The sequence below is a fragment of the Schistocerca cancellata genome, chromosome 1 (assembly GCF_023864275.1).
Source record: "Schistocerca cancellata isolate TAMUIC-IGC-003103 chromosome 1, iqSchCanc2.1, whole genome shotgun sequence".
Taxonomy (NCBI): Eukaryota; Metazoa; Arthropoda; class Insecta; order Orthoptera; family Acrididae; genus Schistocerca; species Schistocerca cancellata.
The window spans coordinates 1,092,437,080-1,092,509,168 of NC_064626.1; the positions used below are offsets into that span (position 1 = coordinate 1,092,437,080).

The 72,089-nt window shown below is 41.2% G+C and overlaps 1 protein-coding gene across 1 annotated transcript; it reads left to right on the forward strand.

The window, feature by feature from the left end:
• Window positions 1-6,726: 6,726 nt before the first annotated feature.
• On the forward strand, window positions 6,727-44,369 carry LOC126091429 (arginine kinase). Its single transcript, XM_049907061.1, has 6 exons — window positions 6,727-6,887; window positions 34,933-35,111; window positions 39,806-40,224; window positions 42,352-42,486; window positions 42,566-42,763; window positions 43,351-44,369. Exons 2-6 carry the CDS (start codon window positions 34,943-34,945, stop codon window positions 43,498-43,500), a joined length of 1,071 nt encoding a protein of 356 aa, XP_049763018.1. The 5' UTR covers window positions 6,727-6,887; window positions 34,933-34,942; the 3' UTR covers window positions 43,501-44,369.
• The last annotated feature ends 27,720 nt before the right edge of the window (window positions 44,370-72,089 follow it).

A 72,089-nucleotide genomic window follows, 5' to 3' on the forward strand; every position in this document is an offset into this window, starting at 1 on the left:
GAAATCCTTGGGTAACAGAAGAAATATTGAATTTAATTGATGAAAGGAGAAAATATAAAAATGCAGTAAATGAAGCAGGCAAAAAGGAATACAAACGTCTCAAAAATGAGATCGACAGGAAGTGCAAAATGGGTAAGCAGGGATGGCTAGAGGACAAATGTAAGGATGTAGAGGCTTGTGTCACTAGGGGTAAGATAGATACTGCCTACAGGAAAATTAAAGAGACCTTTGGAGAGAAGAGAACCACTTGTATGAATATCAAGAGCTCACATGGCAACCCAGTTCTAAGCAAAGAAGGGAAGGCAGAAAGGTGGAAGGAGTATATAGAGGGTTTATACAAGGGCGATGTACTTGAGGACAATATTATGGAAATGGAAGAGGATGTAGATGAAGATGAAATGGGAGGTACGATACTGCGTGAAGAGTTTGACAGAGCACTGAAAGACCTGAGTCGAAACAAGGCCCCGGGAGTAGACAACATTCCATTAGAACTACTGACGGCCTTGGGAGAGCCAGTCCTGACAAAACTCTACCATCCGGTGAGCAAGATGTATGAGACAGGTGAAATACCCTCAGACTTCAAGAAGAATATAATAATTCCAATCCCAAAGAAAGCAGGTGTTGACAGATGTGAAAATTACCGAACTATCAGTTTAATAAGTCACAGCTGCAAAATACTAACGCGAATTCTTTACAGACGAATGGAAAAACTGGTAGAAGCGGACCTCGGGGAAGATCAGTTTGGATTCCGTAGAAAAGTTGGAACACGTGAGGCAATACTAACCTTACGACTTGACTTAGAAGAAAGATTAAGAAAAGGCAAACCTACATTTCCAGCATTTGTAGACTTAGAGAAAGCTTTTGACAATGTTGACTGGAATACTCTCTTCCACATTCTAAAGGTGGCAAGGGTAAAATACAGGGAGCGAAAGGCTATTTACAATTTGTACAGAAACCAGATGACAGTTATAAGAGTCGAGGGACATGGAAGGGAAGCAGTGGTTGGGAAAGGAGTGAGACAGGGTTGTAGCCTATCCCCGATGTTATTCAATCTGTATATTGAGCAAGCAGTAAAGGAAACAAAAGAAAAATTCGGAGTAGGTATTAAAATTCATGGAGAAGTAGTAAAAACTTTGAGGTTCGCCGATGACATTGTAGTTGTCAGAGACAGCAAAGGACTTGAAAGAACAGTTGAATGGAATGGACAGTGTCTTGAAAGGAGGATATAAGATGAACATCAACAAAAGTAAAACAAGGATAATGGAATGTAGTCGAATTAAGTCGGGTGATGCTGAGGGAATTAGATTAGGAAATGAAACACTTAAAGTAGTAAAGGAGTTTTGCTATTTGGGGACCAAAATAACTGATGATGGTCGAAGTAGAGAGGATATAAAATGTAGACTGGCAATGGCAAGGAAAGCGTTTCTGAAGAAGAGAAATTTGTTAACATAGAGTATAGATTTAAGTGTCAGGAAGTCGTTTCTGAAAGTATTTGTATGGAGCGTAGCCATGTATGGAAGTGAAACATGGACGATAACTAGTATGGACAAGAAGAGAATAGAAGCTTTCGAAATGTGGTGCTACAGAAGAATGCTGAAGATAAGGTGGGTAGATCACGTAACTAATGAGGAGGTATTGAATAGGATTGGGGAGAAGAGACGTTTGTGGCACAACTTGACTAGAAGAAGGGATCGGTTGGTAGGACATGTTCTGAGGCATCAAGGGATCACAAATTTAGCATTGGAGGGCAGCGTGGAGGGTAAAAATCGTAGAGGGAGACCAAGAGATCAATACACTAAGCAGATTCAGAAGGATGTAGGTTGCAGTAGGTACTGGGAGATGAAGAAGCTTGCACAGGATAGAGTAGCATGGAGAGCTGCATCAAACCAGTCTCAGGACTGAAGACCACAGCAACAACAACAACTTTTTATCTTGACTAAAGACGGGATGAAACACATAATCTACTAACATAGAAATGAAAGTACAGAAAGATCCCTGAGAAATTGAACTTCCAGTGCGAGAGAAATACTGACAAAGGACTGATCCAGCGTCACTGCTTAAATCAGGACAGTTTCAGTACGGTGATTCTGTTACCACAAGTTATAAAGTTTAGCTGTCACTAGGAATATAATTGCTAGAAAATCGATCCATCGAGTTTAACATTTCAGCAGTGCGAATTTTGTGCAACAAACTGGTATTTTGAACACCTGAGGTATGAATTAAATTCTTTCTGCACATATGGACATAAGTATTAACTTCTGGATGAGTTTGCAAACTGTAGCCTATGAGATGCTCCAATCTAGATGAATAATGGAAATACAAATATTTTGTCTGTTAACCGCCGACAGATCGTATGGGCCGCTTGATGTAAAGCACCTGTTTGCAACAGCATGTCAACGTTCCACAGAAAAGCTGACTAGTGATAATATATAAAAAAAAAGCCATGCTGCAGCAGCAACACGGGCAGCCTGAAATTTGTAAGCGCTAATTGGTGGTAAAATAACGCTGGGTGTCAATAAAATGGTCGCACCATTTTCTTTCTATCTGCATCTCGTATTGTCAAGTTCCTTTATTACCTACTTTCGTCAACGGCCGTCCTGAGTGCTAATTGGTTGTAATTATTAGTGTTAAGAAATTCTCGTCGCCAACCTCTAGGCCTTGTAGAGGAGATAGTACGTACCCTGAATACGAACCCAAGTCCGGAAACGTATCGTTTCTGTTCTTAGACGGTTTCAGTTCAAATGTTTAACGCATCCACTTCCGCTTTAGGAATTTAATTAGGCGTGACGCAGTACAATTATTCCATAACAATTCGAAAGGAAACATCCATTTATCGCTTAAGCACACTTGTTTATATTAAGTCAAACATTACGTTCTGTACACACAGTATGCTGGGTTCTTTTATGTTTTTATGTTATGTAAACACGTTTTAAGTGCCAATAAGAGCAAGAGTGCTTAAGTGATAAATGGATGCCTCATTGCTTTCGGACTGTTACATAACTGCACTGTCACCCCTAATTCATTTCCTCAAGCAGAAGTGAGAGTTAAACACTTGATTTGAAACCGTCTAAGAACAGAAACGGGACGTTTCGGGACATGGGTTCCTATTCAAAATATGATGCACTCATTCCTCAACAAGTCCTAAAAGTTTGTAATGGGAAGTTCCGACCACCCTGTACACACGTAGTATCCCTAGTCTTTGTAGGCTAGGACTCGTTTCCATATCACCAAGAAAGAAAAATTCAAATTATTTTTAAAATAGATCTCTCTCTCTCTCTCTCTCTCTCTCTCTCTCTCTCTCTCTCTCTCTCTCTCTCTCTCTCTCTCTCTCTGACAAACCTGCTGAGTTCGTCACTAGATCGTGTGTGTGTGTGTGTGTGTGTGTGTGTGTGTGTGTGTGTGTGTGTGTGTGTGTGTGTGTTCGTTCGAGCCAGGTAACTCCCGACAAACGCTGCTCACCCTTAAATACACACTGGGAAGTCTCTTTAACGAAACTTAGTTTCTATTGAGAGATTCTGGACACTTTCCCTGTCTGTTTAGTAAGGAATTTATTTCGGAAATTCCTCTTTCTGAAACTATTGTCTGATTCACGCCTCCGTCTTGTTAGCTACTGGCGGCGGATGTAAAACGTCATTCTCAACCTGCTGAGTCTCTGGATTTTTGGAAAGACGTCGCCTGTGGCGTCCCCTAATGAACCATTGCCCCATAAATATAGAATACCAACAGAAAACCTTGAGCAGTTGGAGCAGATTACGAGCAGGCATTTAGTTGAACACTCTAGATATGACGTATTAAAGTGTCAGCGGCAGACTTAAATGAGAGCAAACTGTTCTTCAGAGACAATTACGTACTGAGTTATTCTTGCTGTAGCCCACTGCACTTGTCGCTTAGCGTAGCCTACTCGCGCTTTGCTGGTGCGAATCACGCAGGAAGACGGGAATAGACGTTAACGGTCGCACGAACTCTTGTTCCAGGTTGACAGTTAAACAGCTTTTCCTGTGTCTGAACGGTTGTTTCTCAGTGGCGAGAGACACACATTTGGATTTCTCGGATAGCCAAATGTAATAGTAGTATTTCACAATTATCGGGAATCGATAGCATATATTATTGCCATAACTAGCTCCCTGTGAAGGAAAGACATTCGCCAGATATTCATGTCTGATTCGTAGGCTTCATAATACGTAAGCAGCACCCATCTACGTTACTTGGCCATCATCGTATATCCATACTTCACACCCTTAAATGTTTAAAACAAGACTTCCTAACTAATAAGCAAACCTTACAATCACCGAGCAGGATGACTGAATTTATTTTCCTCCATTACTCTTTAAATTTCTCTAGGTTAATGGGAATGAGTGTTTGAGCAATTACCCGTCACTCCACTCACAGAAAGGAAAACAGTTTGAGTATGCGGAATCCTGACGACAGAGTAACATTGTTGATGGTACTTCCCCTTTAGTTGCTTGTAAACGACAGCTTTGACGCAATGCTAGAATATTTTACTCCAGTCCAGGCTTAAATTGGAGAGTCCGCTTATGACGAGAGCAAAAGGGCATATTACAGAATTCAATGTTTCATGCATCTCCATGTGGAAGAGTTCTTACACATAGAGGAAATAGGGTATTGACAATCTTAAGTGCTGCTAACTACATCTGAACCTAAATGCGCAATGTAATTTGTAAATTATATAAGTACACAAGTTTGCATTGTCCATTAAGAAAACGTGGTGTTATGAACCTCAGTCCACGGGACAAACCAGGCAAGCTAAGGCATTTACGGAGCGCTTGTTCTCTAAAAGAAATTGGGTCATTGCTGGAGTTTCTGCGCTCTCTCCATTTCTCTTAAATTATTCTTACTAAATATCGAACATTTAGTTGGAGTTCCATTCATGTTTATTATTACTGCACCAAGCTAAATGAATGTGCAGGCACTTCCAAGGACATCCTCTTAATGCTTAGAATGGCGTATTTGATAGTCAAAATGAGATCTGAAGTTTTTTCAGAAATTTTCGGCGTTTCTTTCTGAAATCGTGAAACGAAATGAAGAGAAAATAGTGAAAGTTGTTATACTGTACGCGTGATACCAATGAACTACTGAAATAGGGTAACGTCTTGCAGTAGAATATTTCGATAACTGGCTCAAAGAGAACGCACTGTCACTGCATCTGAGCTTGAAGTATGAAAGCTGAATTTCGTACCGTTTAGAAATTTTCGTTGAAAGCTCGAGACTATTAAGAGGTAAGCTTTCCTGATACACTGAAACTACTAAGACCATGTTTTACATAACGTTTGTACGATCAATGAGTCACCTTCGATTACACTTGATGTTAAACGTTTTAATACATTTATTCTGTTCTTTGGAGTGATAAGATAGTATCGAGTGGCGAAACAGCATTGCGCAACACGTTATGTAGGTAGTCTTCAGGAAGAATTCAACTCGCCAGTTCCGAACGAGGAAAACGGTAAACCACAGAGCTGATGTAGTTTTTCTGTTATCATGAGTCATCCATACAACAAGCTGACGAAAAGCAATTAGACCGTTTATAAGTAAATTATTTCCCGTCGTCGTTTCCTTGCAGATATCAATCTTAAATCTGTAAAAATATTAGGAAATGTTAATTTTGGGTTTAGTTATATCGAACGCGAAGAATATGCAAATGCCTTCTTCCACTTAAAGGTTGTTTGAAAGCATTCGCTGATTTATTGTGAAGACTTTTTGTAGGTCCAATGGTTCACCATGTCTTTCTTTGAACCTGGATTCAATCGCTATGAAATTTTTGAATGATTTTAGGCTGCATGCAACTGTTAAATTTATGTTCTTGTTGTTGTACAGTTTCGGATTCTGCACACTTTAAAGTACTTTCTTGAAGCTTTTTCTATGAAACACTTTCAGATCTTCAGTACATCATATTAGTTAAATTTAAAAGAAGTGGTTAAACAGGATAAAAGTTAACGCTGGATATAACAACTTATTAGACGTATGTGTTGCTATCTGAGCGTCCAAATACATTGGAAAGCAAATATTGCCATTTCAGCAGAAAGTATTCGTGCAAAAATCTCTTAAAGTATGCGTTTTCGAGCCCTTGTTTACTTGATAATTTTTGCTTTGAATGATCGTTCCCGTCACATCGCTGAAATGTGACGTTGACCCATGTGACACGACTTTTGAATCATCCTGTATAATCTTTGTAACAACGCTGCAGTGTACGGTCGGCAAGTTACCTGAAACGCCATCTTGCATTGGATTTACTGGATATATAATATTGTTTCTTAAGAAATATTTTATCGGGGTACTTGAAGCTACTCTGGACGAAATCTTAAAACAGCGTTCAAAGAAAGACTCTCCCTTGTTGAGACGTGGTGTATGGTGTCTTCAGCGACTTTCGATACTCGGGAAACACTGTACTGATTCATCTCCGTAACCGAGATCCGTAAATAAAAGTTCTGAATGAATTACACAGCAGATTGAAGATAACGTGAGGTGGGAAGCCCCGTAATTTGCGTAATGGCCGTGGGTCAATGCCCGAACTTGCATCCCCGTTGCGGACGTACGTATTTTTCAGTTGGACGGGGCGGACGCTGCAAGGACTGCGGTATTCCCGCCAAGAAAGCATCCCAATTGTTTTAATTGGCAATTCGAAGGCAGGCGCGCCATCCGGGCTCGCTGCCTAGTTTTAGGGCGGGCGCTGCGGCTCTTGGGCGCTTCTTGCGCGCTGCCGCGGCGCGGCGCGATTGGTCGGCGCGCACGTTACGTCACAGCGGGGTTAGAACTATCCGGCGCTGATCCCCCCCGGCAGTCCTCACTCGACAGCAACGGGCCTGCCGCGACGCAAGACACGAGAAGACACCCACCCGGAGTAGAGTGTACCTGTCGTGACCAGCAACCAGGTGAGCTGACGCATACGCAGATAGTGCGCCCTCTGCTGATAACGCCGTCTTCCGGAGGTGTGTCCGCTGGGACGCGACCTCGAGTGCGCGCATCTGCCTACTGTGCCGCGACCTTGTGAATTACCTGTATCTGTGCGTGGTCGCTGCGGTAAAGGGACACGGCCACGTTCCGATGTGAATACCGCTCGTGGCACTAAAATTGTCGAGTCTTCTCTAAAATCAAATAATCATTCAGTGGAAACGAGTCGTGTTTTGCGAAACTGTTAAATGGTGTGCAGACTGCAAGAACCCGACACTGAGCCGTGACTGGTTAGCACTTTGCTGCCGGTATCCGGTAATGCACCCTCTACCAAAGTCGCGATAATCAGTGTGTGTCCCACATTGGACATGTTAATACTGAGTGTTGATGCGACTCTAGAACTTGCAATCACTGTGGCAGTGTTGCAGCCACCGCAATTTCTGAAGCAGACTTGCCCATTAAATGTGGAGAATCATTTCAGTAATATATGCCATACCATTTTGAGATTTAGTTCATGAAACAATTTTAAAGGGGAAAGAAAATAAATTCCACATAATTGTGGACGCAGTGCCCACAAATAGCATTACTTTACACTAGATTTCTATGTGAATACGGATTGCTTGGAACTTAAGTTCCGACTGTAGTTGAGAAAGTTTCTTAGACTTTGAGGAAGCTGTAATCCAATAAAAATTGTCCGTTAAGAAACTGTTGTACTTATCTCGTCATAGTGGAAGCCCAAGTGTAGAGCGCTTTTACATATTTTTCCGACTTTGTTTTGGTTGTTAATAAGACTTTGCTTCGGTGTCACATAGAACGATTCTAAAAAATGTACTTTGTTCAAATAGCTTCATCGATTCCTTAAAGCTAGAATTCGGAGATGCCCTTCAGAATATTTTTCTGGGTTTTGAATACGTCGTCAGAATAGAATGGTGACAAAACCAGCGGCAGTTACTTTCGAACATAGCCTTATCGTAGCGATAATACCAGTATCATGCAACGTGCATGCTAGTTAGTTGAAACAGTTCTTATCCCTACAAAGTTCCAGAAATGAACTTTGACTGATCGAAGCTGGACCATTTAGTTCAGTTACGCTAAATCTATTGCAACCGAGAAGCAGTGCAGCATTAAGTTCTACAATAAAAGTGCTGAAAAAATACCAGGCTTTTGCATTTGAAGTTCGGTAATAACAAGAAATGTTATGGAGAGTGTTAGGGGATAAGATGAAAGACGGTTTTCTTCTTGCGGTGTAAGGAACAGTGGTTTTAAAAAAAAAGGTAGAAATAGTCTTAATTGATTCACGGTAATATGTGATTTATTGCAGATATTCTGCAGCTGTTCAACACCATAACTCTTTTAGCGTTCTGACCTAGTGAACGGAAATAGTTTCTCAATGTAATAGTACGAGGTTTGATGAACTACGCATTTACATTGCCTGTCGAGGTCTGCTGATAACTATTATTGTAGCCTCTGTATCAGTGAATGTGATGGAGTGGTATGAAACTGGACTCTTTCACGAGTTTTCTTTATAGCTCACGGTGAACAATGGAATGGTCTACTTGAAATAGAATGAACGGATTTGTTCCCCAATCTGAGCTAGTCATATGCCTCTAATGGACTATATGACGGCACATACAGCCCTAATCTGGAAGTTTTCTTCACGGTTCCTTTCCCTCCTCTGCAACAGGAAGGATGTTAATGTTTCCAATTACCGTCCAGTAAGTGTTGCAGAGTGGTCTTCGAAGTTTCTGCCTAGAAGACTTACCGCTCTGCAAAGGACAAACTAAATCCTAATGTGTTCTTATTTGAGTAGTTTGTGGTGCCCCTTCTACGTACCTACCCGACAAGCCTATGTACTTACCGTTATCTGAACGTCTTCCTCTTGCAATAGCGGCGAATGGAAGCGCGCGTGTAGCTTCCACACTTCTGAGGTCGATTGTATATCAGCGATACTTAGTTGTTCCACGCCTCGGAATCAATTTTAGACGGCAAGGTTCTCTATAACTGGTTGCGTACGTTCATAGTTCGGGGGAAGGCAAGAGCAGTGGTACTACGCCTGGTATGCCACTAAGATGCTCAAACTAACTTTCGGTCTGGGGAAAAAATTTTCAAAAAAATTAAATTTGCCTTGATGTCGTTGTGTATCGAACAGTAAATACGTGAACCCTGCACTGGTAAAGTGGTCACTTCAGCAGCCTACAGGTTGGAGGGAGCATACTATGTTCTGGAAAGTGGGAACAGCAGTGCAGTTCACTTGTCAGATTTACGCGCGCACATTTGCGAGTTCGGGTGCGGGAAAGAACAGCCAGCTGTGGCGAGGAAGTTGTGCAAATAGGGCACGTATGGAGCGGGGAGCGCTCAAAAGGTTTGGAGCGTGCGTCACGTCACGTCGCGTCACACCTGCTGCCTGTTCGGAGGGGCCTTTGGAAGAGGCGACTGGCGCAGCCCGTTTTGTATGCCCGTGGCGCAGGCGCTCGTAAGGCGAGCCACACCTGGCCGCCACGTGGCTCCTCAGAGCCGTTGGGCGGGTCCACCCTCCAGCGGCACAGCTGGGCGCGATCAGCATTCGCCAGGTGTAATCTCGCGGCTCTTAAGAGAAAAACAGCTTGAGGGGCGGGGTTCGACATACTGAGACTACTGCGCTCTGCAAGGAGTCAAACTGTTTCTCTCGACACGGGTCAACAACGCAGGGCAACAACTCAGTCCATTGGCAAGGACCAAACACCGGTTTTCTGTGACTCAGAGCCTTAATTGCAACAATTGAAGACGTCGGCCAGTAGGACCACCCAAACTGTGCCGTCCGCCCAACAAAAGTTCTTAAGTTACTGCGCGCGGCATTAAATGCTTATACGTAACAGGGTGCGAGGCGGATGAAATTTTGAGTTTCTGAAGAAATATAAAAACTGCAGATATTTGCGGGATATGGACGAGGAGTAGAGCAATAAAAGTGCAAGAAATGAATCACCTTTTTCATTTTTTAACGAATTCACAAAGGTTTCGTATGGCAAATAGACAAAATCCGTCTACCTCCAATATTTCTGTTTTTAGGTTTTTCTGATACACATGAGGAAATGAAATCTAGAAGCTGAAATATCGACATTGAGTGGAAGTTAATTCGTAAAATAGTTGCTTCACTGTTGTAAGCATTATAGACTATCCTATCAAAGCAATCTGCTATGAAGAGCTATTTTTTCCCCTTTCTGACAGTTGCTAAAAGATTCACTTCTTATCTATCATTTATTACATATGTGCCGCTAAAATGAGTACTCCTACGAACTGAAATGTTTCTTAAATTTACTGCCCATATTTTATGCTACGTACATAACGTTTACATGAACGTCTTATTTTCCTTTACCATGACGTATTTTTTGTAGTAAACTATAAATCACGTTTTTTCAGGAACAATTTTGATAATTGTGGAAATGCAACAGCACTGAATCTGAGGTCCTATTAACTTCTGCCAGTGGCTAGAAATCATAATGCAGCTCAGCCTTTCCTCGCAGCATACAAACTCTCTCAAGACTTCTTTTTCGTTAAGAATGGTTTGATATTCAGCAGCGCCGAAATGCACGATTCGTCCATTCTTAGATAACTACGAAAAATCACTGGCTCCAGCTACTTCAGAAACAGAGCAGGGGTAAATTCCTTTCCTTGCATTAGCCACTTCTTTGCCCACAACTTTCTCCTGGCTTTTTTTGACCTTCTTATCTCTAAAACAGCCAAGACAAATCAGTTTTTGTGTAAAACTAAGACATTTCGTAGAACAAAATAAACTTACGGTAAATCACAACAGTACGGCGCACTAACCACTGAGTTGGTCAAGTGGAACATTAGGCTGCAACGAAATTGGTCAGTAGATTGACCGATAAGTTGGTGCCTGTGTAGGGGCCTTTTGACATTAAATCACTATATGCATCGTATCCAAAGACGTTCATTAGATATCGTAGAACCACAGAGTATACTCCAGAGGTCCATACTATTGGAAGCGGGTCGGTTGCAGGCCCAACATCAAACTGTATTCCCAGAATGCTGTACATGTGCATTGTCTTCAGTAATTACTCAGCTGAAAGTCTAATCTTTGGACCAACATTTACGGACGTCCAGAACACTGTAGGTAATTGACTAAATTGACCAAAGCGACACTATCAGTTACGGATAGTAAAGGCTTCTGACAAGCCAACAAAGATTTAGAGAAATGGTTGCTATTCGGGCAGTTTCTTGGTCCTACGAACGTTGAACTGCATGCCGTTAAGGCTTCTTATCTAAACTTATAAATATAAAGCTGTCTTCAAATCGTTACCACGCAGTACTTTTTTGGCCATTGTTCTATTGAACGAATCACACGCTTGTCTTTCTCCGACCTTTAAAATTTATCCATCCTATGGGAGGATCTGCAGTTTCACGTGGTCTTCTTCTCATGGAACAATCTAGCGTTTTCCGCATTAAAAACATCAATGCCGGACTGAAAGAACTATACACAGAAAAAATCTGATTGCTCGAGGACTGCACTCCAGATCTATGATTTGTGGTTTTTCTGCACTTGTCCGCGGCTCGTGGTGTAGTGGCTAGCGTTTCTGCCTCTGGATCACGGGGTTCCGGGTTCGATTCCCGGCCGTGTTGGAATTTTCTTCTCCTGGGGACTGGGCGTTTGTGTTAGTATTTCATCGTCATTTGTGTCAGTGGCTAAATTGGACTGTGGAAAAACTTGAACTGTGTAAAAATTGGGACTTTGTACGGGCGCTGATGACCGCATGATTGATCGCAACATAACCCAAACATCTGCACTTGTCACGTAGGCGTAATTCAGGCAATGTAATTGATGCACATATCGATACGGATTTATTCGTAGTTCGGAAATAGGCAGACTTTATAAGGCTAATTCATTTATTTGTAACATTACTGAATGGTCTCGTAAATACCTATGTAATTTCTGTGGTTTAAAGTAACCAGATGTCCTTAGTGACGATGGTTTTATGCACATTATACCGAGCGAGGTGGCGCAGTGGTTAGCACACTGGACTCGCATTCGGGAGGACGACGGTTCAATCCCGTCTCCGGCCATCCTGATTTAGGTTTTCCGTGATTTCCCTAAATCGCTTCAGGCAAATGCCGGGATGGTTCCTTTGAAAGGGCACGGCCGATTTCCTTCCCCATCCTTCCCTCAACCGAGCTTGCGCTCCGTCTCTAATGACCTCGTTGTCGACGGGACGTTAAACACTAATATCCTCCTCCTCCTTTATGCACATTAGGATGTGGTCTACAGTTTGGTCAGCTATTGAGGCAACACCTTCAGCCTGCAAAGACGTCTCTAGTCAGCCGTAAGCAGCTAGACAAGCTTAAGTTTGGAAGTTAACTGACTACGTCTATATAGCCTTCAACGATTGCGCCCGCAGAAGACAACGAAACGTTAGGCAAAGATGCCTAGACGACGGCCCGACACCCAAAAAACTGTAATAACTGATATAAATACCGACCGCCAAAGCCTGCATTGTATGAACTTCATTCTACTTTATTAGTTGTAGGTCCTTGATGACACATGTAGACTTCATGGGTGTAAAAGTAGCGCTAGTTTTGGAGTTTAAAAAAGTGATCAGCTCAATATTCGTCAGGTCACATACGAATTGATAAAACATTACTTGTATCATAGGGGTAAATGCGATCACTGAAAGCGTGTTGACCTCTTTGGTTGTCTGGTGAAATAGTTTGTGCTACCGGCATATATAGTGGGAAAAGATCAAAAACTTTATTGATAACTGTCGTGAGTATCCCGTAAAAGCATTTTCAGCAATTTCGATGCGTAAAAGCCTGGAAGAGTAATACCGCGTTTAGGCGGTTGCGAAAAACTAGTAACTTTACAGTAACTTATACGTCCAGCGTACTGGTCTTAAAGCGAGACAACGCAAACAGGAGAATAGGGAAGTCTTTCAGGTTGTGGAAGATGAACAATAACTTCATAGTGCCGACGCTGTTCTCCCGCATTAACGATGTGTCCGGTCGGACAGGTGCACGACTCGTTACTGACTGGGAAGACAGCGGTTAGTTTTACGATTCGCATGCCATCGTTCATGGACGCTGCAGGCACTCAACGACGCCGCCGCACTGGCGGCTTCTACACGTGAAACGAGTAAACGGCGGTCGTAATTCTGAGATGGAATATAGGTGGCACTGCCATACAGAAAGCAAAACTGGCAGTTACACAACGCAATTATCAGCGCAGATGAGATCTCGGTCTGAAGTACGCAGGTGGCGGACAAACATCGATAACGGGACGACTGTCTGGAACCTAGTCGCGATAACGCAGGAGTGGAATTCTCCGTCTGGCCTCTTCCACTTCAGAGATGTGAACGACGAGCCAACTCCCGCATCGGCCACAATTGCCCGCTGTCTTCAGAACCAATTCTACTCCGGCTGCAGCCGAACCCCAGCCAAGGTCAAGCAGTTTAGTCTTCATTAGGGCAAACTGTCAACTCAAGCAGGAATTCCGTGTTAAGGCGCAGTCAGTTTTCTGTCTTCATCTAAGGATAGTTGGTAACTAAAGTATGCGAGTGGACAACGCAAAGCAACAAACCTTACCCTTGTCATTGCGCTCATATTTCTAATTGCTGCCTTCGGTAAAGCATTCACTATTTTCGTCTTGGGTAGATTTCAATGTTTTACATTTAAGCGAGCCATTCATTCGTCATTTGAATGTTAAGCAGAAGTACTTCGGACCGTGCTGAATTGTAAAGAGATGGCACTATACGCCCATAGTGAAATGATGCCCATTTGAAAGTTTCCGAGAAACTTAAAAGTGCGACAAAAAAGTTTTGTTACCTGGTGGTAAAGGACTAGTACATCGTTTTAACCAAATACTGCATAACATATCCACAAAGCACTTAAATGTGGTTTGTCGGCAGACTTCTTTTGCTATGCTAGGAAATTCCAAAGGGAAGTAAACGAGCACCAGACAGCATGAGCTCTAAGTATATGCTCCAGGAATTGCGTGGAGCCTGTCGTAGTGATAGTTAGGAGGAATGAGGATGCTTGATGTTGAACGTCCGTTCTGTTCGTTCGATGCCGAAGTCGCTTGATGCAAAAATGTTCACACCATACTGAAGTAAGAATGATCGACGTTTCACGCTCCGTCGGCATGAAGGTCATTATGGTAGTAGTAAAGGCTCAAGCTGGGAAAGGACGGGAACGGAAATCGTGTCCTTTTGAAAGGAAGCATCTCATAATGTGCCATACGTGTTTAAAGAAGCCACGGAATACATAAAGTCGGACTGCGATTCGAATTGCGGCCCTTTCGAGTTAAACCAGTGTCTAAAAACCATCACGTCGCAGAACCAAGTGTCTGCGTTTGTCATCGTCTTTCTCCTTCAGTGTGAAATTTGAAAGTGGCATCTTGTTTCTCTAATAGCAAAACTTGACACAATCTAAAAATGATAATCACCTAAACAACCAACCTAAATGAAAGAAAACTTGTCCCCTTTGGGGGCGGTGATATTAAAATAAGAGCAGGTGGCGTTAAGCAGTAAATGCCTCTGGAGCTGTATACCGGCTTCAGTACACTATTTGGAGAATTGGCGAACGAATGGTCAGCCACACTGGGTGTCGCTATACACACTTTCATATTGATGAAATTTCTTTCGCTGTGTTTCAAAACAGTTAGGTACTGATTCTACAAGATGAACGCTATGTAGTTGAAGGCGGACGTATGCCTACAGCTATATCGTCGTAAGGCAACCCATGACTTGAAATATCAAACCGAAAATAAAATTTGACATGAGTTTGAATACCACGAAAATCATACGGATTAAATGACCCATGGTTTCAGAAAAACTTGTCAGTGTGGTCTCCTCCCAAACATATGAACTTGTAGGGGCATATCGTCTGGGCGGGAATGGATAGCAGTAGTACTCGGAGGACATCAGGGTTCAGACTGTCTCTTCCTTTATGCCTGATTTTTAGACTAGACTGGTACTATCCCTAGAGCCGTGGGAGATGTTCCGTCACTGGCCAGATGCAGTGCGTGATTTTTACTGCTATCGTCGAAAAGAGAACATTCTGAAGCCTCCTGACTATAAGCGGGTATCGTGTCTCCATAGTAACATAAAATAAACATGACCAGATAACTGAAAACGGTATTCGGTGCTAGTAAGTAATATTGCTGATTGCACAACTGAACCCTGAAAACAAACTTGTCATTTTAGTTTTAATTGCGTGATTCTTGATAAGAGTGTACGTGCATAAAGCTGTATTCTCGAAATACACCTACGTCATGGCACTCTTACCTTACCCTCTCGGTATAAGGAAAGTCAGGACGAATCTGTCCGTCAGCTGGTGAGTGGTCCCCTAGCCGTACTGTGGCAGTGTCGTCAGCCGAGCTTCAGAATGTGCTGACGCACCGCCCACAGACATAGCCGCGCCTCTGTGGGGCCCACGTCTATGGGCTCAGCCGAGGTGCAGTTCTTGCAACGGACTGCCGCAAGCGGAACCTCGGTTTTTCTGGTTACTGGGCCCTCGGCGATCGACTCAGCGCGGCTGTGGCGACAGCATTTCTCGGTAGCAACGCTTCCCGCTCGATTGCCAGCGGACCGCCTTAACTGAAGTGACTACGAGCAGAACTATTTCATAGTTCTCCCAATTTCACATTCAGCCACGCAAGATGGAATATAACAAGGAGTATAATGGAGCAATTACTATTATCGATAAACATTGATAAGTCAAAACGCTGTTGGTCGCGCGACTGAATACTGCTTAATGGCGGTTGGAGCATTTGATACCGTAAGGAAAGTACACAAGAGGAGCAGAGAGGAATGAGAGATCATTCTAGCGACCTTACTGGCCGCAAATGTCATAACTGACTGACGTAAGACTCTGACAAAGGGCGTATTATGGCTCGACGCCTGGCAACGAGCATCTCGGAAACAACGAAATCGGTCAACTTTTTGCGTGCTACTGTTTTGAGCGTCTACGGAAAGTGATCGGACCTTGAGCCTACGAATAGGTGACAAGTTTTAGGACGCCACGCCTCGTCACAAAATATTGAGATCGGAGGCTTGTCTACTTTGGAAAGCGGGATACCCGGTGATCTGTGGCAGATCGGACGACAGCATACAGTGCTTGAGCAGGCACAAGCTTTTCGGAGCACATCTTCGAGCGCACATTGTTGAACAAGGGGCTCTCCAACAGACGGCTTATGTTGACTCAAACATCAGTACCGATCGCAGCGGGCACAGGATCATACAGGCTGGAGCTGGATTGTTAATTCTAGCCCTGTTGTTGTTTCTTGTTACACCATCCGGTAGGGGGGGGGGGGGGGGGGTGGCGGCGGCGGCGACAGTATTATGCTATTCGGAACAATTACGTTGGGTCTTCGTGGGACCTGCGGTGGTAATCGAAGACATTATGGCAGAAACGGACTACGTAACCGTTATTGCGGACCACTTGTTTCCCTCCATTCTTAATGTCTTCGTTCCAGCAGGATAACTGTCCCTATAACAAGGCCAGAATCGTGTTATTTGAAGGGTATGACAGTGAACTACCGTTGATATCTTTGAAATAGGTTTCCTCTGATCTGAAGACGATGGAACACGTCTGGGACGCGATCGGCAGCCAGTGAGGTGGCGCAGTTAGCACACTGGACTCGCATTCGGGAGGACGACAACTCAAACCCGCGTTCGGCCATCCAGATTTAGGTTTTCCGCGATTTCCCTAAATCGCTCCAGGCAAATACCGGGATGGTTCTTTTGAAAGGGCACGTGCAATTTCCTTCCCCATCCTTTACTTAATCCGAGCTTGTGCTCCCTCTCTTAATGACCTCGATGTCGACGGGACGTTAAACCCAACATTTAGTCCTTGAGATCGAGTCAGCGACACGTCCACAAATCTCTGGCTCGTAACTTACGTGAAAATGGGTGATCCGTGCGTAGATGCCTGGTGCCATATTTATCTGGAAACCTACCAAGAACTAGGCGGACCCATGCCATGCAGAGTCGCTGCTGTATTGTTCCAGAGGTAGAGCAACATGCTATTAAGCAGGTAGTGATTGTCTTGGGCTATCATGTGAGCGGTAGATAAAGGCGGAAACACTCTCAGGCTCTCGGCGGACGCTATTCTCGCATCGCCAGAAAATTGCAACTAAATGCAGGAAAACTTTAAGATAATATACATTTAGAACAGGGACTGGCGGTTCCCACCATAAATGTGAATATTACGTATAAATGGCTGCAAGTATTCATTATTGTTCCATTACGTTACTGGCGATCAATGAGTAGTACGTTCGAAAAATTCTCAGAATGTGCGCCCAGCGCTATCTAAAGTAGAAAGAAGACATAAAACTTGCAGTAAAAAAAATCTCTTGAGAGTCTGACAACATATTACTTCTTCTCGCGTCACGAAATTAAAACGTCAGCGAAGTCGGTGAAATTCGAGCTCTTGCAGACTGTCGCCAATAGTTGTCGAGCATAATCGTAGAGTGGAATAGATAATGGAGAAATGATAGTGGATGTCGACGTACTATCCGCCTACATCTAAGTTTTTAACAAAGAAAAATCATGAAACAACCGTATGTTTTCAGAAGTTATTTTACACGACCAGTTTCGGCATCTCATTAATGCCTCTATGCACTCCATGTATAGAGAATCAGATACATCCATGCATGCATAACCAGAGCCATCAATATCTCGATTCCGTGAATATTTTGTGGCGTGTGTACTTCGAAGACTCAAACCACTATTGTTAAGTTTTCGTAATATGCAATCCACAATTTCACGGAATCGAGGTATTGATGGCTCCGGTTATGCATACATCGATGTATCTGATTCTTTATAAATGGAGTGCGTAGGACCTGAAAATGCAAACTTGAAATTTGCGGTAGGGTCTTATGGGACCAAATTGCTGAGCTCGTCGGTCCCTAAGCCTACACACTTAACATAACTTAAACTAGCTTACACTATGGACGACGCACACGCACAAGACGGGGGACTCGAACCTCCGACGGGGAGAGCCGCACGGACCGTGACAAGGCGTCGTAGACCGCGCGGCTACCCCGCGCAGCCATTGAGATGCATAAACTGGTCATGTAAATAACATAACTTCTGAAAACGTTTGACGGGTTAGTCATTTTTCTTTGGTAAATATAGTACCGACCGTTATCCCATATTCAAGATGACCAACACATGCAGCTAAGGTGGCTTCCGAAGTATAGGCGTATATGTATTTAAGCCGGTGTTGCAGCTGTAATATTCCACAAATTAAAATATTGGCAGTCTGATGAAATAGAAAATCGATCTATTGTTTTATTTCTAATCTGGACGACCAGGAAAACTCTTTCCGTAGAAACACAAGGAGCTTCTGTTTCAAATGACACATTTAAAAATCAGTGACTGGTCTTTAAAATGTTTTTCGTTGGTATTTCGTTTTGCATTATAATAAAACAGCCACCAGTACCTTGTATAATCAGCTAGCGTGAACGTTATGCTTTCTGTATGCGACTTTACTTAGAATTTAAAAAGCTCTGGGTGAGTATGTGATTTGGAATATTTTGGAACTACGTCGGATGATAAGCTCCGAATAATTAAATCTGTACACAAATCGCGTATCAATTTCATGAAAACTATCAGAAAATAGCTGTGCTAATGTGAAGGCGTAAGTCTCCAGAACAGACAACAATATGAAAGTAACCAGAAGCCTATCTCTCCATTTCCGATGTGTGCCATCTTCTCGTTATCGAGAACAGACATTTCTTGCAATGAGGAATCTAACCAAACTGGTCACGGAGTTTGGTTGGCATCCAGATAATGACTAAATCAGATCTGCACTCGATGCGCATAAAGATAACAGCTAGGGTAGCAGTAGAAATACGGATATAGACGGCATTACCTCGACTGCAGACAGAAAATCTGGGAAATCAGGGAAAGCACTGATATTTTCTAAATTTGTATAGTAACGGGCTCTTCAGGTACAGAAATGGATAAAGACACAACTCTCTAGGAAAACACTTTGTGTCGGTACGTTTGAAATTTACTAAATCTAAGATTAAAATGTAGGGTGAAATGAATTTTCCAACACCTTTGAGAGGATACCTTATGTTAAGTTTGTCTTCTTCGTTTTCATAAATAGACGGTGTACCTTGTACAACGAGGCGAAATAAACGATAGTTATTAGTTTTGCAGCAGTTGAGTAAATAATAGGTGACTTACATAAGGAAAGTGTTGTGACGTTTCCCACCCACGAAGGCATAACTGCAAGCATGATTCAGCGCGGCTGGAATGTCGTTCGGTCTGAAGAAAGTCCTTGTTAAGCCAGGGTTGCCGCTATTTAGCGTCGCTTGGTGAAACTGTGTACAGAAATACGGCCGGTCGTTCAGACAGCGTGAGTCATTTCTATCGGGTGGCAGGACCACTCGAGGTGAAGGTGACACACTACTGCTGTCATAATTGCTGTATTCAACTGGCACGACCAGTGAAACAGGATTACCTAAATTGTAACTGCGTAAGGTGGTAATGACGTGTAAGAGCATGGAATCTCGCACAAAGCTGCTTTTACTTTGTCACTGTCACGTTGCTATTTGATTTGAACTTCTGAAATCTAGTGGACCCTCTAAAGAACTATTAGATGCGATAAGATGAATCTCCACTGTTGCAGTATCTTAATATTGCTTGGTGAATCACGTAGTAAACAATGATCTTCCTGTGAGATATAATAGTTTTCGTCTTGAGATATAGAAGAAACGAGTGGATGTCTTACATCATTTGCATATAACTAATTTCCTGAAGATAAAAGAAAATTGTAATGGTAAGATATTTTAGACAGGAAAAGTTTTATACAGTTTCTCTGCGAGATATGAGATCAGAATGGGACTGAAAATATTCCTACTAATTACGCGGTAGACGAATGAGTTCCCACTAGATATTGCCACTAACATCTACTTAACGATGTAAAGCTTCGTTAACATGAACGCCTAGCTTCATACGGATACAAATCGTGTCTTGGATCGATAACCGACCAGTCTTGCTGCGAAATCTGACAGTTTAAGAATGACAATTTGAGTCCTCACCTGTTCGCTGTTCCCATCCGCAGCCGGCAGCATGTGAACAGCTATAAGCGAAATGCAGAACACGACTTGTAAATTTCAGGGATGCCGTGGCAAATTGCTTTCCCTTGTAGATGCGAATGAGATGAGGCGTGCGAGGCAGTGGTGGAAGGATGTTGTGGTGGCTGGGTGTAACTTCGGATTTTTTTGCTGGGGGGGGGGGGGGGGGGAGGGGCACGGCAGAGTACATCAGTGAGTCATTGCAGGGTCTGCGAGAAGATGGGCGGGCAGCAGTCACTTGCAGGCAAGAAGTATTCTGCGACTCAGCATAGTAGCTTGGGCTTGAAACTTAAACAAAAATGGGTATCAAGGCACTTTTTAATATCAGTAAAGTCTAAACTGAACTAGAAATGTCGATACTTTCTGGAAATTAATTCGCTTCATGTTCTGAGAGTTTCTGTTAAGAGCCAATCATGTCTGATTGTCAGGGAAACAAATGAGAACTGAGATGTACCACGAAGGTAACACTACCAGTATCAATCGTCCTCTTGTGTTTGGCATAAATCTGGCATGTTTCGGCCGGTCCGGTAATTACACTTAAATAAAGTGATCTCTACAGTTTTCTCCGCAAAATAGGTTCACTAATTTGCCATTCTCCGTACTATTGGCGTTGGTAGCGACCCAGGTAAGTTACAGTGCTAGTAAGACGAAGAAAAGAACCATCGTTTATGAACATACTGTTCAGTCGCAATCGGAAGCTGATTATCAGTTGCCCAGCAAGTATCGAACCAGAACCGCTTTCGAAACGCGAATTTCAAAATTAAAAGGGTTAAAACTTCGAAGCTTTGGATAGATCCCTGAGGCGTACATGAGTGGTCCAATTAGAACAGCAGTGACTCAGAAAAGCAGATGTCGGATATGGCTTTAACGTGTCAGTAGAGATGCTTCTTTCTCCGTCAATCGCAGAAACATCTCAGCATCCGTTCTTCGTAAGCAGCTTCTAATCAAAATGTGTGCCTATTGAGGATCGTCTTAGTTGTGAGACTGGATTTAAGATTCAGGTCAGAAAAAGGTAACATTTCGTAGTTACAGATGGGAAATTATCTAGTGGAACTAGTGATATCCAGGGTCCCCAATGAAGCGTTGTAGACGCCCTGCTTTCCTTTATCTACGTAGGGATTCGGAAAGTAACATCCACATGTCATTTCACAGAAAGATCATTGTGAAACAGGAGTGGCGCATTGTCAGAAGAGTGAACATGTTCCAGGCTTCCTGTAGACAGTTGTGCTGCGGTTCGGATGAGACTGAAACGGCGTAGCAACTAGTAAGATACTCCAATGTTGAAGTACACGGGACAGCAGGATTCTTGTGGGCTAAACGTTTAAACTGCATACATTCACCATGAAATTGTGGCGGTATGTGGGTCAGATGCAATGTCGCGTCAAGCCGTACTGAAATGGTACCACCAATTTGTCAAAGGCCGAACGGACGTGAAGTCCACATCTTGTATAATGCGAATTCTAATTTTTAGGCAAGCTGAAATGACTCCATGACTAAGCATGCTTGGTGATTATGTTGAAAAATGGTGTCGTGTATCTGTGTCACTTTGAAGTGTAGTACAAGCTTCCCTGCCTGTTATAATAATGTGTAAATTACTCTTTGAAATTCCCTCGTATGTAAGAGTCAAAACAGGTCTGAGCAGCTCTTAGATTGTTTGCAGCGTATCAGCTATCGTTCACCGTGTAGTAAATCCCTCAGAAAATCTGAACGAACTGCAAAAATGATTTAGACAAAAAACTGCATGGTGTAAAAAATAGAATTTAACCGAATACGATTTCGTATGGCTCAGTGGCCTGGCGTATATCTTTTAGATGAGTGTTTCTGAACTAAGCCAATAATCCTATCAGAAAAAGGAGACCTAAAGTTTGACGTGGAAGCACGTGGCTTTTCTGACTAATCTTCACATCATTGAGGGTGAAAGCTAGGTTACACAGAATAGAATAATCCACGGTTCAACCGGCATTCGATGCCACGATCTTCAGATTTCTAGGGACTCACTTACCACTAGGTCACTAGACCCGTGTGAGGTCGTCCAAATTAGCGAAATTAATTCCATTACATTTTGGTTACGACAGATAAATTTAAAAGTAGTAGATTCAGCTAAATACCTTGGGATTACAATTATGAACAATTAAAGTTGAAAACATAACACAGAAAATGTTACGGGGAAGGAGAACCAGACACTTAGAAGAGGCAACGGGTCTACTAAAGACTACTTAAAATATGCTTGTCCATACTCCTCCAAAGTGAAGAATATAGCTGTGCGGCAGAATATCCTTAAGAGACAGAACTAATGGACATAAAAGTTCAAAAAAGGGTAACTCATTTTGTATTATCGCGAAATAGGCGGAACGGGGATGGCGGCGTGGATGGGGGATGGTGAGGGGGCAGGCGAAGTGTCACGGATGTGACAAGGGAGCTGAAGTGGGAATCATTAAAACAAAATATTTCTCCGTTGCGGTGAGATCTTTTCACGAAATTTCAATCACCAACTTCTTCCTGAATGCAAAAATATTTCGAATACCACATACATAGGGGAAAATGACCATCGAAATAAATCAAAGCTCGCACGGAAAGACTATTAGTTTTTCGTTCGTGCTGTTGTAGAGTGGAACGGTAGAGTGAGTCTGAAAAGGATTCTATGAGCCCTATACCGAACATTTAAATGCAGAATAGGCCCCTAATCGTGTAGACGTAACACTCAATTGCTACTAGTTTTCTAAAAAATCTCCCTATACCGCTTATGACTGGTAAACAGCAATTACGATTTTCACTCTCTGGTAAAAGTTCAACCGGTTCTTTGAACGTGGTTGGGTTTTCAGGTTCGTTTTGTTTTAAAAACTGAGTTAATCTGGAAGAAGGGACTTCTTGCGCACCGAAGAAGCAGTAGTAGTAAACTGAATGGAAGTTATCCATTACCTGTACTGGATTGAAGAGCATCGTTCTGACTAATCGGGAAAACGCAGCATCTGATTTTCGAAAGCCATTTGTGAAAAACACTTTAGACCAGAAAACAAGTATTTGGCAGGCTAACAGTCTTTTCGGGCCTGAAAAAGTAAACATGACGGAAAAAAGGTTTCCCAAATTAGGTTTTCACCTTCCGGAAGTTGGTGTCGCATGTAAATGTAGCGATAACCACTCTGCCCCGACAGCATCGAGAAAAAGGACACCAATAAACAAGAAGCTCAGGACATTGCTACAAATTCCTGAATGTAGAAAAAATTATAAACAAGCCGCTGACATAATCGCGAATACGAAAGACAGCTTAGAATCGCAAATTGTCCGTGCTTGGCAGAGAAAATCTTAAGACACGTCTTTCAGAATTACAGATTAATCTCTTATTTGTACTACTCACGCGTAGAAACCTATGTTAAATTCCTTGGCACTTTAGTGAGCTTAAATAAATCGTATCGAAAGCCTGATCGTCTTGTCACCAATTACGAGGAATGATGTATTTGCTGGCTGCTCAATCTCCCCCTGACAAATTAGGGCTCGAACATCCCAATAAATCAGAGCACAGGATATCAGAAAACCACTGTTACATAATCAATAAGGGAGGCTCGATACAGCAGGGAGAGAACCTTAAATGGTCATTCTGCAGCACAGCCGAGTGATGCATCGTCTGTCGGATTATTTGGTCGCGATTAGCTTCAACGTAATCTGAACTGAGACATATCGGCCAATACTTGACGGGCGTTTCCTTAATTCGATGAACGCGATAAGGTGAGTGCGAGACGACAGCACTCGCAGTAAATTTCCCAGCGACTGTGTCTTAAGATAGTAATTTGTCTAAAAGGATTATTGCGTGCAATCATATTTCTTGGCTAGAGAGCTGTTTCAGAGAACTTCGGAAAACTTGTGGCGTTCCTTAGGTGTGGAGTAGCACAATTCACTTCTCGCATTTTAAGCTTCTAATTAGCTTTTATTCAGTTGTCAGATGTGGCGAAGTTGGACACTTATAAATGTCGCGATTACTGTACTATCAAACAAGGGATACTTACAAATCCGATCGTCTACAATTGTATGAAACAGAAAACTACCATGATTAGGAAAGTTTCCTGAGTAGCGTCATTCCTGATTTACTTTCCTCTGAGTTAGTGCATATTAGAGTTAGATGTTAAAAGTACTTAAAACGTATCCACCGTCGCAACTTAATTCCTTATGGCTAACTAAACCTCTTAAAAGAGTAATTTTTAAAATATATTGCAAGTGGTGTAAGCACTCGCCAGAATGTTTTCCACTTTCAGGTCTCTCTCGTAGAATAACAGTTCATACCATAAACTAAACACAATTTGGTATAGCCCCGCCACAATGAGTAATTTTTCCGGAATTTTTTGAACAAACTCCAATGGCAAATGCTGCAAGAAGTTCCACGAGTAGGTTTACTGTTGAAATTCAGAGAGCGTTCGTTCCAAGAACAAGTTTCCAGCAACACAAGTTTCGTGAAATGACTAAGAGAAATTCAGAAAAACTTAAGAGTTCAGAAGAGTGCCGAGATTGATAGCGGTCCCAAAATTACCCTCCGCCACCCACCGTAAGGACCTTAGCGTAACACTGGTGTAAGAGTACATTTAGGTGCTCTGTAATTTCTGTTAAACATGGAAGTACACGGAAAAACAATTTCGGAAGATATCATTTCATATGACAAAATATTTATCAGTTATCTAAAGTAAACGTCAGATATTCGTTCCGGACATAGCTTGTCGAGATTTCGACATGATATAAAGTGGAGACGTTATCTTGAATGGCTGTCACAGGAAAACAGTTCTGAGTAAAATGGAATGAACAGAGGCAGAATTCTGCTATATATTGTTCCTAGAAGCTATTGAATGCGTGACATTTCTTGATCACGTATCGCTGCTGAAGTGACATACTTCGGAAAGATAATGTTTCGCTCCAGAGACAAAGATGGAAGAGTAAAGTTTAATGCCCCGCCTACAACTAGATCAGAGACGAAACAACGCTCAGATGGGTGAAGGGGAAAGAAATCAGCAGTATCATTTCTGAAGAAATTGTCCAGGCATTACCTAAAAGTTTTAGGAAAGCTACAGAAAACCACCTCAGATGGTTAACTCAGTGAAACGGATGATTTTTGCATGCAGCACGTCCACTTCCATAGCGGGAAGAATTTATTTCTAACGGTAATGTGGACCGTTAACCTCCGCATCTCAAGTCTGACGGTAAATACTCCCGACAGAATGAAATGTCCCCCTTAACAAGGAAATGTTGCGATGTATAAAGCCACAGTCAGCTACATAAATTGTTCAGTTGTGAAAAAGCATTAATCACTTGTCCCTGAGGTGTAATATTTTAAGCAACCCACTCTGTATCTATAACGGAGAAGTTTTTCTAATGACTGCTCTGGATTCCAATCAGCGCCAGGCGTTAATTAGGTGGCGTTGAAATGGTTACATGTATTCTTAACTACCCGCATCGGTAACGTGTCTTAGCGACCACGACTAAGCAGTAAAATTGTCAGACTGTTTCTTGGCTAGCTGCCATGTTTCCCTTAGCTACTCGTGGACGCCAATCATCTCGTAAACACACGAATGCTGATTTTTAGTGAAGCTAGTTAAACATTTGCTGAATGGCCAAACGACAATTGCTTTCCTGAAGTAATGTTCAGATCTATTGCTTGATAAGTTACTCAGTTTCACGGAAGACCTTTCGAGCACTAGACAAAGTTAGACCAGCACGTATGTTAAATTCGTTAGTATTGAGCTTGTAGTGAATAGTTAGTTGACACTGCAAAAATTAGGAATGGTTTTATATCGAACTATTTGTTCTGTATTTTCAGATTGATTTGAAAACGACAAACATGGTTCTTAGAGTCAGGATAACTGCTCTAGTGAATACCAGGAGCTGGCCGATTTTCAAAGAAAGTCTCATGAAAAATTACTGGATTAACTGTAACAGGCAGTGAGTCACAAATACCCGCAAATGGTTTGCTATATTTAAGTGTTACGTATGTTAATAAAAATAAAGCCTAAATATTCACACACCCTTTCTCTGGTTCCACTTAGACTTTCACACTTTCCTTCACGTAGTTTCAAGCAGATATTTTTCCCCAGCGCTCACCAGCTGTGAAGTATTTCATTTGTAGCACTGCTGTAAGTGTCAAATTTTCCTTCGTGTTTATTACTGCGAATTACCTGCCAAGTCCTGAAAACAAGACTTGTCTCTATTAGAAAGATCGCCCAGGTAAAACGAATTGACAGTTCTCCTATTTTATTAGTGTCATGAAATTTTCAGCCCTACTTCTACACTTCTTTAGTGTGCCCAAGCCCATGAGGAACACACCGACGGTCGGGTAAATCAGCTCTGTTTGTCAGCCTCTGTATTTGTGACCCACAGGTGTCCTCGAAGAGTAGGTGGTGAGTAGGCAGGAGTAGGGAGCAGTGATTCTCTGATGCTACTAAACTGCAGATTTTGCGCTGTCGAATGCGATGGGGAAGACTGTGGTATTTTCAAGTTTTTCTCCAATTTCATCTGGCATTTTCCGGATTATTTTTTGTTGCTATCAACCGGTTTTCTCAGTCGTTCTGATTTTTTGTTATATTTGGTGGAAACTTAATGTTGTTGGTATATGATTAAAATGTTTTCATATGAAATGATCGTTAAATACTCTGAACTTAAACATAAGAAGGGTGTAGCTTCAGATCGTTGAATCTAAACTGCAGCTATCATATTAATGATGTAAAAATACTTAGTGAGCATATTCTACGCGATTACCTTTTCGGTAATCTACCTAAAATAAACTGAGTAGACACCGATCAGTCGTTAGAGATAAAATGTTAATGTAATTACTGTCAAATTTAGTTTTTGGGCCAATTTACTCTCTCTCTCTCTCTCTCTCTCTCTCTCTCTCTCTCTCTCTCTCTCTCTCTCTACCAGTTACATAAAAATGGCAATTTTGTTATCTTGTCCCCCTCTTGGATAAATTTTTAGGATATCCATGCAATACATGCAACAAAAGAATTTCGTAGTGTGCTCTTGCACCTTAGTCATAAAGAAGGAACTCCACCTGCACATTAGCTGTGCCAGGGAAGCTGCCGGGGGCGGCCCGTAGGAAAGAGGCAGGCAAGGCAGCAACAGCTGACACCTGAGTCCTGTGCCGATGCGTGCGTTGAGCTGTGTTCTGTGCGAGGTGTCGGGTGTCGCGTGAGGCCGCGTGCTAGGAGCAGCCGGCCGCGTGACGTCACAGCTTAGGCGCTGCACGCAACCCGCGCGACATTGTGCACCCGTCAAGTACGCCGGGAAGTTACGGCTAAGCGTCTCGTAGACACGCTCAGGAACCACGCACAAGCTCAGTGGGGCAGTACTGGGGCACGAAATCGACTGGCGCAATTTTGGTTCAAAAGAAAAATTCGCGCATGCGCCTTAAAGGATTTTCAAAAACTACGGAAATTCTGAGTCGAAATTGTTTCACATAAACAATGGCAGAGTTCCCACCATTCCGTCTCCTTGCTTGGCTTGCCTAATTATCTGCCCTGCCCACTGAGCTCTATGGTGCAGTGTCAAAGATTGTGTGTTTCTATAAGTCACTGAGACGAAACAAGAGCACTGTCCAGTAAACCATAGGGTAATTCTTTAATTAGAACCGCAGGTGGTATGTTACCACCTGAATTAATTGATAGAACGCAGTTTGCATGTTGCTCGGAGGGCATATATTGATTTCTCCTCAATTTTGGGCAAAGGCAATGCCAATTAAGTTTTTGTGACGGATCGAATGTTAAGCTCTGAGGGCGCCAAGTACGGTACCTTTTCGATCTGTTTTAAACCATTTTAATATGTTAGGATATTTTGCCTCCTCCATCCACAACGAAGGTCTTGGTCGTTACAGACCAACAGATTGATGAGAAACTGTAATCCACATACCTTCGTTCCTACCCATGTCCTGCTCAGCTTCATGCATAAGATATTGAAGAAATATACACAATTCCCGGTACAACAAGGATATTCGTCATTATGGAACTCGCATCCTGCCCCATCAGATAGTGGTACTGATCCAGTATGTCCAAAAATATCCAGAATGTGCCACTCATATTGTCCAGTAGCAAACGTCTCGACCATTTATCGTGAAATCTCATAACTATTTCCTCATTCACGCGAAGCTTCCGTCCCTCCAATCCCCTCTCCCCACTGCCATAAGCTCATTTCTTGGATACGCTCTTGCAGGCCACTTCAGCTGCCAAGTCCCACATAAAAATTGCTGCCCAACTTTGCACAGCAAATTACAGACTACGGTTTAAGTGATGCGTTATATAAATTAGAACTATACTTTTTTCAATTCTGTAAGCAGTCTGGACTTAAGTTTCACAAGACTATGAAATTCATAATAAAACTAAGGCTGATTCCATTTCTGTATTTGTTAAACGTGCTATACCAAAGACTTATAAAAGACGAGTTTCGTTACGACCTGTTGTCTGCAGCAGAAACTTAGTATCACATGACTGATGGATACAAGCTTTTGGATCGAACTATGTTGGTAATTTGACATCGCCAATCATCTGATATTCAAAAGGGTTTTTCCATTGGCATCAATAGCATCTACATTACTCCATGAAGTACGAACAGGTGTCCGTCGGTAATCATTCAGATCTTTGGGTTTGGTAGACAGACGCTAAGTATGAGGTAGTCAAGCAAATACGTAACGCAGAAATGGTGGAATGGAATAAAATTCACAGCCTCCACAAAGCCGTCCTCATTTGATTGTCGTGGCTTGTCACTCTAAACGAATTAGCGAGTAAAATAAATTCGTTCAGTATGCGGATTATTATGGATACTTTGTTAGTAAAATCGTCTAGATCACTCAACATATTACTTTATTGCTTCTTTTCGCCTGCTACCATTATCAGAGCTAAATTTTCAACTTATAAAACGACGTTGAGTATTTATCAATAAAAACTATTCCCAAGATTGGATGCCCCGCTTCGGCACTTCGATACCGGCACAGAAGGTTGTTTTATAAGTAGCCCGTTTTAATCTGACGAACGCCGCAGCCAAAAGACGTAATAAATAAAATACGTGGAGTAATCCAGACTGTTTGATTCATAAAGAATATCAGGACAGTTAAAAGTTCATAATGTCACAGCAACGTACGGTGCACCTTCCCCCTCCCCTCCAGTGCAGCATAGCGGCCATTTAAGTCCCTAGGGAAGACAATACGTAATATCTTTAGACCTTCGAAGCTTTTGCACATTCGAATTTTATTTTGAGAGGATCGGACACACGTGCGGCAATAGTTCAGCGGCGTAACTGCCCCAGTGCTTCACGTGTTCAGGGAACCGCGACCCGTCGCTTGCGAACGCGCCAGTCGTTAGGCGTGACCTGGCGAGAGGCCCACTCGACTAATTTCCCTGTGAATCACGCTGTAAACTGTCCAGTGCCCTCTGCTCGTGCCGAGAGTCGAACGGCGTCCTGCGCCTCATTGGCTGGCTCTTCCGCCTATGGCGGGTGGCCGCTTTCATTGATTCCACTCCTGCTCGCTCGAGCGGCCGCTATTCACCCCTTTGCTGGGATTCCAGTGCCGCCTTCCGTCGTGCAGCTGAACTGCATCTAGGCGCGTCCGGTCCCCGTTTCCAGTAACTCTCTCTCATTCGGGGACGAAGAGTGCCGCTTGGCGGGCAGGAAGGCGCTCGAGACAGCGTTAATTGGCTGTGGCTGTTTGCGCAGCACGTCCGCGCTATTGTCGCTGGCGAGGAGACACTCGGCGTATCACGCGTTCCACAAGAGCGTTCCACGTGAATTAAGAGAGATAAAAGGGCCGTCGAGGGCACTCTGTTGCTGTGCCGCTCTTCTGTTTACTCTGGGAAGTCCAACCAAACGGCAAGCGAGCTTAGAACCCGCACAGAATGGTCTCCACAGTACTCAATGATGGAAATCCGAAAAAACCATATAGGGCAGCGAGGGGCCTATAACACACGTCATGCTAGATCGATTAGCTTTCTCTACTCAAACTAAAAGCTCGCCACATTGCTTGTAAACAGCCCCAAATTAAGTTTTCTAGACGCCTTATTTTTTACTCAATGAGTCTTCGTCAATGAACCAAGGTCATGAAACGCAGACAAATCTAGCGCGTATTAAAAGAAAAAAGCCTCACAAATTGAACTTAAGAACTGCAAAAGGAAAAAATGCCTCATTTACTAAATCTTAATAATGCCAAAGCAAAGGGAAAATTGCGATTCTAGGCCTTTGTCATCAGTCGTTTGACCGGTTTGATGCGGGCCACCACGAATTCCTCTCCTGTGCCAAATTACTGATCTCAGAGTAATTTTGCGAACTACGTTCTCCAATTTCCTGGATATATCCCAAACTCTGACTTCCTCTCAGCACTCTCTAGTTCCATGGAAGTTATCCCCTGATGTCTGTTGTCCTATCATCCTGTGCCTTCTTGTGTTTTCCGTATATTTCTTGCCTTCCACCTAATTTTCAACCTCCTTATGTAGCACCATATCCCAAATGATTCTATTCTCTTCTGTTCCGGTTTCCTCGTAGTCCATGTCTCACTACCACAAAATGCTGTTCGAAACGTACGTTCTTACAAATTTCGGCCCCAAATTAAGGCTTATGTTTGATACTGGTAGACCTCTCTTGGCCAGGAAGGTCCTTTCTGCTAGTGTTAGTCTGCGCTTTATGTCCTCGTTGCTCCGTCCATCGTGAGTTATCTTGCTGCCTAGGTAGCAGAATTTCTTAATATCATCTACTTCGTGATCACCAATTACGTTTCTCGGTATTCTCGTTTCTGCTGCTTCTCATCATTCTTGGATTATTAGAAAGAATATTCTGGCCTTTGCCTTGGGGAAAGTAATTGACAACTCACACCAGGACAATTGGATCAGGGAGAAAACATGTCCACTTTATCCATAGATCTCTAACTTCTAATTAACTTTATAACTTTTTATTGTAAAAAAAAAGGCAAGCGGATCTGAGCGGCTCATCTCTGAACAATATAGTCTACTAAGTGTTTAATTTCCACGATACAATTACTGGGAACAAATTTTCTGAGAGTCTTTCAAAAATTTGCCTATTTTCATTGCTTTTCGTTCCTATAACATTCCCACTCTAAACAATCATTTTAAATGCTCGAAGTTGTGTGAAACTGAAGCAGCTGATACGGTTCTGAGCGCTATATTATATGCGAAAAAGAAATCTCTACACCCCGACTCAAAAACAATTTGTACACGATCTTTTCTATAGGAGGGATGGGGAGACTTGTCTTAAATTTGAGTAGTTCAAAATGTGGACTGTCTGCGTGGGCTCTGTTTCCTAGAGCAGGGTTTCCCAAACTATGGGAACTGGGGTCATCAGAAAGTAAAAACATGCTCTGCGAAAAACTTAATATAGCGGCTTTTTCCACATTTTTCTTTTTTAAATTCTATTACGACTTCTATGTTAGTTACGAATTAAAACTGTTTACTCACTCAACAAACAAGTTTTTTCTATTTTTTAAATTTCGTTCATTTTATTAACTTTCAAAATAAACTTGGGTGTTTCATCAAAGTACCAGGATTCAGTGTTCCGCCAGACAAATTTGGGAAGCCTCGCCATAGCGAAATATAGAAAGTGTAAATCAGTGTGACTGCAATTATAGAAAAAATTCCAAATTAGCAAAATATTGTTTATTGCAGACCATTAGAACGTTTGATATTGACTTGTTACGTCAAGCACCAACGAAAAATTAACATTGAAACTGATTTAAATATCTTTGAATGATAATCTTCAGATTCGTGTTGTATAATAAACCCTCTGTATTGCATAGTAATGTAAACGCGCTTAATGACGTGATCCGCCTTTACAGGACATTTAAATAGCGCACAGTACTCGAAATAAGCAAACTGCCGAGCAGCCCATAAAAATAATTACTTTTTGTGACGTTCCATTATGCATCGACAGAAGTTGCATCTGAGTTTTGTCAATGATTGAGATTAATTTGTCACATATCTGGGAATGTGCTTCTGTTCGTACATACTAATAAAGTTGGACGAGGCACACGAATGTTGAATTCGACATTCCAATTTTTACTAATAAATGGAAAATTTTCCCTAAAATATAGTTGGAAAAAAGTAGATGACGGACAAACTCCCCACGGTGCTAGCAGGTGGCAACAAGCTAGGGTCTCCCCACGTGAGCGGTGCAATTGAGCAGACGCGACCTCTGAAATGAAATGCCGGCTTTCTTCTCAGTTCCCCACTCGGTGAGCAGCTCTTCCCCGCCGCGAGTCGATATCTCGATGTGGACGTGATAAGTGATAAGGAGGCGTGGTGTGGCGGTCTGCGATTGGTCGAGCTGCTATCGATCGGGCGCGCCGGGGGACGAGGCACCCCCTCCGACAACGCCGTCGCGCCGCGCCTACCCGGCCAGGGTCATTGTGCTATGGGCCGGCGGGCGGTGGTGATGTGAGTGAGGGAGCATAGTCCCCTAGACTAGTAGTTTGTAGTGCCACTTTAGCTCGTTTCTTACACACTTCGACTTTTTATACGACACGGAATCATTTGTACGATAGAAACCTTTTTTTAGTAAAATAAAAAGGGGAGACTACTTTTCTTGCCCGAACGCGTGCGTGAAATTTCCGAAATGGGTGGCTGTGCGTCGAAAGATAAAAAGACTGAAGCAGCGGCGTCCGGTGCAGCGACGGCAGCGGCGTCTGCGGACTCTGGCGACGCTGGGGGCAGCAAGAACGCATCGAAGGCGACGACGCCGGCCGACGCCGCTCCCAGCGACGTGAAGGGCGGCGCCGCCCCGGACAACGAAAGGTAGGACCCGGCGCCTCGTGGTCGCCTGGCCGCGCCCGACGTATCGATTGCAAAGGGTCCTCCACTGACGCGGGCGGCAGACACGCCGGCTAGTCGAGCGCTTGGGGTAGTCCCCAACACCACCGGTAGTATAATGTAGCTGTTTTTTCCTAGAGTATTCCTGTAGCCCGATGACAGATACGCTGCATTTGACCCACACTCGTTTTTTAGTGCTATATGTACTTCAAAAATAGCTTGCTTCCAAGAGCAGACTAGTCATCCTCTTTTCAGATGCTAAGTTCCATTTAATACTTTTATACAATTTATTTTTCAACCACAAAAAAGTTACCAGCAACTCGCTGTTATGATGTTGACTGCAGTTACCCAAATAAGCTTTTGAAATATTGTTCATAAATTAACGAATTAGAAGCGTCGTTGCACGTTTGAAGAACCCATGTGCAAAATGCCTTGTAATTATCGCAGCTTGCTTTCAGCTGCGCGTAAGTGCCCTCCAGTTACTGTTGCAATCCCTAGAGATGGCATCTAAAATAGGGAATAAGTTCCCAAATTTCTACATGTTACAGCTCAGGAACGTTTTTGACGAAATGCCGTCAAATCTTAAATCCAGTAAGGAAGAGAACTTGTTGGAAGGGTTGGAGGCCATCTTATTGAGGACCAAGGGTGTGGTCGGGGCGTCTCCACACGCCTGATGGCTCCAGCGTCTCGTAATTGAAAATAGGTCTGGAGGCTGGTTTCATATCTGGAATGCAAAGCGTCACGGAAAAAATTGTTGTACAGTAAACATTTACGTGTGTATCGTGTGCCACACAGATCACTGAGCATTGTTGATCATTCCAACGACTTAGCTCTCAGGCTAACTACCTGCTGACAATAAAGTTGGTAAAAAATGTTGGTTCTGGGTGTAGTGTTAAATAATCATGGCGACATAGTTCCATCCGTATTTAGTGTAAAGGAATTTTGCAGTTCTGTACAAATTTGATTTCGCTTTAATCTTCACTGATGGCTTCATTAGAGTTCCATAAAATCGTTAAAAGTTGCAAAACTATTGGAAGTAATTTTCTGTTAATACTGGAACATTGCCAAGATGTCGGAATATTACTGTTGCACAAATTTAAAGAATAAATAATTAACATTAAACATATTCCTTTTAAGTGGCATTGTTTTGAGATACATATCAATTATAGCAAATAATTTAATTGCTGGTGTGGTACGATGGTACAATCAGACATAAATTAGTATGTGTGTAGGTTCGATGCAGTAAGTTTAATGGTAGCTCAACAACAATGGCTAGAGTTTGTGATCAAAGACTGTAATTTTCTTGTTGCTCACTGTTAGTGTTAAGGTGTGTGGCGCTGTGTTGAGGTAGTGTTAAGCAAAATAAAGTGCGAATCTATGTGTGAATGCGGTAGGGACGTTACCGGTAACTATATTAAATAGATAGAAACTGCTTGGAGTTGTCGGTCTCGCTGTTAGTAACATTTTATTATTGCAGGGCAGTTGATGTGCTAAAATGGCTGATTTTATTGAAGGGTAAGAAACGCAAGAGCACAATTAACGTAATTGTTAAGCAGCATGTTGAAACTTGACTGTTTTAAATTAGCGGGCTAAATGGAAATTGTTCGAAAATTGTCAGCAGCTAGATGAATAAATTATTTTTAATGTACATATGTCACTAGCCATCTCATGAATACCGTATGGTCGGATGGTGTGCTGATAAAAGTAGGAAGTATCGCCTGTTGATCTCGTCATTGGAAGTAGTTTCGAAAAGTAAATGTGCCATCATTATCTGACGATGTACAGATAAATCTGACGGGTAATAATGCGCTGAGTTTATCATCATGTAATACAACTTTCGGAATTTGCTTAGATGTTATATTACAAAAATTAATTTCATTACAAAAATTAATTTCATAATAAAAATTAATTTCATGTTCAAGGAATGCCTAAAACTATCCATACTGCCCGAAATGTAAATGACTAAACAAGAGCAGGAATCCAATGACACAAGGGTCTCTAATTATTATGTAACCGTTGTTGGCAAAAAATCCTGTATCTCGGGTTAAACTCGATTAGTTTGTCGTCACGAATGTTTGGAAAGGGACAGCGGTGTTGCATTACTTCACTCAAACAAGTAAATATTTGTACATTATTTTGCAGTTAGTACAGTATTATTTACATTTGTTTACTCTTTTGCAGTGGGAGCAACATGGTTGATGCTGCAGTACTGGAGAAACTGGAGGCTGGCTTCAAGAAGCTGGAAGCCTCAGACAGCAAGTCTCTGCTGAAAAAGTACCTGACGAGGGAAGTATTTGACAAGCTCAAAACCAAGAAGACTCCCTCCTTCGGTTCTACACTGCTAGACTGCATTCAGTCTGGTGAGTATTGAGATCCAAAATTCTCACAAGCTAAATATCAAACTTAGGTGCCATGAGGTGGTCTTCAGGATTGCCTAATAATATACCCCACCTTGCTGCCACTGACCTCCATTCACGTCACTCTTTTTCTTTCCCATAACTGATGATGATAGTCAACAAAGAACAGTGCAGTGGTAGTGAAATGTGCAGAAAATTGTTAAATCTTCATGGATAGTCAACTCATCTGTGTCTTTCAGATTCGAAACCTTTGACATTCTCATTGTGCCTCCCTATTGTTTCACACTATCTATACATTTATTTTTTTATTTACATTTTTCTGGATGTTATCAAAACATGACTTTGCAGATGTCATGTACAACGTAAATATATATCACAGTTGTGTAGAAGTTTTATACCTGCTAACTTCAACGGTTTAGACATAATAAAATTTAAATAAATAGAAGAGTGTATACATGGTACAACTTGGGTAGTAAGTTTCTGTGAGTATTTGAAAAGGTTTTTATCTGCTTCTTACAATGTTTGTTTTTCAACAAAGGTTATTCCACACTCAACAGTTAATAAATTGCTTCTTTCACTGCTTGCAAAAACTTGATAGCATGTAACACCTTCCAGATTTTGCTGTCTGGTATGATTTGGTTTCTTAGTGTAGGGCAGGTGAATTTGAAAAGTTCAGAAGTATTTAAGTGAAAAGAGACAATTAAAAGAAAAGACTTTAATTCTGTTTGGATTGCATAGCCATTATTTGCTCTTACAGGACATATTTGGACAGTTTGTTGTAAAACATTGACCTGGTGATATATGGACTGTCTGTTCTTTTTAACATCTAACAATAAGAATGTGCATAGCAACTTGGAAGTCATTAAATACTAAATGTTGCAAAGTGTGGGGGTCTTGTAGCAGATATGAGTAATAGGGGATACTGAATGAACACAAAGAAAGGCAGCATGAATGATAAGATTTGTGTGACCAGCAGGAGTGCCACATATTAAAAGAACTGAACTAGCACACTCTTAAGGATAAAAACAAACTATACTCAGAAAGAGTATACACAACCAAAGGACAAAAAGTAACTCAAATATTCTGCCAGTGAAATCTTTGTGCAGATATCCTGAAATAAACATGTATAGTTATTTGGAAAATCCATTATAACTAAGCAGGAGTAAGTTTTGAAGTTTTTTGGGATGAGGTAGTAAAGTCATAGACCATCTTCATTAATTTATCCAATGTATGTAAATTACTTTCAGAATCTTAAAAGGGTTCCACATCCCATTTAAAAAAAAAAAAGAAAATATTAGGCTGGTCATTTTCTTCAATCTGAAAACAGCAACATAGCATGCACTCCTAATTTTTCAGATTGCAAACAAGTTTCTATATAATTCTTTTACATCTTCAGTTGGTAATTGGTAGTTTTACATTTGGCAATAATTACATAGGCACATAGTTATGACACTACTGTTTTCGGCCAAGTTGACAAAACTTTGTGAAACCACTTTTATCTTCTGTCAATAATACCCTTGATTTCTTTACCATGTATACAGTTGTTACAAAACATTTGAATTTTTTCTTTACCCTATGAAGTTGCTACTAACATAAGTATTTGCAGTTTTTCTTTATTAGAAATTTGCTGAATTTCTCTTGAAGTTCTTTTGTTTAACTGTTGCAATCTGTACACTTAGCACTGCCATGTCCTCCAGGCACAATTTCCTCTCAAACATGCAGCACTTCTGATTCTCTTTGCTGGAATTTTAATGCTAAGCAATGGGACTTGGATAGAATGTATTCTGGGCACCTGTCTTGTTCTGTTAGCAATCTTAAATAGTGAAATTTCACAATTACCGGTAACTTGCCGCCATCCCCAGCAAGTTGTATGATGGAAGAGATGTAACAGCTGTACAGGATGTTAAACAAAGATTAGCATCAACAGTCTGTTTTGTGGAATCACAAGATTTTGTTAATTTCTTGTACAAAGATAATATGGTACTTGTTTGTATGAAAAATCCAAAATTAAACTTTTCTGGTCCTTCAGTTCCGAGTTACTCATTTTTAAAGTTTCAAAAACTGTGCGATTTGTCAAGTTTTACACCTTGAACTGTTTGACTTTGAGACCTATAATTTGTACCATTTTACTAAGTTTCTTACAAGCTTCGAAAACATTTATTGCCTTACCAAATCCAAAAAATGCATAATTTTCCTGAACCAACATTTTGTGTAAATTCTTAATATTTGAGTTAAGATACCTTTGTAAAAAAAGTTTGTTACTAATATACCAATTGTCAAAGTGTACCAAATTGCAGAGGAAAAACATTACCCGTTTTACTGGTAAGCTCAAGATTCAGTGCCAGTCTGTAGGACTTTTGAGTTAGTAATAAGTTGTAATGGAAACCTAAAATTGCAACAAAATACAGAAGACTATAAAACTGTTCTTTTATTTGGTGACAATTTATTACATAATTAGAGACTATAAATTCAGATTTTGCTTCCCCATATTTTCTGCAAATATACTAAAAATCATTGTGTTTGCAAAAAAGATAGAATGTTACTTAGTTCATACATTTATCTTAATATGGCATACTTCTGTATGTTTTTTAAAATGATAAATCAAAGTGTGCTCAATTGGTATACAGTAAGTACATTTTAATTATTAATTGCAGTAAAATAATAAAAGTATATTCCTGTGGGAATAACATTGTGGAATTTGGCACTGACATAAACCAACTGTTTGATGAACATACATTTTTCTCAACACAAATTTCAGTTTTTGGAACTTGAAGAATAAAAATTGTTTGAGAAAATTCAGCATTTTTATGACTATCGTAGTCACATTTTAATGCTTATAAGACATTGAAATAATAGTACTGATTTGATGTATATTTGTTAGTTTTTGAGGTATGGGTATTTAAAGATGTTAGAATGCACACAGTTTTGGAAACTTTAAAAATTATTTGCTCAAAGATAATGTTCATAAAATCTTTAATTTTGTATACTTCCTTATTTTGATAGGTAGAATAAAATGACAAAAATTATAAGATTTTACAAGGGTTCAAATACTTTCTATTGTTTGGTTTAAAATAAATGACCCATGTATATTAAATCAATGTCTTTGCTACTACCACTTTTCTGCTGACAGATGACACCTAGGACACTGATTTTTCACAGTAATTGCTAAATTAAGTGGATTTGTTGCAGAAAGAGTGGATGATTTGAACTGTTTCTGAACACTACCCAGTCAAAGATGGTTTATGAAGGATCTGTATGGAGAAACTAAGAGCAACATAACCACTCCATGTTATTACCAACACTGTTAGGACACAAATAAGATTTATATATAGTAAAAAATGTGTAACATACTGAACACATGGCCTGCCATCTGTATACTGCTGAAAAAGTATGAGACCTAGCAAGAAAGGAGGAACACGCGTACAAATTTTTTCTGTTGAAAATTATAATACATTATGTGAAACAAAATGAATATGGTTAAAGTTTGATTCAGGTGAAAAATTCCTGACTTTTCAAAAAATTCTTTAAAAACAAAGTTTAGCCACACATTAAAAATTATTTGTACATGTGCAGGATTCCAGAATTTTAACAATTATATGTTACAGTTGATTGCAATCTTTGCAGTGACACAAATTGAATAATGAAGTTAGTGGTCACAAGCTTCTAAGCCACCTTCTCTCAATGCTAGTTTGTGAAGAGTAACCAACATTCCAAAATAGCCTCCCAACTGCAGTTTTCTTAAAATCTGGAAAAACATTTTAACCTTCTCTCAGTATGTACTTTTTGCACTATATTGTCAGAAACATCTGTGAAATGAGAGCAAAGACCACTGGGTGATTTGATGTGAAATAGGACTGATTGAGTTAGAGATCTTAGATATGTGTGGCAGCAAAACAGCATTTCTGTAAAATTAGCATGTAAGCAGCACATTATAGCCTGAAATGATTGACATTTAGGGGATATAGTTAAGAGAACAGAAAATAAGACAATCCCCAGATATAACAGCAGCACAATCTTCGAAACTTCGTGGCAGATTAAAACTGTGTGGTGGACCAAGACTCTAACTCAAGACCTTTGCATTTCGCAAGCAAGTGCTCTACCATCTGAACTACCCAAGCAGGACTCATGCCTTGTCCTCACAGCTTTACTTCCGCCAGTACCTCGTCTCCTACTTTCCAAACTTCACAGAAGCTCTTCTACGAACCTTGCAGAACTAGCATTCCTGGAAGAAAGGATATTACGGAGACATAGCTTAGCCACAGCCTGGCGAAAGGCAAAGGTCCCGAGTTAGCCTCGGTCCGGTGCACAGTTTTAATCTGCCAAGAAGTTTTATATCAGTGCACACTCCGCTGCAGAGTGAAAAACTCATTCTAGCACAATCTAAATTTTTAAAGATATTATATATGAAAAGTTCAGCTATAAGAATTTCAGTTAACAGTGAATCAGTTATCTTAAAACAATGAAAGGAGGAGCATTTAAAGTGCAGAATTGTGTGTATGACAGTTACTCGTAGCATTTTTCTTAGTTTAAAGTCTTATTCCGTTGTATCTTTGGGAAAGGAACAACTTACTGTTAATAAAGTGAGAAACTTTGAACTGTGAATAAATTATGTTTAAAGTTAATTGCATAAGTAGCATTAAAGTGTCAGCTGTGGATATTAAATCATAAAGAAGTTTAATGGACTTTCCTGTTCCCAGGTCTCGAGAATCATGATTCTGGTGTTGGTATCTATGCTCCTGATGCAGAGGCATACACCGTTTTTGCTGACCTGTTTGACCCCATCATTGAAGACTACCATGGTGGCTTCAAGAAGACTGATAAGCACCCACCGAAGAACTTCGGTGATGTCGACACGTTGGCCAACCTGGACCCCAACGGCGAATACGTCATTTCCACCCGTGTCCGCTGTGGTCGCTCCATGCAGGGCTACCCATTTAACCCTTGCTTGACAGAGGCACAGTACAAAGAAATGGAGCAGAAAGTTTCCACCACACTGTCTAGTTTGGAGGGTGAGCTCAAGGGTCAGTTCTACCCTCTGACTGGCATGAGCAAGGAAGTGCAACAGAAGCTCATTGATGACCATTTCCTGTTCAAGGAGGGTGACAGGTTCCTGCAGGTGAGCAACTGGAGTTTTATGTGGTTATTTTTTTCTCTCTTTTTCATAAATACTTCAAAAGCATCATATTCTGAATGTGGTGAAAAATAATCTAGTTGTACTATATAAGCTTTATGTGACTGGAATTGAATTACATTTGCCAATTTGCAAAATTCCCCTATTTTAATGAGACGTCATTTTGATAACACTATTTCAATTCATTCGCACAGCTCTGAGTTAATCTCTGATTTTTTTTAACACTTCGTAAAATGTTTGCCATAGGTGAAATTTGGAGTAATCCTTTTCTTCATTGTGAATAATAATAATAATAATAATAATAATAATAATAATAATAATAGCAAGACAGAACCAGAAAGGACTTAATTAGTCTCCGTGGAATATACCAAGGAGACTAATTAAGTCCTTTCTGGTTCTGTCTTGCTCTGAACCCACTATCCAACATGCTAAATAATACAAATTATGGATGTAATATTACCGGAACATACCCACACAAAATCACACATTTGCTATACATGGATGATATAAAACTACTGGCAGCAACCAATCAACAACTCAACCAATTGCTAAAGATAACAGAAGTATTCAGCAATGATATAAATATGGCTTTTGGAACAGACAAATGTAAGAAAAACAGCATAGTCAAGGGAAAACACACTAAACAAGATTACATATTGGATAACCACAGCAACTGCATAGAAGCGATGGAAAAAACAGATGCCTATAAATATCTAGGATACAGACAAAAAATAGGAATAGATAATACAAATATTAAAGAACAACTAAAAGAAAAATATAGACAGACTAACAAAAATACTGAAAACAGAATTGACAGCAAGAAACAAGACAAAAGCTATAAATACTTCTGCTATACCAATATTGACCTACTCATTTGGAGTAGTGAAATGGAGTAACACCGACCTAGAAGCACTCAATACACTTACACGATCACAATGCCACAAATATAGAATACATCACATACATTCAGCAACAGAAAGATTCACATTAAGCAGAAAGGAAGGAGGAAGGGGATTCATTGACATAAAAAAACCTACATTATAGACAGGTAGACAATTTAAGAAAATTCTTTCTATAACGAGCAGAAACTAGCAAAATACACAAAGCAATCACTCATATAAATACATTGGCTACACCACTGCAATTTCATAACCACTTCTACAACCCTTTAGATCACATAACATCAACAGATACGAAGAAAGTAAATTGGAAAAAGAAAACACTACATGGCAAGCACCCGTATCATCTAACACAGCCACACATTGATCAAGACGCATCCAACACATGGCTAAGAAAAGGCAATATATACAGTGAGACAGAAGGATTCATGATTGCAATACAGGATCAAACAATAAACACCAGATATTACAGCAAGCATATTATTAAAGATCCCAATACCACAACAGATAAATGCAGACTTTGCAAACAACAAATAGAAACAGTAGATCACTTCACAAGTGGATGTACAATACTAGCAAATATAGAATACCCCAGAAAACATGACAATGTAGCAAAAATAATACATCAACAGCTTGCCTTACAACATAAACTTATAGAACAACAAGTTCCCACATAAAAGTATACACCACAAAATGTACTGGAGAATGATGAATACAAATTATACTGGAACAGAACCATTATAACAGATAAAACACCACCACATAACAAACCTGACATCATACTCACCAATAAAAAGAAAAAATTAACACAACTAATCGAAATATCCATACCCAATACAACAAATATACAGAAGAAAACAGGAGAAAAAATTGAAAAATACATCCAACTGGCTGAGGAAGTAAAGGACATGTGGCATCAGGATAAAGTTGACATTATACTGATTATACTATCAACTACAGGAGTCATACCACACAATATCCACCAGTACATCAACACAATACAGCTACATCCAAACGTATATATACAACTACAGAAATCCGTAATTATTTATGTGTTCAATAACCCGAAAGTTCCTAAATACAATGTAACATATGCCGTGCAGTTAAAAGGAAGTCACACTTGATGAAGGTCCGTGTCACTTTCCATTTTTAATCAGACCTAAGGTCTGAGAAAAATAGAAATAATAATATAATAATAATAAATTTGTTATAGGCTGCCAATGCATGCAGATTTTGGCCCAGTGGTCGTGGTATTTACCACAATGACAACAAGACCTTCTTGGTTTGGTGCAATGAGGAAGATCACCTCCGAATCATCTCTATGCAGCCTGGTGGCGACTTGGGACAGGTTTGTCAAATACAGTGAAAAGCTCTAAATAAGATAAATGTGTTGTGGAAAAGTGACTAACTTTTCTTCTGAATTTCAGGTTTACCGTCGTCTTGTACATGCTGTGAATGAAATTGAGAAGCGCATTCCTTTCTCACATGATGACCGTCTGGGTTTCCTCACATTCTGCCCCACCAACCTGGGAACAACGCTTCGTGCCTCTGTCCACATAAAGCTGCCAAAACTTGCAGCTGACAGGACAAAGCTGGAGGAAGTTGCTGGAAAATTTAACCTCCAGGTAAGGAATGTGTGTGTTGCTAGGAGGTTGTTTGCAGAATTCCAAAAATATATAAAGGGTTACAGGGGGCTGCATTATGTGGAAGCAGTAAGACAGTAAGTGCTTAAAAAAAGGCACCTAGTGGCTCACAAATGCAGGCACCTTTGCATTTTTTATGCACTGGCTGATCAGAATAAAATTAACCAATGCATAGAATGAAAGCTAACTGACGTGTGGTACAATTTTAAAATGCACGCTTCCTTATCAGAAGCTGCATGGTTTATCACAAACATCCTTAAATTGCTCACCTAGAGCTGTTTTGTGGTGTGATGTGTTAACTTTGTGGTGCTTTCACAAGTTGTGCACCTCTGGAAACTTAAATCAGAAAAATACTTGGCAAGCATCTATTGCACCATTGAGTCTTTTAGCTGTTTTGAGGTGTTCTAGTATAGCTTGACAACTTATTTGACTTCTGTACTTTGTGCATACTCAGGACCTGTTTAAGATTGTTACTGTCTGCAGAACATCTGGTCCATTATGGCACACAAGAAAAGATTTTCTTCTGGAAATTTGTATAGGCTCTAATAAAAAAAATTATCCTTTCACAGGTCCGTGGAACACGTGGTGAGCACACAGAGGCTGAGGGTGGCGTGTATGACATTTCTAACAAGAGGCGCATGGGTCTAACAGAGTATGATGCTGTGAAGGAAATGAATGATGGCATCCTGGAGCTCATAAAGATTGAAGGCTCTCTGTAAACATTTGTGGACCAACTAATCGCTACAGAAAAATATTTTACATCCACTCTGCTTCCCATGTACCCATACTAAAGGACGTGTCTACAGCTCAGTGCTGTTTGTCAGTACGTTTACATTTCCTTAATCTTAAGAAATCAATCTTCCCATACTTCATACAATCATAAGACTGGTATGGGAAGTAGAAATGTTGGTCATCAGTATTTTGTAAATTGTTGTATGGTATTATAATTTATAATTGCTGCTGTTAGAAATGATTTTCCTGTATAATGCTGTATTGATAATTTAGTTAAGATACTCATGCTGTATTCTCATTTGCAAGTTTGTCTGCAAATAATGAACGCACACATTGGAAATGAACACTACAGTGATGATACTATTAAATATCTCATTTAACAGCAATAACAGTGGTTTGTCACAGTTCTGAGTCTTTGAGTTGTAACAAATACACATAGAAAGGCTTTAGATAAGCTGTTGCTTATGCCTTATAGTAAAAGGGAGTAAGAGGTTGAAGGATGTTTAACCACAGTAAAAACATATTAGCTGTAACAGCAGTTTTGAATAAATAATAGATTATAGTTCACTAGGGGTGAAATTCATCCTTTACAGTAAAGTGTTTCTGCTCCCTCTTGGCTCATGTAATGTGTTCACCACATGATATATTTTAGCCACTAAGGGCTTGTTTGAAAATTTCAGCTGAGTGTAATGCTTCTAGTCCTTATGAAAGTAATATATTTTTGCCATTCATTAAACAAACCAAAAGCTGTAATGAAAGACATGTTTGCACAAAAATTACCATTCCCAAAACAAAACAGCTGGTGCAATTCCACTGTTCAGTGAACAAATATGAATAAAGTCGTTGCTACAAAATATTTCTGTACCTATTTAGACCTTACTTCATGTAACCCACATTCTCCCCTGGTAAATTTTTCATCAGGTTAGCTTGTGGCTCTTTATTTTTTATTTTTAATGTTTGATGCACAGTACATCACCTTAGGGTTAATATGAACAAAACAATATGTTTTGGGAAAGTAAGGACTAAACATGAACTACAATGCAAATGACCTGTGAGACTGTACTATTGCGTGTAATGTTCTGTCTCATTGAATATATTTATCATAGTTTTGTTGTTCAGATGAGCTACAACTATTGATTGTGTTTTAGCTCAACTGTAGTTTGACTGTTGCTGTGTAAATTTCTGATTGTCTCCTCTGAATAGTGCAGTCTGGAGCACTGCTGGAAGTAATGTTGCTCAACACAGTATCCAAGTCTTTGAAATAAATATGAGGTCTTTCAGACACATTTGCCTAATATTCTTAGAGCACTCTTATTAATAAAACTTTAATGCCAGAACATTACTACTCTCTGCAGGTCCGACAGTAGTCAAATTTAAGATATTCCACTTTTTCTTCATGGATCACTTCCACCATTGTTAATCTGGGGCATTGATTCAGGGATTTCCACACTGCCTCAGTGTGGGATAATGATGTGTGGAATATGTATGAATGCCCATCCCAAAGGGAGCTACACAAGACCTTTGATGGAATTGAAGTACTATATAACAATCAAATATATCAAGAAATCACTCTGGGTTGCATCTGGCTTTCAAACAGTTCACATTATCTGAGAAATGGGTTTTAAGAATGAAAGTACTTTGCAAGATTGCCAGAAGCTGTTGGGGTGTATATGCCAGTACTTTTTTGTCCTGCTGCACTAACTCTTGTGTATTCTGCTGGTGGATATTGATCTCATGTGTGGGGAAAACAGTGCCTACACAACACTGTAGCTTAATGAAGCCAGGAGATTACAGACACTGTTAGCTCTACTTCCATTCAGTTTTTACCTATCTCGGCTAGTGCTGCTCTAAAAGATCCATAGAGGAAATCAGCTAAGGTAAACTTCAACAAGATCAGTTCTCAAAAGAACTCTCCTTTACATGATGCCCTACAAGATAACCAACTCATCTGAAATCACATAAAGCATCCTGGGTTCTTTTGATGTGTCCACCAGTGGGCTAAAACACTGGAATGAACATCCACCCAACAATGCACCCCTGGTTAAAGATCCAACAAAGAAGATTGCTGGATTCCAACTACTGTGCCAAACATGGTCAAAGCTAAAACATGTTATGATCACTCAAGAGGTGTGGGTAAACCTTGAAATGAAATGGGGCTTCCATTCATCTGCTGACTGCAGAGTGAAGTAGCAAATAAATTATTAGTGTGTCCACTTGAAGCATTTGATAGCACATGCATTCACAAAAAAATGCAAGAGTGATTATTGATACTTTATTATTGAAAGCAGTTGCCTGAGCTGATGTCGGGGAGGGGACAGGGAAGGACACAATTAGGTGGTAGTGGAAAATAGGTAGTGTGAGGAGGATTGTGGCTGCCCAACAAGAAAATGGAGAGAGTATACCAACATAGGGAAGTCAGGAGGAAGAGTGGTTGGATAGGAGTGGTGTTGACAGGAAAGAGAATGGTTAAAGGTAAGGTGGGGTAATGGGAACAGGATAATAGTTGGATTAGGCCAGAAGGATTACAAGAGCATGGGATGTACTGGAGAGGCCATTTCCATCTGCATAGTTCAGAAACACTTTTGATGGTATCCAAATGGCCTGTGTGGTGAAGCAGATACTGAAGTCATTTGTGTTGTGGCATGCAGCATGTTCGGCATCTAGATGGTAAAGTTTGCTGTTTACCAACCTTTGATAGTGGCCATTCATGTAGGTGGTTACATGTCTGGACTGAGGCACTGACGTGTATCCAAAATTGCATTGTGGAATTAGTTGCGGCAGAGATGTGATGCCACCCCAAGGCCACAGTAACTTTCAGGGTTTTTTCTTTTACCATATGGACTACAGGTTTCAAGCCAGTTTCCACTTCTGTCTCACTACTTTGCCTACCCCATTGGGATCTTCTTCAGGTGACTGTGCTATCAAAAGGTCACAACCTGTATAAAAGAGTTTCCACACTCGATAGGAAAGGAAATTACTGGGTAATGTTTGCTGGGCTTTCACAGTAATGCAAGGAAGATGCGGAGTTCAGTACCACCAATAACCTTTTGCAGTTGAAGACTGTTTACAAAACAGCCATGGTTTTTCCCTCTCCATGCAGAATGTAGACTTTCTACTTTCATTCATTTTATATTTCTTAATATTTACAAACACAAATTTCAACCCGATCCAACGTCCTTAAAGAGGACATTAAATTTCACTTGCAAGCCTGCAGATTCTTTACTGTTGCAATAATAAATTGATAGAAGTACATTTTTAGGTGGCCTGCAGTGTCAGTGATAAGCAACAATTTCAGCAAAACATACATCACATCTACTTGTCCTACAAATCTGTGCAGTATGTGGATAATTTAAGACATTTCACTGGTTGCACTACATAGCACTCAAATTTCTTGTGAGAACTACATGTACCACAAGGAAAGGAAGTTTTCAACTGAATCTTTTTATTATCTACTGTAATTGACAAAGGGATCAGATTAGAGTACTGAGCAGTTTATATGTAGTAGATCCAAAAGAAAGTAAAACATAGACAGTAGGAAAAATTGTAATATAATTAATCAAAAAGTAACAAAGAAGGGAACTGAAGACTTGCAGAATGTTAACCATAAAGTGGATTCTATAAATGACTAAATGAAAAGGTATTACACTTAACAGATGGAGAAAAGTCTGGGAAACCATTCCCTCCCCCCCCCCCTCTTCAGAAGGGGGAGGGTGGGGTTGAGAAATGGTCTAAGCTATCCAGAAGCAGTTAATTTGGCATCTGTAATTCTTTCAAGAGTAATTCTCATATTAATTAGACATGCACTAAAATAATTAAATGCTAACACTGGACATAATTGGATGATCTAAAATGTTAGATGTGGCAGGGACTGCAGTTGACATGTCAGTGATGGTGGGGATTAAACAATACCAGATGTGATTAAGCAATATAAACAGCAGGAGCCATTCCTAAGCTGTGCAGTTGTAGAGAAAGTTGTCATTCCTACATTCTGAGGTGCTGCTTCAATGTTGAAAACGATCCAAAACTCACATTGTTGGGTATGTGATCTGTTGTATGGACACCCTAAGTGTGTATAATCATCCTCATGATCAATTTAGATTGTCATGCCAACAAAATTTGGTTCTTATAGGTGACTTGCCATCAGGAGGAGGAAGTTGGAGCTGTAGTAATATTTAACTGTGAACATAATGGGGCAGTTGTTTTCACTTAAAGATGATTAAGTCAGGACATATCAGGATTTGAATATATAATTTTACTACTGTACAAAAATAAGTATCAAAATTGAAATCTAAGAACTAACTGTTCACAATTCAGAGAAAGTGATTTATTTTAATTTCTGTAACTGAAACATTAATGAAATAAGTTGATCCTTTAATGTGCCTCAATTGCCTAGTGCAAGTCGTCACATGTTACTTCAGCAACTTGCATGTCCCTAATGTACTCCCGTTATCTGACTCCGGAAAGATAACCTACAGTTTAATGCGGAATCTGAACCAAGAGTTGTTTCTGGTGACTTGTCTCGTCATGAGAGGTGATAACGAAAACTGAAAAATCCATGGTCCAACTGAGATTTGATCCTGCAACCTCCCAGCTTCCAGGCATGCACTTTACGACTAGATCACAGTCCTGACATTTGATAATACTGGAGCCTGAACATGGTGATGGGCTGTGATTTCCTACATTTTGATCTTTAAAGAACTTCGTTATTTACAAATTATGCACTAGTTAATTACAATCATTAGATCTCCACGTGTATGTTACACACAAAATATGTACAGAATATCCTGTTGTATACTTTATAATGACAATTTTACAGCTGAAAATGTCATTTATGCTATGTACTAGTTACAAATTATTATAACTCAAAGGGTATTTTACATGCACCATGAGTAGAATCTTCTTCAGACACTGTTGATATAATCTATATAAGACCTGCTCAGTCACCCAGGAATTATTCTTCCAGTTCCTCAGTTGCTGCTTCAAAGTCTGTGTCTGTTCTTCTTCTTCTTCAAGAAAATCATCTTCACTAAATTCTCCATTGCCTTTGTATTTATCATCATCTTCAAGCAAATTACCCGTTATGTTAATGCTGAAATCAAAACTCTGCAACATTCATGATGTGTAAATTTCAGTAGCAAAAGACAAGATATAGCACTGAAGAGGACCATTGTGATATAAACCAACGACTCTTCCAACTGTGACTGCTTGATATTTCACTTAAGATGTGATAATCAGATAAATTCTAAGCTATAAAAATTATGGCCACTATTAGAAAAAAGGCACTCAATTACTAAATATTTGTGACAAGAGCAAACCACTGGAGTCGGGCAATAAACATTCAACCATTTTTAACGTTTGCCACGAAGGTACTCGAGCATTTGTTACTTATGTCCTGATTGGCAGTAACTGCTGCAGACAACATCTGCAGTTTCGCTGTCGGCTATTGCAAATTGAACTGCAGTGCAACAAATCACTTACCACTTCAGCCGTGAGCAATAACAACTGATGAGAAGCCACACCATTTGGAACAATCTTGTCTTAAAGTTATACAGATGACACCATCATGGAGATGTCAAAGTAATGACTCAAATCGTCTATAGTGTACCAATGTGTGTAGTTTAGAAATACTTAACAGAAAACAGTTTTCACACTAGCTTTTACGCCCTTGCTCTTTTTCTAGTAAAACTACACACACACACACACTTAAATGTACAATCCCACAGCTGCGGTGAGCCTGATTAATGATTATTAAAAGCAGTTGCCTGCACTGATGAAGGCAGGGAGGGTATTGTGGGAAAGAATGAGGCAGGTCTTCTGATAGATGTCTCAGTGACTGCACAAAAGGAAAGGAAGTCAGAGGGTAAAGCATATAAGTATATAGAGTGAGTGAGGGGGGAGTGCAGAGACCAGAGAAAGGTGGAGATCAAGAGGGAGACAAAGATGGGGTGAAAAGGGGAGGGGGAAGAGAGGGTCTGCATTTCGAGCAGGGAAGGGGGGAGGCACAAGGCAGTACACGATCTGGATGGGAAAAGAATGTTGTGGACGGAAGAGAAAGGCAAGGAGAGACAGTGGAAAATAGGTTAGTCCAGAACGATTGCAAGAGTGCAGGATGTGCTGGAGAGAGAATTCCCACCTGTGTAGTTCAGAGAAACTAGTGTTGGAAGAGAGTATCCAAATGGCTCACATAGCAAAGCAGCTCTTGAAGTAATCTGTGTTGTGCTGAGCAGCATGTTCCACAACTGGATGATCAAGTTTGTGGGTTACCACAGTGTGGCAATGCCACTTCCCCCTTGCCATGTGGGCATTCTCTCTCTCTCTCTCTCTCTACACACACACACACACACACACACACACATAAACACTTCTCTCTCTCTCTCTCTCTCTCTCTCTCTCTCTCTCTCATTTCCTTTTTTCCCCCTCCCTCCATCTTCCCCTCTCTAAATCCTACTTATGCTTTAAACTCTGCAAGCTCACATTATTTGTCATAAAATCTACCTACCTTTATCCTGCTGTCCCCTCCTTGCATCGTGCATTCTTCGCCACACTCTCCCCATGTCCATCAGCCAGAGCAACTGCTTTCAATAATCAGTTGTCAACAATCAGTCCCACTGCAGTTGTGGGAGTGTACATTTGGATGTTGTATGGCTGTGTTTGTGAATATGGTTATAGGTACAGAAAGCTGGCTAAAGCCTGAAATAAGTTCTGCAGAAATTTTTACGAAGTCTGACTGTGTTCAGGAAAGATAGATTAGGCAGAATTGGTGGTGGAGTGTTTGTGTCTGTTTCAGTAGTGGTTTATCTTGTAGTGAAGTCGAAGTAGATACTCCGTGCGAATTGGTATGGGTGGAGGTTATACTTAACAGCCGAACTAAGTTAGTAATTGTCTCCTTCTACCGACCCCCAGACTCAGATGATATAGTTGCTGAACAGTTCAGACAAAATTTGAGTCTCGTAATAAATAAATACCCCACTTATACGGTTATAGTTGGTGGGGACTTCAACCTTCCCTCGATATATTGGCAAAAATACTTGTTCAAAACCGGTGGTAGGCAGAAAACATCTTCTGAGATTGTCCTAAATGCTTTTTCCAAAAATTATTTCGAGCAGTTAGTCCACGAACCCACGCGAATTGTAAATGGTTGCGAAAACACACTTGACCTCTTAGCCACAAACAATCCAGAGCTAATAGAGAGCATCATGACTGATACAGGGATTAGTGATCACAAGGTCATTGTAACTAGGCTCAATACCATTTCTTCCAAATCCACCAGAAACAAACGCAAAATAATTTTATTTAAAAAAGCGGATAAAGTGTCACTAGAAGCTTTCCTAAGAGAGAATCTCCATTCCTTCCGAACTGACTATGCAAATGTAGACAAGATGTGGCTCAAATTCAAAGATATAGTAGCAACAGCAATTGAGAGATTTATACTTCATAAATTGGTAAGAGATGGAACTGATCCCCCGTGGTACACAAAACAGGTCCGAACGCTATTGCAGAGGCAACGGAAAAAGCATGCGAAGTTCAGAACAACACGAAATCCCGAAGATTGGCTAAAATTTACAGACGCGTGAAATTTGGCACGGACTTCAATGCAAGATGCCTTTAATAGGTTCCACAACGAAACATTGTCTCGAAATTTGGTAGAAAATCCGAAGAAATTCTGGTCGTATGTAAAGTACACAAGTGGCAAGACGCAGTCAATACCTTCTCTGCGCAGTGCCGATGGTACTATTACCGACGATTGTGCCACTAAAGCGGAGTTATTGAACGCAGTTTTCCGAAATTCCTTCACCAGGGAAGACACATGGAATATTCCAGAATTTGAAACACAAACAGCTGCTAGCATGAGTTTCTTAGAAGTAGATACTGTAGGGGTTGCGAAACAACTCAAATCGCTTGATACGGGCAAGTCTTCAGGTCCAGATTGTATACTGATTAGGTTCCTTTCAGATTACGCTGACACAATAGCTCCCTACTTAGCAATCATATACAACAGCTCGCTCACCGATAGATCTGCACCTACAGATTGGAAAATTGCGCAGGTCGCACCAGTGTTTAAGAAGGGTAGTAGGAGTAATCCATCTAACTACAGACCTATATCATTGACGTCGGTTTGCAGTAGGGTTTTGGAGCATATACTGTATTCAAACATAATGAATCACCTCGAGGGGAACGATCTATTGATACGTAATCAACATGGTTTCAGGAAACATCGTTCTTGTGCAACGCAGCTAGCTCTTTATTCGCACGAAGTAATGGCCGCTATCGACAGGGGATCTCAAGTTGATTCCGTATTTCTAGATTTCCGGAAAGCTTTTGACACCGTTCCTCACAAGCGACTTCTAATCAAGCTGCGGGCCTATGGGGTATCGTCTCAGTTGTGTGACTGGATTCGTGATTTTCTGTCAGGAAGGTTGCAGTTCGTAGTAATAGACGGCAAATCATCGAGTAAAACTGAAGTGATATCAGGTGTTCCCCAGGGAAGCGTCCTGGGACCTCTGCTGTTCCTGATCTATATAAATGCAACAAGTCCACTAAAGAGACGGCTTACACTACACTCGTTCGTTAGAATATTGCTGCGCGGTGTGGGATCCTTACCAGGTGGGATTGACCGAGGACATCGAAAGGGTGCAAAAAAGGGCAGCTCGTTTTGTATTATCGCATAATAGGGGAGAGAGTGTTGCAGATATGATACGCGATTTGGGATGGAAGTCATTAAAGCAAAGACGTTTTTCGTCACGGTGAGATCTATTTACGAAATTTCAGTCACCAACTTTCTCTTCCGAATGCGAAACTATTATGTTGAGCCCAACCTACATAGGTAGGAATGATCATCAAAATAAAATAAGAGAAATCAGAGCTCAAACAGAAAGGTTTAGGTGTTCGTTTTTCCCACGCGCTGTTCGGGAGTGGAATGGTAGGGAGATAGTATGATTGTGGTTCGATGAACCCTCTGCCAAGCACTTAAATGTGAATAGCAGAGTAATCATGTAGATGTATGGAAAAGACTAAGAGCTGGAAAGTTAATGGGAATACTAATTTTTGGTATGTGTTTCTATGCTCCACACACTAGTTTACTACAGGTGATCAGTTGCCTTTCCCTTATGCTATGTGTGGCTCACTCATGAATTTCCATTGTTGTTGACCACTGCAATCACTGCTTGAAACACTGAAAAGATTTCTCGACTGATCAGTGATGCTACATGCTAATGGTATAAAAAATAGCGTGAGGTGGTATATCCTGCTTGTCACTAAAGCAACATTTAGGCAGGTGGTGGAGGTATTCTTGCTCGGAGGACACTTACAAAGGGGGGCAATGTGTACCTTAAATCACCTGCAATTTCCTCTCATTGGCAGACTACACAGGAACCTACTATTCAATCCTGTGCTTCCGATTGTTCACTTAACAGTAATCTGCAGCCAATTTGTATGTTTAACAAGACAATACACCCTGTACCAATCCTTAACTGTAAAAAGAATGGTTTAGACTCCATAACATGACGTTGCTTGTGTGGTCGTCCAAGTCATCTGATCTCAGTCTCATTGAATATATCTGGAATGTCAACTTGGAAATACTTTCACCAGCCTCCTTCAGTCGTGTGTGCTAGTTGAGTGGTAATAATAAAGATGGATCATCAATACTTTTTGTGTCTTGTGGAGTCCTTGCCACAATGTGTCACTGCTGTCATCTCGGTTAAGGGGTTCTGCACACTACTATGTAGGTCTCTAACTCAGTTGTTCATGGGTGTTTGGATGTGCTGCTAGCTCAGTTGGTGAATGGACTGAGGCAATATCTTATCCAGAGTGAAAAAAATATTTAAATGATGTGTTTTATGTCCCAGGTGATTTTTCCCTTGAGATGAGTGACTATGTAGACATCTACCTTTCTTTGTCAACACATAACCCATCTTGTTCATTTGTAGGTCCTCCTCCATGATGGAATCTATGGAACACAATGAAGGATTGAATAATCAAATATGCAGTTCATTAGAGTGGTGGCCATACTGACAACAACCTTACAATACAGTAACTGTCTAATAAGTTCTGTTGCTATTATCCAATCTCAACTGAGTAACAACAGTAACATTCATAAGTACTGGTATTATACTAGAAGGAAAAGTGTTTACTATCTCCATTAGTCAACCGTGCCATGGCACAGAGACAAATGAAATGCAGTGTGGCATGAAATGATCCATCATTTGTTTCTGTAAAAATGTAAAATAAAACATGTTAACAATATACCTGATGATTATGTATGGCTTATAGTGTATTTAGTACGACCACCACCATGTCTACAAACTTCTTTAACGCAAACTCTCATGTTTTGAATTACTCACTGACACATATCCTTGGCTACCTTGTTGCATCCCTCAATTACCAGAAATCACAGTTTCATCACTGTACACGGATGTTGAGGGAAAATCATTTCCTTTAGAAAAACCCACAGAAAAAAAAATTGATTCAAATTAGGACTGTTTGAAAGCTAGTTTTACTTACACACACAAAACAATTAGATAATCTGTCTGAAATTATATCTGCCTTAAATGTTCCACGCAAGAAGTCTAAGGACAACATTAGGTGTGTGTGGTTTGGCCCCGTCCTACATGAGCCACTGGTTTTCCAATTGAAACTCTTTTGCAGGAAGACGAGGAACAAAATTATTACGCAACATGTTTAGATACTGTTTACAGTTCACTGTGTGTTTGAAAAAGAATGGCCCTATTACTCCACGAGTTTAGATAGTGACCCATACTTTTCATGAAGCAAGTCTGGATTCTCAGAAGCCCAAAAGTGCACATTTTGTGCACCACCATCAATCTGAAAATGTGCCTCATCTGAAAACAAGATTCAACAATACACCTTGTATTGTTCAAAGTTTGCTGTCCTTTATTAATTTAGAAAACACTGCTATTTTGTATGGATACAAATGCAAATCAGTTTTTAAAATTTGCTAAACAGATCTTCTAGAAATACCAGTCTGTGTTGCTGTTTTCCTTGTTGATTTGCCTGCATTTCTCAGCAATGCTACTCTGACAGCTTCAACATTTTGTGGGGAATGAACACTGGCAGACCTTTCACACTTCCTCTTAACCATAGAACCATTACTATTAAATTCTTCATAAAGGCTATTTATTGTTTTAAATTAGGGCAACCACCAAGTTTTAAAATGTGCAAGAAACTGTCTGTGACAGCACAGCAATTCTCATTTCATAAGAAAATAACAAAGTTTTGATGTACTGTTAACAGTCAGACTTCCTTTGTCAGCCATCTTGGAACAACACATAAACAGTGCACTCGGAAATCAAAGAAACTAATCTCAATGCCAAGATAACACATAATAGCAACTGATGTTGGATTATTACATGTACACTCTATATACTGCTACAAAAATTTTTGACCGTTTCCTTAGTGATAAAGGCTCTAACACTTAATGATTACACAAATATAATGGAAAACATTAAAGTATTGTCTTAACGCCTTAGAAACTTCGAAGTTATAAACGTGATTAAATTTCTGAGTCCATTTGCATTGTGTGATCTGCCTTCCTAGTGTAGCTTCACACCACCATGTGCACTACTGTGCCTAATTCATTTTGAATTTTGTGACTCTTGCACATAGGGTTTGAATAAACAGTACAGCAGCAGCTGCTGCAAAGTCAAGTGGATGTGCCAGCAGTTGAAGCAGTTTATGTTTATACATTATTCTCATGTAGTTCTGTGATGTATCGGTATGTTTAACTGAGTGAGTAGCACTGAACAACTTATTCCAAATTTTTGCATAATTTTTACTGCACTGTATCATGTGAGCCAACTTTGGAGTTCAGTGAAAACCTGGAACAGCACAGAAATAGTACTTAGATTGAATTTGGTGACTGGTTGGGTTAGTGTTATATTTGTTGTATTTTAATTTGATTAAAGATGGACAGGGACTACACTCATTGTATATGGATACAGGGGGAACTGGCCACTATCCGTAAACATCTGCATTGGCCACAGTCAGTAGGCTTTAGGCTGCTGTCCTGGCTGTGGGGGTGCTGGAGTATCTGAGATGAAGGCTTTGGCACCTCTGGTGGCTAAAGCATCACCTGGGATCTCAGATATCACAATGCTTTCTGATCTCTTTCTCCTGTCCAGTTAACACTCGCCTTTTGGTGAATGTCTAACAGTGGCAAGATTGCAAATTTCTGGGCAGCAGGTGAAAGTTGGTACTGGTCACACAGCTGTTGTGCTATGCCTTAAAATAAAGTCTGAGGTATTGCCAATTGCTGAAAGTACATATGAGCCAGCACGAGATCTCTCATTCAATGGGACAGAGACTAGTCTTCCTAAGAGGTCTGAACAAATGTAGAGGGTGTGACTGCTTGTCACTATGAGCTCAAAGGTTAGGTGGACGGAGCCCCTCAGGGAAACAGTAGGCAGCTCAGAAAGGCAGAGCAGAGTCTAATATGTCTGCTTGCCACTGCGTCATGTCTGATGTGGAGAAGGTTCTGCTAGCAGCAATTGAACGCACTGGGTGGTGTACCCGGCCGCAAATAGTGGCTCATGTCAGTACAGATGGTGTCTGCTGCCTGGGTTTAGAGGCCACTTGGCTCCTACAGGCAGCTGTCTGCTTTAGTGAAGGTAGCATAAGGTGCAAATGTGCATGGTCATCAATGGGAGTTGATATACACTCTTATTGCTGAAGTGAGATCGTGTGTGTTGGTATTCACAGAAATATATATAAGGCTCAGAATTGGGTCACAGAAGACTAGTTATACGTAATAATACTTATAGTAAAAGAAAATTAGGTTCTATTCAGATTGGTGTGGTGATTTACGTTGGAGATATTCTGGGGACATCAGAGCAGACAGGGGGTTGGAGTCTGCAGAGCGGTGCAGCATGTGAAGGAGCTCCATCCACTGTGAAGTTTCATGATTGCTGGACTTCGTAGCTAAGAAGATCCATGTATCAAACAGAACCAAATTTGGCTCAGAACCATAAGGATAGTCTGTTCATTTTAGTAGTTGTTTGTATGTAACTGGCAAAATAAACCATGTTTGTGAACCTACCAGTCCCTGTCACTAAGTAATAGTAGTCATTTCCTAGAAAAAGTCTGGCAGAAGACAGGTTCCATCAGAAACAAGTAAGAAGACCATTTCAAGGAGGAGATAAAATCTGCTGCAAGCAAAAATAGACACACATGTATGATGTTTCGTAGAAGTAAGGAAGATGAAACAACTAGGCAAACAATATCCCCTGACAAATATACAGAAAATTAACAGACAACCTGGGTATAAATACATGCTACTAATCTGCAATGTTCAATTCCAATTCCAATGATAAAGATGGATATTGATTGGGTGACAGTGTAGGCAATTACAACACAAGAAACATTGATATAAGAAGTTACAACTGAATGGATTCTATTCTGTTACACAAAGCCATGACTCATAGTGTCATACTGAAACTGACAGATCATTATTTAAAGCAAGTAGGGAGAATAAAACATTTGTTATCAGATAAAGGGACATAATTTATGGCAAGGTGATATAAAGATCTGGGAATTAGCAAGATTATCTTGAACATATTGTGCTGGTAAACACCATGTGGATTGAGATGGTGAGTGATTTCAGAAGAATACTGAATGAACTCACCCATCTGGTTATCCACATAGCACCTGTAGAGATTTTACCTGAGTAAATTGAAGGTGAACCTTTGTTAAAGTACACACATCTAAAAAAGTTTTGCATCACCCTGGATTTCAGAACTCCTGAAGATATACGTTGACTGTGGATATTGTGTCACAGGCACAGTCCATTTGACTGTTTAGAGATGTCACTAAACCCACCCTAAGATGTAAACAACTGCGCATGAGCAGCACCTATTAGACAAAGGGGGTCCAACAGCCAATCAGTTCCAGTCATTCCACCAGGAAGGAGGCACAAGGCTCATGTTGTCTGTAGTTCACCCATGCCTAGACGGCCAATACCATGGTTCAATCGCATCCGCATTGTTACTTTGTGCCAGGAAGGACTGTCAACAAGGGAAGTGTCCAGGCATCTTGGAGTGAACTGAAGCGATGTTGCTCGGACATGGAGGAGGTACAGAGAGGCAGGAACTGTCAATGACATGCCTCACTCAGGCCAACCAAGGGTTACTACTGCAGTGGGTGACCAATACCTACGGGTTATGGCTTGAAGGAAACCTGACAGCAACGCCAAAATGTTGAATAATGTTTTTCGTGCAGCCACAGAACATCATGTTACATCTCAAACTGTGCTCAATAGGCTGCATGATGCGCAACTTCACTCCCGACACCCATGCCGAGGTCCATCTTTGCAACCACGACACCATGCGACATGGTACAGATGGGCCCAAAAACATGCCGAATGGACTGCTCAGGATTGGCATCACTTTCTCTTCACTGATGTGTGTTGCATATGCCTTCAACCAGTCAGCGATGTGTTTGGAGGCTACCCGGTCAGGCTGAATGCCTTAGACACACTGTCCAGTGAGTGCATCAAGGTGGAGGTCCCCAGATGTTTTGGGGTGGCATTATGTGGGGCCGATGTATGCCAGTGGTGGTCACGGAAGGCACCGTAATGGCTGTACGATATGTGAATGCCATTCTCCAACTGATAGTGCAAACATATTGGCGAGGCATTCATCTTCATGGATGCCAATTCGTACCCCCAAAGTGCACATCTTGTGAGTGACTTCCTTCAGGTTAATGACGTCACTCAACTGGAGTGGCCAGCATGTTGTCCAGACATGAACCCCATTCAACATGCCTGGGGTAGATTGAAAAGGGCTGTTTATGGACAACGTGACCCACCAACCACCCTGAGGTATCTTCGCTGAATCGCCACTGAGGAGTGGGACAATCTGGACCAACAGTGCCTTGATGAACTTGTGGATAGTATGCCACAACGAATTCAGGCATGCATCAATGCAAGAGGACATGCTACTGGGTATTAGAAGTACCAGTGTGCACAGCAATCTGGACAACTACCTCTGAAGGTCTCACTGTATGGTGGTACAACATGCAATGTGTGGTTTTCATGAGCTATAAAAAGGGTGGAAATGATGTTTATATTGATCTCTATTCCAATTTTCTGTACAGGTTCCGGAAGTCTCAGAACCGAGGTGATGCAAAAAAATTTTTGATGTGTGTATATTGACTTGCCTGAAGAGAATGTCTTGATTACTCCAGTATCACAGTCAAATATTAAAAAGACATTAATTAAAGCATGTAGCATGAGAAAAAACGATGGGAAAGTAGCGCCCCAATAGTGTACAAATTAGGGGACTTGGTATTAATATAGAAGCATAAGAGAAGTCCAAAGAGTGGAGAACTAACACCCAAGTTTCAAACATCTCTATGAAGGGCCATATGTATATAATAGAAGGAAACATTCCATGAAGGAAAAATATACCTAAAAACAAAGATGATGTGACTTGCCAAATGAAAGTGCCGGCAGGTCGACAGACACACAAACGAACACAAACATACACACAAAATTCAAGCTTTCGCAACAAACTGTTGCCTCATCAGGAAAGAGGGAAAGACGAAAGGATGTGGGTTTTAAGGGAGAGGGTAAGGAGTCATTCCAGTCCCGGGAGCGGAAAGACTTACCTTAGGGGGAAAAAAGGACGGGTATACACTCGCACACACACGCATATCCATCCACACATATACAGACACAAGCAGACATATTTAAAGACCATAGGGCCATATGTAATATGACAGATGCCTCACTCAAAAGCAACTGTGATCACCGTCCTAATTAGGCTGGGGATGGCGCTGCAAGCAACGCGGGATAGCAACTACATCTATGGAAGTAGGGGGCACCACCTCGCTACGCGCCATATCGCTGACGTATTCCAGCCAATAAGAAGCCGTCATTGGCATATAAAAGTGGGAACCTCGCTAGTTCACGACAGTCAGTTTTAGCCCTGACGAAGACCATGGAGGCAGTGGTCGAAAGCTCGGAGATTTATCCTGATTTGACGCGGCATGTACACCGAGAAATTTTTACTCACCGTCCTAATTACATTGAAAGAAAAAGAGATGTCAATACACAGGATTCAAAACCTTTTGTAGTCAATGAGCAATAAATTCTTCACTATGTTATGTTAAAATTTAAGGGAAAGTGGGGTTCAATGAAACAATTTTTAGGCAAGATTAAGTTAAAGGGTATGATATCTATTAAAGGGAAGAGATTACTCAGTGATGAGGAGTGAAGAGATTACTTATGGAAATTAGATAGCAGTCAAGTTATGATTTGTAATTAAGCTGAATGAGATGGCAACTATGAAAGTCATGGTTGATATCATCCTGTGAGGTGCTTGGTAAGGGAGAATTACGTTTTAGTGTTTACAAAGAAAAATAGTTATTATTGCCTGGTTAGGCAGATTGAAGTATTAATGTTTACTAAGAAAAATAGTATTATTGCCTGGCAAGGCAGAATTAAGTATTAATGTTTACTAAGAAAAACAGTTATTATGTGTCCAGTCGGTTGTTCTTTTAAAATAAAAAAAATTTCTAGATTGGTTTCTTTGTTTACCTTTTGCATGAATGGGGTATATTATTTAAGATTGCATTGTCTGTCCAGTCAATTAGATTAAGGATCCACAGTAATGGTAGTAAAAGGTGCACATGAAGGAACCTTTAGTGGATAAGGAGATGTAGACTAGATCAGGACATCAGGAATGGTATCTCCTGACTTCTACCTGGAAGCAAATATAGGCCTGTATGGCATACTTCAAACTTCATGTACAGAATATTTTTTATTGGAATAATAATGTTGACAAATGTGACTAATAAAAGTGCCCACTTTATCTGTGATACAGGTTTGACAATACATGTGTATGTATTAGAACAGTGAGAACAGTATGAAAGAACTGTATGCCTAAAAACCAGGATCTTAGTATATGAACAGTTGGGACTTGGGGGGCTGGGGGCAATGTGCTTACTGTGGCTATGCTACATAAAGAGTGGTTTTATGAACAGATAGTTCAGTATTAATGTAAGATGTAATTGGGACGAGAAGATGTACAGAATAAGCGTATGTTGTGAATAAATGAACAGTAATTAAGTATGTTACAGGATACTCTTAGTTATTGTCAACATATATGTAAGTAGACACAATCTAGCAGCCTTGAGGGGCTCCAGAAGTAAGGATGCAAATGTGCATGGTGGTCAGTGGGAGTTGGTGATCTACACCTTTAAACAGGGGCGGGCAGGAATCCTGCACATGTGCGGTGCACTTGCACGCGTGCAATTAACAGGTGTTCCGCGTGCACACAGGGGCAAGCTTATCTCCCATCCCCACCATACCTTCTGTCCGCTCCTTCCTCTGTAATGCGTTTTGTTTCCTAGCTTGCTTTATTGAGTGAATGAATAAGGTTAATAGGAGTGCTTGAAAGAAATCATGGTTTGAAAGAGTTCCTATTACCTACGATACGTTTTATTTAATTATCACAGGTGGAGTTTACAATACGTTTAATATCTGGAACAAAATTTCTACATACAGACAAACACAAACAGTTACGTAAATTTTCATCACTGATGTTTGCTCTTAACCGAGACTTATTAATTCAGCAAATGGTTTTCCAGCTCTCGCTATATTAAGCGCAGTTTTACAACTTACACATACCGCTGGGCTATTATTGTTGTCGTCCTGAAAACTTGAAAACAGTGCTCCATAAAATGTTAAATCAGTTAGATGAGAGACATGACGAGAGGAAGTCACAGATCTCTCGTGACAACAGCAACTACGACAAATTCAAATGGCTCTGAGCACTATGGGACTTAACTGCTGTGGTCATCAGTCCCCTAGAAGTTAGAACTACTTAAACCTAACTAACCTAAGGACATCACACACATCCATGCCCGAGGCTGGATTCGAACCTGCGACCAAAAGTGGTCGCGCGGTTCCAGACTGTAGTGCCTAGAACCGCTCGGCCACTGCGGCCGGCCAACTACGACAGATTCATCTGGTATCGTCAGATTGCTCTTCTTAAGCTCAGTCAATTCCCCATCCGCTCAGAATCCGGCAATAAATTGTACTCATTCTTGTGAAATTTATTATAATGGCCTTCAATATTAAACTTCCGTTGACCAGCGAGAATACTGCCACGTATTAAACATTTCGAATTTTCACGTTTTTGCACAAAGAAAAAATGATTCTCCCATTACTTTTTAAAAGATACCAAATCTCCACTTCTCCGTTTCTTGAAATACAACGTTCACTACATAGTGCTCGCTTCGCATCAACGTCCGCAGCTTTGCCTGGCACTACACTGCCGTAACCTGCCGGCTGTCGCCACAGCCCCGGTCGACGCCTGCACGCGAGCAGCACACGTGCAGCGCTGTGCGCTCATGAGCCGCGTGCAACGTTTGCCCGCCCCTGCCTTTAATGCTGAAATGAGATTGTGAGATCATGTATGTTGGTGTTCGTAGAAATATATATAAGGTTCAAGAGTTGAATTGCATAAGACTAGGTATAAGTAAAAATAGTTGTAGGTAAAAGAAAATTAGGTTCTGTCCAGATTGGTGTGGTGATTTATGATGGAGATATTCCAGGGACATCAGATGGCCACTCATGATGACAGAGCAGGCAGGAGCTCAGAGTCTGTAGAGCAGTGTAGCACGTCATGGGGATCCATCCATGCCAAAGTTCCTTGATTGTCAGACTCAGCAACTATGGAGATCTATGTATCAAACAGAATCGAATTTGACTGAGATCCATAAGGAGAGTCTGTTCATGTTAACAGTTGGTTATATGAACTTATTGTTGATTGGAAGTTAAACCAATTTATAACTGGGACAATAAACCCTGTTTGTGAGCCTAACAACAGCTGTCACTCCATAATGGTAGTCATGAGAAAAGTCTGTTGGATGTGAAGTCCTCTTAACTGAGTGCAAAGAGCACTTCAAGAAGGAGAGAACCCTCCCTACAGCTAGCTTGTGCATGGATTGGAAGCACAGCTGGCATTTTGCAGCATTATTCCCAGAACCAATCATGGTTGTCAGGTTTGGAGCTGAGAAAAAGCTTAAACCAGGCTGTTCCAACCGAGCTCCAGGGAGCCGGAGCGCTCACTGTGGCAGCTCAGAGCCTGCGTGGAGGGGGAAAGCGAACTCACTGCCCCCTGGCCGCATGCAGCCGCAACTGACGCAGTAATCCGTGTTCAATGACAGCTATGACTAGCCGCGGGAGCCCTGTACCTCTATTGGAGGATACCTTTCTATTCACTGAGAGGGATGGTTGTCCGCAGTGTCTTGTATGTCATAAAGTATTTAATTCTGCAAGGAGGTAAAATATACACCGACATTATACACGTCTTCACGCAGCGCACTACGATCAGATAGAAGGCATTGCATGCAGAGAATTGGTAGCCAGGCTTAAGAACGACATACCAGGAGGCGTAATACGGAGGGTACCGAAACATGCAACATAGTTCGTGTTCTGTAATGCGTTTATAATTTTCAGGTGAATGAGAGCGGAGAAAACACTACTGAACCTGCAATTCGAGCAAGCTACAGGATCGCTCACGTCTTTGTGACCAGTGACAAGCCGTTTTCGGTGGGACCACTCGTAAAGTCGTGCATGGTAGCAGTTGCAGAATGTTTGTTTCCAAGGGAGGTGCAGGCAATTGAAGGGGTTTGCCTGAGTTTGCCTGTCGAAGCAAACAATGTCTCGTCAAATCCTGAATATGGCAGCGGTTTTAGAGACACAGCTCAGGGAAAAAGCGGAGAGCTTTGTTGCATTTTAACTAGCGCTTGGCGAAAGCACCGACATATCGGACTGTGCTCAGCTGGCAGTGTTTGTGTGTGGTGTCGACATGGAGCTGCAAGTAACTAAAGAACTCTTGGATGTGGTACCACTTGATTACACTGCAACAGGACATGACATTTTTGAAGCTGTTTGTGAATCAGTGGACAATATTGATTTCCCGTGGGATAAGCTCCATTCTGTAGTGACAGACGCTGCACCACAAATGATCGGGCGTCACCAAGGTTTTGCTTCTCGTTTGAAAAATAAACTCAGGGACGAATTCGGGAAAGACATTTTGACTCTTCATTGTTTTGTTCGCCAAGAGGCACTGTGTGCTGAAACAGTAGAGCTAGGTGGCCTAATGAAAGATGTCGTGAAATGTGTGAATTTTGTGCGGCGTCACGGTATGAATCATCGCCAATTCAAAGGATTCCTGAAAGATATGGAAGCAGAATATGGGGATATACCTTACCACAGTACAGTTCGTTGGCTGAGTCGGGGAAAAGTTCTTGATGTTTTCTTTGCCATTCGTGAGGAAATATCCCTTCTTCTCTAAATGAAAGGGGAAGAAATGCATTGTCTGAAAGATATAAAATGGATATCAGACCTGGCGTTCCTAGCTGACATAACTATGCATCTGAATAATTTTAATCTGTCATTGCAGGGCAAAGGGCAGCTAATCGTTGACATGCACGACCAGATCAAAGCGTTCATGGAAAAGTTACGTTTATTTGAGAGGCAGATGAGTAATGGACATTTAACGTTCTTCAATCGTCTTGCTTCTTTAAAACTACCTGAAGGTACTACTTTCGGCGATTACCAAGCAAAGTTAAAGCAACTCATCACGTCGTTTGAAACACGATTCCGAGACCTCACTAGTTTGGAAATGGAACTTACGGTGTTCAGCACTCCTTTTTCAGTTTCCCCCGATGACTTGTCATCGTCACTTCAGTTAGAGATTATTGATTTGCAAAATTCAACTTTGTTGAAAGAGAGGTACTACAACACGTTGGATTTGTCACGATGGTATCGTTCATTACAGCAAAAAACATTTCCCAAGCTTCACAACGATGCCGCTCAGATCATCTGCATTATGGGATCTACGTATTGTTGTGAACAGCTTTTCTCAGCAATGAAAAGAGTAAAAAGTAAGGAACGATCATTTCTTCAGGATGCAACAATAAAGGCCATCCTCTGCATTAACGCTGCGAACACTTTGACGCCAGATATTTCCGATCTTGTAATGAAAAGAAAATGTCAAGCTAAAGAGGCCCAATAAATTTGTAAAACAGTTGTTTCTTATTTATTTCCTGAACATCGTATTTCCTGGTGTAGCACGTCACCACGTCTTAGCAGCTAAGAGTACGAGGTTGTCGATCTTGTAAGACGCAGGTGGCACATCAAAACGCTCGCCTTGCCGCCTGCCTCAGCCTGCCGTGCCACCTGCCGGCGTGCCGGCCCACTTTGAATGGTCACAGTGAGCGACACGGCTCCCTGGAGCAGGGAGCGCTCCGCGGCTCACGACGGAGCCGACTAGCTGGAACAGCCTGGCTTAAACGAAAGGGTCAGACAGTTCTGTGATGCAAATTTCTTGTCCTCCACTATCAGGTGGAAATGCTCTAGGTGTGCACAACATACAGGAAGCATATACCAGGATAGTGAACTATGAGGTGTTAAGTTGTTTTTTTTTTTTTTAATTAAAAACCTATCTATAGGTGCAATAAAATATATTCTGATATCAGACAGGAAAGTTTGTCAGCCCCATTTATTACAGAGAGTAGCATGTTTCATGGTAGTTCAGAGAAAGACAATGTTAATTAACAATTAACTGCAAACGTGTCCCTCGAAAGGTCCAGAAGTAGCCTCACTTATAAACAGTTATAATGTCCACATAGAGTAGTATTAGAATCAGAAAGTGGCTGAAACCAAATGTTTATAATCATAAAATTCTAAACTATGTTGGTATGGGTACTACAAAGACAGACAGGTTGAATACTAGTGGTAAAGGTGTGTTAATAGCCATAAACAACATGCTGATGAGATTTGTAGAGATTATGAATTTGAAATAGTTTGGATGAAGATAAATGTTAAAGATGGTGAGACATGGTGTTCAGATGCTTTTATATGAGGCACGTTCAGACAGTAAGTGTACTAGATTTTTATACTCTTTCTTTCTTCTTCTTCTTCTTCTTCTTCTTCTTCTTTTTCTCTTGGTAAAAATGTATTTCAGAAGAATTACAGGATGTTGTTGATACACTTGTTGACTATTTTCCCACACAACTGCTATCCTGTTCAATGCAGTGGCGAGCCGTGGCAAGCTTCTTTATGCCCTCCTCAAAGAACTCTCCTGACAGCTCCTTCCCCCACTTCAGAACCTTTCTTCCACCTGCTCATTGGTTGAAAAGTTCATTCCACTCGTGTGTCTTCAGAAAGGTGAAAAGATGAAAATCTGAAGGTGCTAATTCAGAGTAGTATGGGCTGTAGTTCAAATCATCACAACGACATGAGTCAGAACACCTTGGTGGTTAAGGCCATGTTGTCGTGCAGCAAGCAAACACCTATCACCACCATTCCCCTCCTTTTGTTTTAACTGCTCCTTTCGAGCTTTTCAAGGGTCTCGAAGTATTATTGTGTATTTATGGTTACCGTCCCTCCCTCCCCTGAGGCAGAAAGCTGCCCAAAATGATGTCTTTTTAGTCCCAAAACACTGAGGCCATGATTATTTTTGCCCAAAATTGTGGTTTTGAATTTGTTGGCTGGTGGAAAATTGGAGTGATGCCATTTTGACAACTGTCTTGTTGTCTCAGGAATGTAATGAGACACCCATGCTTCATCTCCAGTCACAATAGAGCTCAGAAATCCTCACTTTCCAATTCAAGTTGTTCAAGAAACTCACAGGTGCTATTGACCCTATTTTCCTTGTGCTGCTCTGTCAGCTATTTTGGGACCCATTTTGTGCACAGTTCCCAGTATCCCAGTGTTTCTGAGTGTGCCTTCTATTAGAGAGTTCTGGAGAGTTGTGAAAACACTGCAGAAATTTCATTGACTGTCAATCGGCAGTCTTCACGAACTGTTTGTTTGTACCAACTCATCGGTCAAAATGGATATTCCACTTCTCTGTTCATCATGAACATTCATTCTGCCTGTGTTAAACTCCCTACAACACTTAAACGCACTCGTTCTATTCCTCACACCTTCGCCATAAACTGTTTTGATGAAAAAATTTTGGTAGGTGTTAACAGCTTCCATGAGTAAGATGCAGATCATAGCACGTGGCTTGCATTTTGGGGGATTTCTTACTGACATCTTTCATGAAACTGGACACTACAAAGTGTGATTTTATACACTACTGTGGTCCTGTGATGCTTGCTCTGGGCACAGAAACCCCCCACCATCAGTGTTTCCAGCCATTCAAAAGGGGGGGGGGGGGGGGGGGGGAAGTATCACAGCCCGTTTTGGTCACAGTACACTTACTTTCTGAGTGTATCTCATAGACAAAATACCTTTTGTTGATTGTGATCCACAGCTTTGATAAGTCTTAGAAATGATGTTATCTAACATGTGAAGCTGCTGTATAGTTTATTTTTAATTTTATGACTGGTTTAGGTCAGAGACCATTTTCCAGTTGGGCAATTGATACTTCACATAGCTAGATTTGCATAACAAAATATTACTTGTAAATATTATATTTTGACTTTTGTTTTATGATATAACACGTGCTATTAAGAAAATTATGTTGGTGACTGAAACTGGTCATACAATTGAGCATAAATTATCTAGCAGTTTCACATGTTAAACAATGTAATTTCTAAAACTTTTATTAACACCCTGCCTCCTGGTCAAGAATGATAGAACTTTTCAGAGAAAATATGGAGACAGCTACGAATCAATTCCCTTGTCATGTTATAACATTAGGAGGAAACTTCAGCTTGCCAGATATTGTAGGTTGCTGAAGGAGTAAAGCAATCCTAATGACTGCCAAAAAGCAAAGTTCATTCCTGTCTTCAGGAAGACCTATAATGGTGGTGTTGGTATGTTGTAGAATTCTGGAACATATTTTATGCTTATTTATTATGTCATTTCTGGAGACTTAAAGTCTCCTCTCTGAGAATCAACATGGGTTTCACAGACAATGACTACGTGAAACCCAGTGCACTCTGTCTGTTCATGAGACCCAGAAAGGAGTAGATACCTGCATCAATGGTGATGATTTGTTTCTTGACATGCACAAATCATTCAATATACCTCTGCACTGTTGCCTAAAGAACAAAATATTTGCCTGCAGAATATCAGACAAATATGTCATTCTTAACAAAGAGATATCGTCAGAAATAATGTAACTTTGGGTTTACCTCAAGGGAGTGTTATTGGGCCATTATTGTCCACAGTATATATAAATGACGTAGTGGATAACACCAGAATTTCCAAGAAGCTTTTTGTGGATGCTGTTGTTGAGACTTTTTGTATATGTAGATGACACAACTTTAGAAAATTGTAGCAAAATACAGGAAGACCTGCAGTGGATTGACACTTGATGCAGGCACTCAACTAATGTAAAGTACTGTGAATAAATAGGTGAAAAGACCCATAACTGTATGATTACACATTTGCAGAACAGTCACTGTAAGCAGTCACATACATTTAACATCTGGAGGTGTGTGTACAAAGTGATTTAAAGTGGAGCAACCACATGAAAATAACTGTAGATAAGACAAAAACCCGACTGATATTCATTGAAAGAATCCTTATCACAACAAAAGTAGATCATTAAAGTAACCCTCACATCACTACACCTTAGCCACCACTACAGCAGTGTGCATTACGCAGTCCTTGAATGCTGTTTTCCACTCTCTCCCGTTGAAGCAGGTTGATTGGAGGGGTTGGTGGTGGGAAGAGGGGAGTGGGATGGTTCTGTCCCTGTTCACAGAACACATCGCGACAAGCCTGTTGGACAAAGACGAAGCTGTGCTGCAGTCCAAACAAGGAAATATTGCCACAACGGACAACTCCGTTGATAACAACAATGACAGCACCGTATGGAACTTCCATCCTACCCCTCTCTTATCATGCAACATGGGAGATTTCATCTGGACACCAGAGCTACTGTTCCACTCCTCATTTCTTAAACATATGCATAGCTGGGCTCCCTAATGTTGGCTCCCATTAAACACTGTCTAGTAAGCTACAATTTACAGCTACTTCCTGTTCTTGGATGGGCCCTGCTGCAATCTGCATTCAGCACCACACACTGTTTTTTCTCCCATGGCCAGCACCCATGCTATCTTGGGAGAGAATCCTTACTGCATTTTTTTTGTTAGTCGTTTGATGCCCATGTTTCCTTGTGTTGTATGTTGTCCCTCTACTGCAGTAGACATGACTCTTGTGGCACTGTCGTACATTTATTCAGTCAAAGGCCTTCTCTGTAAAGTGTTTCTTTGGCTAATCTCTTTTTACAATTTTTGCTTCTGGAACGGGATCCACTGGCACCGCAATTCATTGTACCCACATACAGATGATGCAGGTTGGCCTCTCGATGCCTTCTGTACCAATGTGAGGGCCTCCAGTTGCCTCCTGCACCAATGTGAGCAAAAGAGTGGCCTCTCACCCCTGTCAGCACCTACATGGATGCCTCCTACCTTGGTCTGGGCACCTCCAGCATCGACGCAGGCGCTTCCAGCACCGACAGGGGTGACTCCTATACGCGCTCCTGCACCTATGCCGGTGCCCTTCCATTATGATGGTACCTCCTGCACTGATGTGGGGAACTCTCCACACATCACAGCTCCCCAGCATGGACTTCTGTTGCCAGGCCCAGCCTCTGGGATGCAAAGGCCATGCAACAGCCTGTCCTGGAAGGAGCAGGCACTTCTCTGCTGCACCAGCTCACAGTCCTCAAACTGTGCACATCCAAGACATCCACCTCACATATTATGGATGTGTCATCCATCAGCACTTTGTGGGAGAATGGGCAACTGGTCACTCTTCCCCTCACCGCCCCCCCCCCCCCTCCCGTCATGGAAAGAGGAATGTGTTACTCGTATGTTACAACACCTTAGCTGCCACTGCCATGGCATGCATCATGCAGTTTGAGTAACATGCCATTTGTCTGTTTCAGACATCGACTAGAGATTGATCCCTCACTCACCTGCAGCCGAGAGCCAGTGGCCCCAGACTGGCAAAATGCTCTTTATATGTCCTTGCATTGGCTCTTGCCAGCAGTCTGTGCCCATCAGCCAGCGTTTACCCAACACTAGTCTTTTTGTCTGTACACTTCAACACTTTCTTATCTGTTGTGAAACTGTATGGAACTGTCTATGCTATGCTGTCATGTCTTGACCAAATAAATAGTTAGTTGTTGGGTTCTCATAACTGTGTTTCTTACTGCATCTTATTCAACCAAAACTTTGATATCCAGCTGAGACCTGAATCAGATGGGTATGTTAGAGAAGATCCAAAGAAGGGCACCACATTTTGTTACAGATTCATTTAATCAATACAAAAACATTATGGAGATTCTCAGCTAACTGCAGTGGCAGGCACTACAAGAGAGGTATTCTGCATCATATTGTGGTTTACTGTTACAATTCTGAGATGTACATCTTACAAGAGTCAAACCATACATTGTTACCTCTTATGAATAGCTTGCAAAACGATCATGAAGGTAAAATTAGAGAAATTTGAGCTCACAAATAACCTGATCAAGAATCCTTCCCACAGACCACTCACTACTGGCACAGGAAAGGAAGGAAGTGATGGCAGTTTTCAAAGTATCCTATGTCCCACATCATGAGGTGTCTTCCAGACTATAGAGATAGAAAATGGTAACAAGTGGGATATTTGACTGTGATTTTGTGTTCTCAGTGAAACTAGCTTCAAAGACTGAACAAATTGTTTCTAAAAAAACACAGTAATTCATCTACTGTAAATTAAACAACTGAAAATCCTGGATGAAGTAACAATAATTTGAAATTTTCTACTCATGTTTCGAGCAGCATATAGACACATTTAAAAGTAATCTAAGCTATCTGACAAAGTCCTTTTTCAGATTTAGTAACACATACACACATACACTCATACACACACACACACACACACACACACACACACACACACACACACACACGGCTGCTGTTTCTCTGGGTGTAGAGACCTATTTTCTAAATATGAAGGAGGAGAGGATATTTTCCAGCAGCATAGTCTATTGTTAATTGTGCCTGTCTCCACTCAGTGCCTTCTCTACTGTAAATCACATATTTTATATTTCATGAAGGAAATTTCTTCAACTTTGCAATCACATTTTGTGAAACTACATGTAAAAAGAACTGTAATGTGCTAATAGGTTTTGTGGTGGGACAAAAAAATTAACAAATTATTTGTACTTGTATAATTGAAATTTGGTATTTTTAATGCAAAGATAATTTTTTAAGGAAAATGAGTTCACATCAAAGTATAAAAATGATGGTTTTGAAGAACACTGTTTATATGGATATTTTACAATATATTGCAATATTGTGGTATGATCTGTAACATCAAAATATCATTTTTAATATTCCATGAATTTTATGATGTGTTATTGAAGGATCTACCTTGATGACAGCCTTAGTCAAAATATATCTGTAACATTGTGAACTCATAAATTTTAAGATTGTGACTGCTGTGTATGGACGCAGGAGGAGCTGGCCACTGTTTGCGAACAGCTGAACGTGTTGATGGCTGCGGTCAGCCATCTTCAGGCTGCTGCCTCGGAGTGTAGCGGCAGTGGGTGTTACCCCAGGTGTTACATGCTTCACCCACTGTCCCTGCTGTCGAGACATCTTCGCAGGTACCGGGCGCAGTTGGGCCACCCTCTCCCCAAGGGGAGTGGCGGGTTCAGCGGTGTTCGCAGCGCACGAGGCAGAGGGTCAATGTGGAGGCTGGCCGTGTGGCATCGCCCGCTCTGCCTGTGAGTGAACATGTGGCCGCTCCTTCAGCAACGTCCGAGCAGGCACATGGGGGGAGGGGTTTATTAGTGATTGGGAGCTCCAACGCTAGGCGGGTGATGGAGCCCGTTAGGGAAATAGCAGAAAGGTCGGGAAAGAAGGCCAGTGTTCACTCTGTCTGCTTGCCAGGGGGTCTCATACGAGATATGGAGGAGGCCCTGCCGGCGGCGATAGAGAGCACTGGGTGCACCCGACTGCAAATTGTTGCTCATGTCGGCACCAATGACTCCTGCCGTCTGGGTTCAGAGGTCATCCTCAATTCATACGGGCGGTTGGCGGAGTTGGTGAAGGCAGAAAGCCTTGTTCGCGGGGTGGAATCTGAGCTAACTATTTGTAGTATCGTTCCCAGAACCGATCGCGGTCCTCTGGTTTGGAGCCGAGTGGAAGGCTTAAACCAGAGGCTCAGACGATTCTGCGGAGATCTGGGGTGCAAATTTCTCGACCTCCGCTATCGGGTGGAGAAATGTAGGGTCCCCCTGAATAGGTCAGGCGTGCACTACATGCAGGAAGCGACTACAAGGGTAGCGGAGTACGTGTGGAATGCACATATGGTTTTTTTGGGTTAGAGAAATTCCTCCCTAGGCCCGACAAGACACCTCCTGAGACACGGCAAGGTAGGAGTAGTCAAAATGCAACAGGGAATAACAATATTAATCTGCTAATAGTAAACTGCAGGAGCATCTATAGAAAGGTCCCAGAACTGCTCTCATTAATAAATGGTCACAATGCCCACATAGTATTAGGGACAGAAAGTTGGCTCAAACCAAATGTAAACAGTAATGAAATTCTAAACTCAGATTGGAATGTATAGCGCAGAGACAGGCTGGACAGTGAA

Excerpts from the sequence above, each read along its gene's own strand:
- LOC126091429 (XM_049907061.1), top strand. The coding sequence starts at position 34,943 with ATGGTTGATGCTGCAGTACTGGAGAAACTGGAGGCTGGCTTCAAGAAG. Across the intron at positions 42,487-42,565 it reads CTGGTGGCGACTTGGGACAG|GTTTACCGTCGTCTTGTACA; the intron begins GTTTGTCAAATA and ends TCTGAATTTCAG. Across the intron at positions 42,764-43,350 it reads CTGGAAAATTTAACCTCCAG|GTCCGTGGAACACGTGGTGA; the intron begins GTAAGGAATGTG and ends ATCCTTTCACAG.